Source organism: Pelecanus crispus, chromosome 18 (assembly GCF_030463565.1).
Source record: "Pelecanus crispus isolate bPelCri1 chromosome 18, bPelCri1.pri, whole genome shotgun sequence".
Taxonomy (NCBI): Eukaryota; Metazoa; Chordata; class Aves; order Pelecaniformes; family Pelecanidae; genus Pelecanus; species Pelecanus crispus.
Window position 1 is genome coordinate 7574832 of NC_134660.1, and position 69874 is coordinate 7644705.

Sequence of the window (69874 nt, forward strand, 5' to 3'; positions counted from 1 at the left end):
GCCTGACCTTGGTGCCAGGAAAGATTATGGAGAGGTTCATATTGAGCGAACTCCACAGGCAAGTACAGGTCAACCAGGGGATCAGACCCAGCCAGCATGAGTTCACGAAAGGCAGGTCCTGCTTGACCAACCTGATCTCCTTCTATGACCTGGTGACCCACCTGGTAGATGCTGGAAAGGCTGTGGATGTCATCTACCCGGACTTTAGCAAAGCTTTTGACACCGTCTCCCATAATATCCTCCTCGGGAAGCTGGCAGCCCACAGCTTGGACAAGCATACTCTTCGCTGGGTAAAGAACTGGTTGGGTGGCCAAGCCCAGAGAGTAGTGGTAAATGGTATTAAGTCCAGTGGGTGGCCGGTCACGAGCGGCGTTCCCCAGGGCTCTGTTTTGGGGCCAGCCTTGTTCAATATCTTTATCAATGATCTGGATGAGGGGATCGAGTGTGCCTTCAGTAAGTTTGCAGACGACACCAAATTGGGTGGGAGTGTCGATCTGCTGGAGGGTAGGATGGCCCTGCAGAGGGACCTGGACAGGCTGGATCGATGGGCCGTGGCCAACTGTATGAGGTTTAACAAGGCCAAGTGCCGCTTCCTGCACTTCAGTCACAACAACCCCATGCAACGCTTCAGGCTTGGGGAAGAGTGGCTGGAAAGCTGCCTGGCCGAAAAGGATCTGGGGGTGTTGATTGATAGCCGGCTGAACATGAGCTAGCAGTGTGCCCAGGTGGCCAAGAAGGCCAACAGCATCCTGGCTTGTATCAGGAATAGTGTGGCCAGCAGGAGCAGGGAGGTGATTGTCCCCCTGTACTGGGCGCTGGTGAGGCCGCACCTGGAATACGGTGTCCACTTTTGGGCCCCTCAATACAAGAAAGACATTGAGGTGCGGGAGCGTGTTCAGAGAAGGGCAACAAGGCTGGTGAAGAGTCTGGAGCACAGGCCTTCTGAGGAGCAGCTGAGGGAACTGGGGTGGTTTACCTTAGAGAAGAGGAGTCTGAGGGGAGACGTTATCGCTCTCTACAGCTCCCTGAAAGGAGGTTGTAGTGAGGTGGCTGTTGGTCTCTTCTCCCATGTAGTTAGTGATAGGACGAGAGGAAATGGGCTTAAGCTGCGCCAGGGGAGGTTTAGGTTGGAAATTAGGAAAAATTTCTTCACGCAACGGGTGGTCAAGCATTGGAACAGGCTGCCCAGAGAGGTGGTGGAGTCACCATCCCTGGAGGCGTGCAAAAAATGGAAGATGTGGCACGTTGGGACATGGTTCAGTCTAGTCTACACTTGATTGGTTTAGTGTGGATGTGGTAATGTTAGGTTACTGGTTGGACTGGATGATCTTAAAGGTCTTTTCGAACCTAAACCATTCTATGATTCTATGATTCTATGTTTCTTGCTTTGCCACTCTTGCCATTCTGCAAAGCAAATGGCCTTCTGGAGCCCACACCCACCCCCTGCTACGCCAGTGCAGCTCCAGACACAGCAAGACCAAAGCCCTTCCTCAAGAGCTGACGGGGCTGCTGATCCCTCACCGCCTCCTGCCTCTCCGGCCACTTTAGGGCAGAGACACAGCAAGGCAAGGCCTGATGGTCACTGGCAGCAGAGCAGCCACGGATGACTTCCTCAGCTCCCAGGGACGGTGCCCAAAAGAGGAGCCACCACAGCGTGTGAAACCCTCCCATTCCTCTGTGAAAGGAGAAGGGTCTCCTTGTGCCCTCACCTGCTTCCACCCCTCAGCAAGACCCTTCCCCTTTGGCACCTTGGGGAGTGTCCACAGAGGGAAGGACCACATGGAGGCCAGGCCTGAATGCAGCAGAACTTTAATGAGGCAAAAGAGGGAAATAATGTCACTCTGAGTGGAGGACAGCAGTGCAGGGAGCCTAGAGTCTGCGGTCCTTGTGCATGGAGAGTTCTTGCATGACGTCCGTCTGCCTGTGCCATACAAGGGAGAGGAGCCAGATGTTCCCCACCAGGCTGGCTTTGGTGGGACCTTGCTGCCAAGGGGATACAAAGCAAACAAAGAAAAGGGGAAACAAGGCAAAGCCATTCAGCTGTACTGAAAATATCTCCAAAATCTCAATCCCCTGCGTATTACCATGTTCTGAGTTCCTCAAGGTGTGTTCCTGGGGCATTCCCAGCAACTTTAACAGGGAAGGCACATTCTGCCACAGTAGCGGCTGGTAATGCCAGAGAGGCCAAAGCCCCCAGAGGAGATGGGCACTCCCTCAGAGCTGAGGATGCTGCCAACAGCAGCAGAGGTGGAGGAGCCCACAACAGTGTTCTGCGGGAAGGAGCTGAGGATGGGTCCGGGCAGGGTCACCACTACAGCAGGGGGTTCAATGACGACGGTGGAGTTCTGGCACTGCCTGACACAGGGCTCGTTGCAGCTGTTGGCCAGCGGGGTCGGGCCGCAGGGCCGGCAGGGCAGGCATGGATTGTAGCAGGACATGTCTCTGGGCTGGAGATGCACCTGCGGGAGAAGCAGGGGGGAAGCAGAGCACAAGGGTGGGTGATGAGCAGCCTTGGTTACACAGTGACAAAGGAGGCAAGGCCACAATTCAGTGGTGAGAGGGATGCGCTAGGCGCCACATGGTCTCCATTACCCTACAAAGAGCAGCCTGGCCCAGGGACACTCTCTCCTAATTCATGAGCCAAAAGCCCCCACAGCCACATCCCAGCCTCTCTCTAACCAGACCTTCTCCCCACTTCCCTCTCCCATGACCAGAAGATCTGAAATGCAGTGAAGAACAGAGCCAATATCAGCTGAGAGGTCCATCAGGGAGAGATCTCAGTTTGGAAGAGGAGGAGAAGGGGCTTCAGACTCACCTGGTTCCCAAGCAGAAGGAGGCAAGAGAAGTGGATGAGAGAGCAGGCACTTGCGCTGCCTTTTATACCTGCCCTTCATTGCCGCAGGACCAGAGGCACCCGCGGCAGAGGTAGCAATTCTCGGACAAGCTCATCTTGAATGCAAACCAGCGCAGCTAATGACATGGGCTGTGCTTTGGTTTCCTGCACTGATGCCTTTTCATTTCCAGATTTGTGCCATGCCCATTTCCCAATGAAGGCTTCTTCTGAGCACTCGGATGAGAGGCCCCAGCATTTGTAGGACAGGAATGCAGCAGTGCTGGCAGAAGTCTCAGCTCAAGCGCTGGATGGGTCCAGAGCAAGCAGGTGACGTCAGCCTGGGTCACTGCGGTGGGGCTGTTTGCAGTGGTGTTCTCAGGAAGAAGGTCCAGCCACCCTCAGCTGAACACCATGGGCTCCCATGCATGAGGACGTCCTATGTCCTTATCTTTCCCTCCCTCCTCACATCACCCCAATGCTCACTTGTTGTTGCCTCCCCAGGTGTGTGCATTGTGCTCCTAGGTTTTGACCTCATTCTGCCTCACACTGCCCACTCCCCAGGGGACCTTAGCAGAGTCCATGGTTTGTTGTGTTCCTATGTGTGTTCTTTACTTGTGTCTACTATCCATGTCTGTGTGTCCTTGTGTGTCCGTCATCAGGAGGGAATGTGCTGCTCATGGCAGGGACACTCTCCTCTGCCCTGTCCATGAGCACCACAGAGCAGCATGTTCCCAGGGTCAGAAGGAGCCTGAGTGCAGCTGAGTGCTGATGGCAGCAGCCTGCTGGAGATCTGTCCAGGCAAGAGGCACGGAAATGCAGCCCCTGCCTCCTGAGACCTCCTCTTCCTGACCCTCCAAAACTCACGCTCCGCTGCTGCCGATTTCAAGCCCCAACAGCAACAGGCTCCACGAGTTCTGACCATGAAGAAATGGGCTGGCTGGAACCTCATGAAGGCCAAAAAGAGCAAGGGCAAGGCTTTGCATCTGGGCTAGAAACCAGACCATGCACTCAGACACGTTGGGGACAGGCTGCCTAGGAAGCAGTTGCACAGAAAAGGATGTGTGGTTTTAGGAGACACTTAGCTGAACGTGAGACAGCAGTGTGCCCTTGCACAAAGAAGACCAAACACACCCTGAGCTGTGACAGCCAAAGTGTTGCCAGCAGGTGCAGGGAAGTGTCCCTGCCCCTCTGTCCCATTTGAGACCACCTCCCCAGTGCTGCTTCCAGACTGGGGCTCCCACATCAAGGAGGGATAGCGACACAGCCATGCAAGTCCAACAGAGGCAACCCAGGGGTTAGGGTGCTGTCAAACGTGACATGTGAGGAGAAGCTGAGAGAACCAGGCCTGCCTGTTTTGGAGAAGAGATGGCTCAGGGAAGACCTGCTTGCTTTCTACAACTACTTAATCAGAGGAGACAAAGACGGACCAACATACTGGAAGGTCTCAGTGATAGGAGTAGAGGCAGTGAAGAAGCAACTGGGACATGGGGAAAGCTGATTAAGCAATAGGCTAAAAGAAATAATGAGAAAAGGAAGGTGTTTCCCAGTGAAGCTGTGCAATGTCCATCCAGGGAGGTGTTCAAGGATGGACCGAATGAGATCTTGAGCAACTCAGTCCAATGGGATCTATTCCGAGCAGATGGTCAGCCTAGATGACCACTGGAGGTGCCTTCTCACCCACATTCTGAGATTCCCCCCTTACCCCAGCCCTCCCTGAGCCCTGCACGCCCATGGGCTCACTTGTCCTCACACCCCCTCGGCCTCAGCAGAGCTGTCAGGCCTTGTGCCGGCACTGGGGAGAGGCAGCTGAAGGGAGGCTCTGCAGCCTGCTCCTTCCTTCCCCTGGGCAGGAAATGCGTGGCTGCTCTTTGCAGCCCCTGCGGTGGCAGGCAGCTCTGGGAAGCTGGTGCATGTGGCGGGTGAGGGCCCTGCAGCTGCCGCAGGCTGGAGCGGGCACTGGGCAGGCTTGTTGTTGGTGGGAGAGGACGGGTAGAGTGGGCTTGCAGGAGACAAAGTTGTGCCCGTGCAGAGCCGCTGAGCACTGGGAGCCCGGGCGAGCCCCCGAGCGGCGCCGGGGCAGGGCTCAGCCCCGGGGCGGAGCTGGCGGCGGCGGCGAGGAGAGGAGAGGAGAGGAGAGGAGAGGAGAGGAGAGGAGAGGAGAGGAGAGGAGAGGAGAGGAGAGGAGAGGAGAGGAGAGGAGAGGAGAGAAGAGGAGAGGAGAGGAGAGGAGAGGAGAGGAGAGGAGAGGAGAGGAGAGGAGAGGAGAGGAGAGGAGAGGAGAGGAGAGGAGAGGAGAGGAGAGGAGAGGAGAGGAGAGGAGAGGAGAGGAGAGGAGAGGAGAGGAGAGGAGAGGAGAGGAGAGGAGAGGAGAGGAGAGGAGAGGAGAGGAGAGGAGAGGAGAGGAGAGGAGAGGAGAGGAGAGGAGAGGAGAGGAGAGGAGAGGAGAGGAGAGGAGAGGAGAGGAGAGGAGAGGAGAGGAGAGGAGAGGAGAGGAGAGGAGAGGAGAGGAGAGGAGAGGAGAGGAGAGGAGAGGAGAGGAGAGGAGAGGAGAGGAGAGGAGAGGAGAGGAGAGGAGAGGAGAGGAGAGGAGAGGAGAGGAGAGGAGAGGAGAGGAGAGGAGAGGAGAGGAGAGGAGAGGAGAGGAGAGGAGAGGAGAGGAGAGGAGAGGAGAGGAGGCGGCGCGGCCGGAGCAGAGAGCCGGGGCTGGCGGCGGGCAGCGAGGCGCGGGCGGCGGAGCGGCGGGATGCGGCGGTGCCGGGGCGCAGGGCTGGCGGGGCTGGCCGCGGTGCTGCTGGGTGCGCGGGGCTGGCGGCGGTGGCGGGGGGGTAGGCTCTGTGCCCGGGCTGCTCCCCAGGGAGCCCAGCGCCAGCTCGGCCCTCTCCTTCTGCACCGTCTCTTTCCCCTCCCGGCCTCTCTGCCCTCTCTGCTCCCCCTTTCCCAGAGCTCTGCAGTCCCCCCTACGTAGCCTCCTTTGTTCCCATCATCTCTACCATCACAACTTGGCTGGCACGTGCGCCCGCTTCTCCGGGCACGCACTCTTGCCTCTGGTAATTCGGCAGGTACTATTGCCCTGATTTCAGCCCTCCTTCACTGCAACACCCACTCTCACTGGCTACTCTTCCTCTCTCCATCTGTGCATCCACCCCTCTTCTGACCCATCTCTCCATGCATCTACCATCCCTAACCCTCTTCCTGCTCTGAGACCCCTCTCTCATCTCTCCCTCTGCTTCCTTCATAGCTGTGGGCACAGCTTTGCTTTCCTGCACCGCGCCATACATCCTCTCATCCCCCTGTGCATTCAGCCTGTATTTCTGTTCTGAATTCAGCCCTCCTTCCTTCACTGGAACACACCCAACTCTCCCGTCGCCTCTCCCTCTCGCCGTCCGTCCATCCATCCATGCACCTGACTTTCATCCCATCTCTGCATGCATCAGTTCCAAATTCCCTGCCAGCCTTTTCCTCTCGCTCCACACACCCACACCAGGGTCACTCTCCATCCCAGCTGAACAGCTCTCCATCCATTCCAGTCTTGCCCTCTCTCACTGCCATTCTTCACAATTTTTCTGGGAGAATGAGAGCTGGGCGATCTTTGATAACCTTTGGGCTTCCCTTCTCCTTTCTGTGCAGTGGCTGTGGGCAGAGCCCAGGTGCAGCAGGACCCCTTGGCAGAGACCACTGAGCGCACCGACATCAGCATCAACTGCTCACACCCCAACATACAGTCAAATGACTACATCTGCTGGTACCGTCAGCTCCCGGGCCAAGGCCCCACATTCATCGTGGTCACTGTTAAAGACTCCAAGTACGTGCAGGACCCTCCGGGGCAGCTGTCGGTGGCGGCAGACCGCCGGTCCAGCGCCCTGCGGCTCTCCCGGCCCCGGCGCGGGGACGCGGCGGTGTATTACTGCGGCGTGGGAGGCACGGGGAGAGGAGCCGGGGCTGCGGGCGGGCACGAACCGCGGCGGGCGGGGCCGGGCGTGTGTGTGGGGGGGGCGGGGGGACAGCCCCGGCCGGGATTGACAGGGGGCGCTGCCGCTCCGCCCGCAGGGGCCACCACCGTCACCGGTCCTGGGAACGGCTTCGGCATCGACAGCGGCACCGGCATCCCCAGGTCCTCCTTGCAGTCAGTGCCTGGGCTCATGGGGTGGGCTGACCTTGGCTGGGCACCAGGTGCCCACCCAGCCACTCCGTTCCTGCCCTCCTCGGCAGGACGCAGTGCGGCGGGGGGAACTAAGATGCTGACCGAGTTGAAAGATGTACAATGAAACACTCTTCTCTCAGCTCCTTCTCTCCTCCTCCTTTCCATAGCTTTTATTGCTGAGCAGATGCCATATGGTATGGAATATCCCTTTGATCACTTTGGGTCAGGCTGTGCCCCCTCCCCAGTTCTTGCCCGCCCCCAGCCAGACGGGGGAATATTGGAGAGACAGCCTTGATGCTGTGGAGCACTGCTCAGCAGCAGCCAAAACACCGGTGTGTTGTCAACACCTTTCTTGCTACCAGTCCAAAGCACAGCACCATGAGGGCTGCTATGGGGAAAACTCACTCCAGCTCAGCCACACCCAACAGAGCTCAGCACCTCTTCTCCGTGATGGCGGCTGCGGATCAGTGCTCCTGAAGGCAGCAAAGAGCCGCCCTCGCTCAGCGCTACCTGTGGAGACTGAGAGGCTCTGTGCAAGGCAGGGAGGGGAGTCGGGTGTTTCCCACAAGGCTCTCCTGCTTCCCAGAAAGGGCTCAGAGTGTTCTGGGTTAACGTGGCACCTTCTGGCCTGCCAGCATCGTCTCAGAAATGTGTCACAGAGGGGACACTTTCCCAGTGGTTTTTCCCTTCCCAAGGACATGCACCACCATCTCCACCCAAGGCTGTTATTACTGCTGACAGGCTCCTTGGACATTCAAAGTAAGCAACTAAGAATGGGGCAATTAAGAAACCCATGCACCCAGGCATTACCAGACATAGAATGAGTTGCAGCCGGAGTCAGCCCTTACATGGCAAAGGTCCATTGCAAGAAACCAGAAATGGCTTGGCTCTGCCAAGTTCTCTTTACTGTGGTCTACCACCTGCTCCTCAGCCCTGGCAGGTCGAGACTTTCATCTGGGGTAAAGTGGTTACCTTGCCTTGCAGCAGCGGTTGATTTTATTCTTCTGACACCGAGAGACACAAAAGATTTACCCCAGCACACCTTTGGTTCTTCCCTCTTGCCTGAGCAGCTGATTGCCTCTGGACATGAGAAAGCTGTTCCAAGCAGGGCAGTACATTGCCCCGAAGCAAACACAAAGGTAGTCAAGCACAGTGGCCTCCCCAGGTGGCACGTGGCCCTGCTTGTCTTTGCCTTCCCCATGTGTCTCTGCACCATGGTGGGAACAGCCTCACCCTTGTCACTGTGGGGAGTGAGCAGTGGGCTCCCTGACGATCCCGATGTAGGTCTTCCTTGGCAGGCTTTCCTCCTTGGAGATCTGCTGCACCACCACCATTGTCGTCAAAACACTAGAGAGTTTCCTTGCCACCAGGACTATCATTTGTGTTTCCTGCTGCCTGGCACAGTCATTTTTCCACTTCTTCCTGGGCATGACTGAGTTCCTGACCCTCTCAGCCACGTCCTTTGATCATTATGTCACCATATGCAAACTGCTCTACCAAAAACCACTGTCACGATGAAGAAAGTCTACTTCCTGCCAGCCGTGGGAGAATGGGCAGTGGGCTTTGTTGTCATCTTCTCCCAGTTGCCTCTGCTGCTGTGGCATCCTTTCTGCACCAGGAAGCTTGTTGACCTTTGATTTCTCCTGTGGTGCTGGGCCAGCATGAGCATAGTCATTGCTGGGACAAGCGTGCTGCAAGCAGAGTGATAGCTCGGCCTGGCTTGGAGGTGCTGGGTAGCTGGGTGCTGGTGGGAATGCTCCAGCATGTGCTCTGTGGTTGGGCTGATGAGTGCATGTGCCACTGCATCCCCAGGGCAGGAGTCCCCAGTCACCATCCCTGGAAGTGTTCAAAAAACAGGTAGATGTGGCACTCTGGGACGTGGTTTAGTGGGCATGGTGGTGGTGGGTTGATGACTGGACTGATGATCGTAGAGGTCCTTTCCATTCTATGATTCTGTTCTATGGTGCTTGTGCCCTAGGGCTGCCTGTGGGGCAGGGAGAGAGTGGAGAACTCTGGGGGTCCCAGGCAGGGTGAGGAGCTGGGTTGCCCAGATATTCACAATTCACCCCAGTGCCAACAGTGCGGGGCTTGTGTGGGAGGAGGTGAGCGAGCCCTTGTTCTCTGGCTATGACAAGAACGTGTCCAGCAGCCAAAGAGATGGAGGGGATCAGTGGCCCTGCCCCAAGTCTCAAGCAGGAGGAAAGTGCAGGGCACCTCACCTGGCCTGCTGGGCCCTGCGTGCCTGAGCCCCTGTTTTGAGTTCAGCAGGCTGTGGGACCCTGGAGAGCCCAACTGTCTGTAGGGACCCGCTGTGCCACGCTGCCACTTGCCCTGTTACTCAGCAGCTGTAAACTGTGGAGGGATGGCTGAAAAGTGGGCATTTCCCACCGGGATGTGCCAGGGACAGGCATTTTGTGGCACTGAGGCCTGCAGAGCTTGGCTTACAGAGTCCTCATTCACCTTGTTTGCAAGGGAGCTGGGGTCAGTGCCTTGACACCTCGGTCACCCTGCTTCAGCATTGGGCAGGCAGGCAAGAGGAGGGGATGTTGGCAAAGGACTTCACAACCTGACCCTCCAGAAGAAAAGGCTGTCTAATTCCCAGCTGCGGAAAGGGCAGTTGCCACAGGCCCATTTGTGGATGGATGCATGGATGGATGCATGCATGGATGGATGGTTGTGTTCTGTCCATCAGGCTCTTCCTGGCTGAGGCCTCTGGTGTGCTTTGGATCAAACCAGTGCCCAAGAGCATCAGTGGAAGCAAGAGGTACCCTCGTGAACACAAGTTGCCTGCCATAGACACCTCACAGGTAGCGCTGAGTGTGTCCCATTGTCACCTTCACATCTCAAGGGGCCTGGGGTGAGAAAAGCTCCAGAGCTTTTCCAGAGCAGAGCTGGTCCTGACGTAGCAGGACCTTAGAGGTGCTGGGCCTGAGGAAAGCTGCTCCATCCATGCTTGGGGTGACGAGGCACCGCAGAGCAGCGATGGGGCTGTGGGCACTGGTTACTGTCCTTGGACTGCCCTGGCCCATGGGGGTGTTGGGCTCCCAGGGACTCTAGTGTGTGACCCAGTGTGGTTAATCCCAATACTGACTTGTGAATGATGTCAGCCCTGCATGCCTGCCAAAACGTGGGCCCTGCCAAGTGCTGTAGGCGTGGTGGTAGGGCTGCTTGGGGGGCTGATCCCTGCTGCCCATGCCCATGTGTGCTGGCCACGGCTCTAGATGGGCAATGGTGGGGAGGAGAAGGTGGAGGTGAGGCCATGGGCCATCCCTGAGACTATTCCACCCATCGGCACTCCTGCTGTCCTTTGGGGACCTCTTCTGTCCTCTCCTCCTTCCCCAGCACAGCACTGACTAGAGCAAGAGGTGCCCCATTCCCTATAGAGCTTACAGGGTGGCTTGCCTCCATGGCCTCCCAGAGTCCTAGCTTCTCACTTGAGGAAAGCAGAGGTTGCGCTCCTTGTTTGCAGGCTCTGTGGGGCTAGAGCTGGGCAGAGCCACCGCAAGGCAAGGGCTGATGGCCACTTGCTCTGAGGTAGTCTGGGTGGTTTGACATACTGCCAAGGGATAGTGCTGCCACGAGGACCCTCTGCAGTGTGTCCCAACCTGCCATTCTTCTGGGATTAGTGAAGGGTCTCCTCATACCCTCATCTCATCCCCTGCCAAGAGCAAATCCATTCTCCCTGAGCAGCTTGGGAGGGCATACATGGAGGAAAGGACCACTTGGAGGCCCAGGCTGGGATGCAGAAATCTTTAATGAGTCTAAAGAGGGAATCGAGGTCACTCCAAGCAGAGCCCCTGCATGCAGGGGTCACCAGGGGCAAGTAAAAGACTGTAGTCTCACCCTTGGCCACGGTGAAGTTCATGCAGGGCATCTGTCTGCCTTTCCTGCAGAGATCCTTGCAGCCCAGGGGAGCAGAAGAAAAGAATGAAAAGAGAAAGAAAGAGGTAGGTGGAAGCATGGGTGGAGAGACACAGCCCATGTTTCCAGCTAAACGCAGGCTGGCCCCTTCCTGCCAGCATTTGCAGGAGCAGTTCAGGATGGTGAATTCCTGTGAAAGCAATGGCCTGAAGAGTCATTCTTTGTTCAGCGCTATGTCTGTAGTCCCTGGGGAGCCTTCCCAAGAGCTATGCCCATTAGCTTTCTCAGGGGAGGCACCTTCTGCCACAGTAGCGGTTGGTAATGCAGGAGAGGTCAAAGCCCCCCGAGGAGATGGGCACTCCCTCAGAGCTGAGGATGCTGCCAACAGCAGCAGAGGTGGAGGAGCCCACAACGGTGTTCTGTGGGAAGGAGCTGCGGATGGGGCCAGGCAGGGTCACCACCACAGCAGGGGGCTCAAAGATGATGGTGGAGTTCTGGCACTGCCTGACACAGGGCTCATTGCAGCTGTTGGCCAGTGGGGTCGGGCTGCAGGGCCGTCAGGGCTGGCATTGGTCGTAGCAGGACAACCCATGTCTCTGAGTTGGAGGTGAACCTGGGAGAGAAGCAGGGAGGAAGCAGAGCACAAGGTGAGTGAGAAGCTGCCTGGTTACACAGTGACAAAGGAGCCAAGACCACTACTGAGCAGGGAGCTGGACACTGTGCCAGAAGCCACACGGTCTTCACTGCCCTACAAAGAGCAGCCTGGCCCAGGGAGGCTCTCTCCTAATTTGTAAACCAAAAGCCCCCTCAGCCACATCACCACCTTAAAACACTTTTCCCACTGCATCCCATAATGAGGTCTGATCCCATTGTAGACAGAAACACCCCTGAGTTTATAAGATGGTCCTCTCTTCTGAGATCAATAAGATGATCGATACAGTTGTGAAGAGCTGTCCCTGAAGAATAGCCACGAGCACGTCAAAAGCTTCTGGGTAAGAATCAGAGACAGAGGCAACAAAGGGAACCTTGTGCTTGGTGGAAAGATGGGGACAATCTTTTTAGCAAGGCCTGTTGTGACAGCACAAGGAGGAACGGTTTTAAACTAAAGGAGGGTAGATTTAGGCTGGAATCAAATCCCACTGTCAGTGACATGACCCTGTGGAGCTGGGCATTATCTCCTCTCCCACAGCACCTTTCCAGAGCAGAGTTGCGTTGCAGCACTTGTGGGTCTGTAGAGCTGCTGGGCCTCAGGAAAGCTGTGCTTGAGGCACACAAGGCAGCACAGAGCAGCGTTGCATGTTCATGCAACAGTCACTGTCCTGGGCCTGCCTTCAGCCAAGGGGGTGTTGCGTTCCCAGGGACAGGGGAGTTTGTGAGACTGCTGACCTCCCCAGGGCCTCCCACATGCCCACAGTTCCTCTCTGGAGGACAACAGATTGCTGTTCATATGGCGTGCTCCAGGGCCAAGGGGGTAATTCTGAGCAGAGACGCAGCAAGGCAAGGACTGATGGCCATTGGCAGCGGAGTAACTAGGGCTGTCTTCCTCAGCTTCAAGAGGCAGTGCCTGGAAGGGGACTCGCTGCAGTGCGTCCCACCCTCCAACACCTCGAGCAGTGATGAAGGGTTGCCCTGTGCCCCCACCTATTTCCTTCCACAAAGCAATGGCTTTCTTTGTCAGCAGTCAGTATGCAGATGGTCAGACCCCCTAAGGGACACAGACAAGGTTGCAGCAAATTTTAATGAGTTTGGAGAGGGAAATGAGGTCCCTCCAAGTGGAGGCCCCCAGCGAGGGGAGCAGCAGGAGCAGCCAAGAAGCTGTTTCCCTTTTGCTGTGGCAGAGTTCCCACAGGGCATGAGGGGACCTGCCTGGCAAAGGGAGAGAGGCTAGCAGCTCTCTCCAGTCTGGTTTCTGGGGTCCTCACTGCAGGCTTTGAGAGGAGGACAAGACAACAAAGAAAAGAGAGAAAAAGGTGAGTGGAAGATAGGAGAGGTAGACATTGGCCATGTTTTCAGAGAGCCCAGGCTGGCCCCTTCCAGTCTGCCCTTGCAGGGCAAGTCAGACATGGTCAGCTGCTCTTAAAACAATGGCATGAAGTTCGATCCTGTGTCCAGCACCATGTTCTGAGTTCCTGGGGGTCCTTGTCAGGGTCCATTGCCAGCATCTTTAGCAGGGGGGGCACCTTCTGCCACAGTATTGGCTGGTAATGCAGGAGAGGTCACAGCACCCAGAGGAGATGGGCACTCCGTCACAGCTGAGGATGCTGCCAACAGCAGCAGAGGTGGAGGATCCCACAAGGGTGTTCTGCGGGAAGGAGCTGAGGATGGGTCCGGGCAGGGTCACCACCACAGCAGGGGGTTCAATGACAACAGTGGAGTTCTGGCACTGCCTGACACAGGGCTCATTGCAGCTGTTGGCCAGTGGGGTCGGGCCGCAGGGCTGGCAGGGCTGGCAGGGCTGGCACTGGTCGTAGCAGGACATGTCTTGGGGCCTGAGGGGCACCTGGGAGAGAGGGCAGGGAGGAAGCAAAACACAGGGATGCATGAGAAGCAGCCTGTCACCACACCATGAGGAAGCCAAAGACCATGCAGGACCGGGAGGTGGAGGCTGTGCAGAGATGTATGAGGGCTTCTTGGCCTCATCCTGACAGGGCCCAAAAAGACCCACCACCTCCTGTGCAGCTACTGCCCAGCCTCTTAGTCTAGAAGCCACCTCACTACAGTCCCAGCTTCCCTCCATGGCTAACTTTCTCACCACTTCCCTCTCCCACAACAAGCACCCACAAGATCTGGCACAGGACAAGGCTGGTGTCAGCTGAGAGGTCCATTGAGGTGAGACCTCCTTTTAGAGAAAGCAGAGAAGGAGAAGGGGCTTCAGACTCACCTGACTCCCAAGGAGAAGGAGGCAAGAGAAGTGGATGAATAGAACAAGGAGCTGGGCTGGATTTTATTATGGACCTTTCCTGCCCCAGGCTGCCAGAGGCATCCCTTGTAGAGGTGGTTATTTTCTGACAAGCTCATCTTGAATGCATGACATGCCAGCTAATGCTATGGGCTGTGTTTTGGCTTCCTCGATTGCAGTCTTTTCATTTCCTGCTTTATGCCAGGCACATTCCCCAGTGAAGGCATCTTTTGCATGACCAGATGAGAGGCCCAAGCATTTCTGGTGCAAAACACATCAGCGTGGGCAGAGGACTCATCTGAACATGCTGCAAGTGCCCAGTGAAGGACACTGAAGACAGACTGAACAGCTGGCTTAGACAACACACATACACACACATACACACACACATGCGCACATGAATCTAGACGTCCAGTCACCTAGAGCTAATTGAGAAGACTCAAGGCACCCAGACAAAGGCTGTCTACACTGTCCAGGACCACTGCACAGTGTTGGACTTGAACAGAGTCCTCTTCTACGTGTCCTTTTTGCAAGGGTTCAGCATGGCTGAGGGAAGACTGCTCGGCACTGGGTGAGAGTGGGAGATGCAGGTGATGAGAGTAACGTGCCCAGCTTGAGCCCATCTGCCCACACCAAAGCCCTTTCCCTGCTCTCTGTCTGTCCCTGAGTACCATGGACATGGATGTGGGCTTTAGCCATGGGATGGAGGTGCTTGTAGGCTCTGGTAGGACAGCCTGTGGGTTCCCTTCTGACCGCGTGATGAAGCAAGCCATGCACACGTGACCAGGTAGGCAGGCCCTGCTGTGGGATTATGCCAGCTGGGGAGTGTAGCGGCCATGATCGCTCAGTTGCAGGATCAGTGTGTCCAGAAAGATGGTTTGTCCCATTTACTGTGCACATCTGCTGTGGGATGGGATCACTCCTGTGTGTGAATTGAAGAGCAGGGCTCTGTTTTGGGGCCAGCCTTGTTTAATATCTTTATCAATGGTCTGGATGAGGGGATTGAGTGCACCCTCAGGAAGTTTGCAGACGACACCAAACTGGGTGGGAGTGTCGATCTGCTGGAGGGTAGGATGGCCCTGCAGAGGGACCTGGACACGCTGGACCCATGGGCTGAGGCCAACTGTATGAGGTTTAACAAGGCCAAGTGCCACGTCCTGCACTTCGGGCACAACAACCCCATGCAGTGCTACAGGCTTGGGGAAGAGTGGCTGGAAAACTGCCTGGCCGAAAAGGATCTGGGGGTGTTGGTAGACAGCCGGCTGGACATGAGCCAGCAGTGTGCCCAGGTGGCCAAGAAGGCCAACAGCATCCTGTCTTGTATCAGGAATAGTGTGGCCAGCAGGAGCAGGGAGGTGATTGTCCCCCTGTACTCGGCGCTGGTGATGCTGCACCGGGAATACTGTGTACACTTTTGGGCCCCTCAATACAAGAAAGACATTGAGGTGCGGGAGCGTGTTCAGTGAAGAGCAACAAGGCTGGGGAAGGGTCTGGAGCACAGGCCTTATGAGGAACGGCTGAGGGAACTGGGGTTCTTTAGCCTGGAGAAGAGGAGGCTGAGGGGAGACCTTATCGCTCTCTACAACTCCCTGAAAGGAGGTTGTAGTGAGGTGGGTGTTGGTCTCTTCTCCCATGTAGTTAGCAATAGGATGAGAGAAATGGGCTCAAGCTGCACCAGGGGAGGTTTAGGTTGGAAATTAGGAAAAATTTCTTTACGGAAAGGGTGGTGAGGCATTGGAACAGGCTGCCCAGAGAGGTGGTGGAGTCACCATCCCTGGAAGTGTTCAAAAACAACAGGTAGATGTAGCACTTCGGGACATGGTTTGTCTAGTCTAACCTTGATTAGTTTAGAGTAGACTTGGTAGTGTAGGTTACTGGTTGGACTGGATGATCTTAAAGGTCTTTTCCAACCTAAACGATTCTATGATTCTATGATGTCTCTTCACTGACTGTGGGAAGAGTCTGTAGGGTATGTTAGAGCAGGTCCAGAGGAGGGCCACGAAAACGATCAGGGGGTTGGAACACATCTTCTATGAAGAAAGTCTGAGAGATGTGGGGGGTGTTGATCCTGGAGGGGGAAGGGCTCTGGGGAAGCCTTCTTGCGGCCTTTCAATACTTAAAGGGGCCTTAAAAGAAAAAGAGAGAAAGATGTTTTGCCAGGGCCTGTAGTGACAGGACAAGGGCCAATGGCTTTAAACTGAAAGAGGGTAGGTTTAGCTTGGGTATGAAGAAGAAATATTTTCCGATGAAAGTGGTGAGACCCTGGAAGGTGTTGCCCAGAGGTGTTGTGGATGCCCCAACATTGGAAGTGTTCAAGGTCAGGTTAGATGGGGCTTTGAGCAAGCTGACCTAATGAGAGATTTCCCTGCCCACGGTGGGGGAGTTAGACTAGATGGTCTTTCAGGGTCCCTTCCAAACCAAACCATTCTATGTTTTTATGTATTCTATGTATAGATACATATTCTATACAGCTAATTCTATGAATTATGCCGGTAACAAAGATGGCTCTGAGGTTCTTCCCTGCAGGGCAGGGAGTTTGGGAGGAATAAGCTCCTACATGAAGATGTCTGGAATCTGAGCTGGTCCCACAGGGCTGGAAGGACATGTTCCCTGAAGGGATCTTGATCCATTTTATTTACTAAGAGTGAGGTGTAAAGCACAGCACAGAAGTCAGAAGAGAATCCCTCTCCCTCGAGAGCTCATGTGGGCAGCGTGCATGGCAGGAGCGGGGTGAAATGGGAAGCACAGGTTGAGGCAGCTCTGTGCCTGCCTTCTGCACAGCAGAGCCACAGGATCGCTCTTGCTCTGCGCCTGTAAGAAGTGAAGGCGGAGAGGAAGCAGCTGAGGGTCACACTGCCAACACTGAAGATAATCACAGCCTTGTTTGCAGAAGTGCCAGCACAAGCCATGGCCAGCAGGGCTGGCGGAACACTGAAGAAGTGGCAGATGTGCCTGTGGGCACAGAGAGCCAACTGGGAGGTGAGTCTTGTATGCAGAGCAGGAGGCAGGGAACCGGCCAGCCATGTCCCTGCCACCAGCCAGATGCACACAGCCTGATGCAGGGTGGCCCCATAGCACAGCGGGTTGCAGGTAGGCAAGCTGTGGCCATAGGACATGACAGTGTAGAGGGAGCAGTGCTCTCCGCCCAGCAGCTGGCAGTCCTCCAGCACCCTTGGAAGGAAGACACCGCAGAAGGGCTTTTGGTCTTCAGTCCTTCTGAAGGAGAGTGGCCTCCTTGTGACCTCACCTCCCTTCCACCCCAGAGCAACACCCTTCTCCTGTGCACCTTGGGGAGTGTCCACAGAGGGAAGGACCACATGGACGCCAGGCTTGAATGCACCAGAACTTTAATGAGACTAAAGAGGAGACAGATGATTCCTACGAGGCTTGCCTTGAGGGAACCTTGCTGCCACTGCAAACCAAAGCAAACAAAGAAAAGGGAGAGAAAGGCAAGGTCGGTCAGCTATGCTGAAAACAACATGAAAAAGATCAATCCTGTGCCCAGCACCATGTTCTGAGTTCCTCAAGGTGTCTTCCTGCTGCTTTCCCAAGCATCTTTAACAGGGGAGGCACCTTCTGCCACAGTAGCGGTTGGTAATGCAGGAGAGGTCAAAGCCCCCAGAGGAGATGGGCACTCCCTCAGAGCTGAGGATGCTGCCAACAGCAGCAGAGGTGGAGGAGCCCACAACGGTGTTCTGCGGGAAGGAGCTGAGGATGGGTCCGGGCAGGGTCACCACCACAGGAGAGGGCTCAATGACGACGGTGGAGTTCTGGCACTGCCTGACACAGGGCTCGTTGCAGCTGTTGGCCAGCGGGGTCGGGCCACAGGGCTGGCAGGGCAGGCATGGATTGTAGCAGGACATGTCTCTGGGCTGGAGATGCTCCTGGGAGAGAGGGCAGGGGGGAAGCAGAACACAAAGATGGGTGAGAAGCAGCCTGGTTACACAGTGACAAAGGAGGCAAGGTACTACTAAGAAGGGAGCTGGACACTGTGCCAGCAGCCACATGGTCTCCATTGCCCTACAAAAAGCAGCCTGGCCCAGGGACACTCTCTCCTAATTCATGAGCCAAAAGCCCCCGCAGCCACATCCCAGCCTCTCTCTAACCAGACCTTCTCCCCACTTCTGCTCCGGTGGCAAGATGCTCGAAGCCCCAGCAAAGCACAGAGCCAATATCAGCTGAGAGGTCCATCAGGGAGAGATCTCAGTTTGGAAGAGGAGGAGAAGGGGCTTCAGACTCACCTGGTTCCCAAGCAGAAGGAGGCAAGAGAAGTGGATGAGAGAGCAGGCACTTGCGCTGCCTTTTATACCTGCCCTTCATTGCCGCAGGACCAGAGGCACCCGCGGCAGAGGTAGCAATTCTCGGACAAGCTCATCTTGAATGCAAACCAGCGCAGCTAATGACAGGGGCTGTGCTTTGGTTTCCTGCACTGATGCCTTTTCATTTCCAGATTTGTGCCATGCCCATTTCCCAACGAAAGCTTCTTCTGAGCACTTGGATGAATGGCCCCAGCATTTGTAGGACAGGAATGCAGCAGTGCTGGCAGAAGTCTCAGCTCAAGTGCTGGATGGGTCCAGAGCAAGCAGGTGACGTCAGCCTGGGTCACTGCGGTGGGGCTGTTTGCAGTGGTGTTCTGAGGAAGAAGGTCCAGCTGTCCTCAGGTGAACACCGTGGGCTCCCATGCATGAGGACGTCCTATGTCCTTATCTTTCCCTCCCTCCTCACATCACCCCAATACTCACTTGTTGTTGCCTCCCCAGGTGTGTGCGTTGTGCTCCTACGTTTTGACCTCATCCTGCCTAACACTGCCCTCAGGAAAAAATTCTGACCTGTTTTGACTCATTCCCTCTCTGTGCAGTCTGTGAGCACACAGGCGATGCCATGGGCATGCCTGGGGCCTTGTCCTTGCCCACAATGCTCTAGCATTGCCACAGTTGTCCCCAGGTGTCCTCAGCAGAGTCCTGAGGGTTGGTTGTGTTCGTATGGGTGTTCCTGTTTTGTGTGCTTTCGTGTGCAGCTGTGTTTGCATGCATGGACATGGGAGCACAAATTTGTGCATGATTCCATGCAGGTGTGCGTGAGCCTGTGCGTTTGTGTGTTTACTTGCTGGAAGGAAGCTAGATTCCTAGCTGGTGGCAAACCTCATTGCTTTCTCCTGAGGTAACAGGTACTGTGGGCAAGGAAAGGGCAGCGGATGCGTGCACCTAGAGTTTAGGAAGACCTTTGACAGCCTCTCTCGTACCTCCTTTATGATCAAACTGGAGATGAATGGATTCATGAAGACGCTGATAAGGTGGTGCAACATTGGCTGGACTATCATGTTCAAAGAGTAGTGCAAAGCCCAGCTACAAGACACTTAGTAGGACCAATACTCTTGAACATTTTCATGAACACCAGGAATAATGGGAAGGATGGCACTTCCTGCAAGTTTGGGGATAACACCCAACCACAGGAAACACACGCTACACTCATCTCTGTTAGCCAACTTGTTCCCAGCAGGTCCAGGAAGTACCTGTTTGAAAGGGAAGAGAGGAGATGGAGTAGGCCCTGGAAGTGCTTTGTGGCAGGAATAGAGGCAATGAACAGCTGCTGGAACATGGGGAGTTCTGATTAAGAAACAGGCTAAACAGGCAGCTGAAGGGAGGCTCTGCAGCCTGCTCCTTACTTCCCCTGGGCAGGAAATGCGTGGCTGCTCTTTGCAGCCCCTGCGGTGGCAGGCAGCTCTGGGAAGCTGGTGCATGTGGCGGGTGAGGGCCCTGCAGCTGCCGCAGGCTGGAGCGGGCACTGGGCAGGCTTGTTGTTGGTGGGAGGGGACGGGCAGAGTGGGCTTCCAGGAGACAAAGTTGTGCCCGTGCAGAGCCGCTGAGCACTGGGAGCCCGGGCGAGCCCCCGAGCGGCGCCGGCGCAGGGCTCAGCCCCGGGGCGGAGCTGGCGGCGGCGGAGAGGAGAGGAGAGCGAATGGGAGAGGAGAGGAGGGGAGGCGAGGCGAGGCGGCGCGGCCGGAGCAGAGAGCCGGGGCTGGCGGCGGGCAGCGAGGCGCGGGCGGCGGAGCGGCGGGATGCGGCGGTGCCGGGGCGCAGGGCTGGCGGGGCTGGCCGCCGTGCTGCTGGGTGCGCGGGGCTGGCGGCGGTGGCGGGGGGGTAGGCTCTGTGCCCGGGCTGCTCCCCAGGGAGCCCAGCGCCAGCTCGGCCCTCTCCTTCTGCACCGTCTCTTTCCCCTCCCGGCCTCTCTGCCCTCTCTGCTCCCCCTTTCCCAGAGCTCTGCAGTCCCCCCTACGTAGCCTCCTTTGTTCCCATCATCTCTACCATCACAACTTGGCTGGCACGTGCGCCCGCTTCTCTGGGCACGCACTCCGGCCCCGGGTAATTCCCCACTTACTACTGCCCTGATTTCTGCCCTCCTTCACTGCAACACCCACTCTCGCTGGGTACTACTGTCTGCTACTCTACTGTCTCTTCCTCTCTTCATCTGTACATGCACCCCTCTTCTGACCCATCTCTCCATGCATCTACCATCCCTAACCCCTCTTCCTACTCTGAGACCCCCCTCTCATCTCTCCCTCTGCTTTTTACATACCTGCTGCGGGCACAGCTTTGCTTTCCTGCACCGCGCCATACATCCTCTCATCCCCACGTGCATTCAGCCTTTATTTCTGTTCTGAATTCAGCCCTCCTTCCTTCACTGGAACACACCCAACTCTCCCGTCGCCTCTCCCTCTCGCCGTCCGTCCATCCATCCATGCACCTGACTTTCATCCCATCTCTGCATGCTTCAATTCCAAATTCCCTGCCAGCCTTTGTCCCTCACTCCACACACCCACACCAGGATCACTCTCCACCCCACTTGAACAGCTCTCCATCCATTCCACTCTGGCTCTGTCTCACTGCCACTATTCCTAAAGATTTCTCGGGAAAAGGGATGTTGGAGCTGGGTGATCTTTGATGACCTTTCTTCCTCCTCTTTTCTGTGCAGTGGCTGTGGGCAGAGCCCAGGTGCAGCAGGACCCCTCGGCAGAGACCACCGAGGACACCGACATCAGCATCAACTGCTCACACCCAAACATAAACACCGGCGATACCATCCACTGGTACCGTCAGCTCCCGGGCCAAGGCCCCACATTCATCGCGCTCATTTTTAAAGACTCCAAGTACGTGCAGGACCCTCCGGGGCAGCTGTCGGTGGCGGCAGACCGCCGATCCAGCGCCCTGCGGCTCTCCCGGCCCCGGCGCGGGGACGCGGCGGTGTATTACTGCGGCGTGGGAGGCACGGGGAGAGGAGCCGGGGCTGCGGGCGGGCACGAACCGCGGCGGGCGGGGCCGGGCGTGTGTGTGGGGGGCGGGGGGACAGCCCCGGCCGGGACCGACAGGGGGCGCTGCCGCTCCGCCCCCGGCACCGCCACCGCCACCGGTACTGGGAACGGCTTCGGCATCGACACCGGCACCGGTGGAATTTACAGACCAGAAGTCTCATGTGGCTAAAGAGCAGAGAAATGCCCCTTCATCTGGCTCTCCTTAAACGTGCAAGGCATTGCACGTCATTGCTCTATGTCTTGGGCAGGCTTCACTCACCAGCTCAGCCAATGCACATGATCCAAACGACATCTCTTCATGCACCATCATCCACACAAAGCCACGGTCCCCTTGGCTGAGCGAGAACGTTGGAAAGAGGTTGATGTATTGGAGGAGCTCTGGATGCCGCGATGTCAGGAGAAGGGAGGACAAACGGATCTCACCTTGCTGACTCACTTCAAGCTGTACACAATTGCCTGACATTGCTTCCTCCCCATCCACCTAGTAGGTATTGACAGCTCGTGATCCCAATTTTCTTTCCCCGTCACAGCCAGCGCTCTACTTCCACAAAGGGGGGCTTTGTGTGCACACACACAGTGTAACATCTCTGCAGTTTAGCTCCATATAGGGAGAGCATACATCAGAGTCATCAGCATCATCAGGATAAGAACATGCCCACACCCTCCTCATTAACCCACCACCCAGGGGTTGGACTCGACAGAGCCATCTTCTCTAAGTCCTGTGTCTGAGGCTCTAATGTGGTTGAGGGGAGACCAACGTGCAGTGGGTGTGAGGGGGAGATGCAGCTGAGGAGAGTCATGTGCCCAGCTTGAGCCCATTCACCCACAGAGGAGCCCTCTCCCTGCTCTCTCTCTGCCCCTCAGTACCTTGGACATGGAAACGGGGTTTAACCCTGAGATGGAGGTGCTTGGAAGGCTAAGTAGATGTGGGCTACTTGCTCGGCGAGGAAGGGCATCTAGTCACAAGTGATAGGGAAATGTCTGAAGTACTCGCTGCCTATTCCTCCTCACATGTACTGGCACACAGATGTACACACACAAAAGCACTATGCCCATGCACCTATGCCCACACAATTACGTATATGCAGACCAGTCACACACACCTTCATGCTCCCCTGCATGAAGGCACATGCGTGTGCTAAATCACATGCACACTCTGGAGGTGCATCCCCCCTCCTCCCCCCCTTTTTTTTTTCTCTCTTCAACCGCTTTGCAACCTCAGGGATTCCTGCCAGACCGCGGCCTTGTGTAGTGAGCTGGTCGGTTAGGTGCCCTGTAATTGTACCAGAAACTGCTACATGGTCGAAGCGGAGAGTGGCCTTGTCCTTATCAGAAAGCCTTACATGGTTGAAGTGGGGAGTGAGAACAGGGGAGTGAGAACAGGGGAGTGAGAACAATCAGTTACCCCCTGACAGCTTTGAAACAGAGCAGTAATTACTGACGGAGAGCGTGGATTGGATGGAGATTCACAGTGACTAAAGCAAATCATCTCACGATTTTATAAAACAGCAGTCCTAAGTGAGGCCCTTTGAGCTCTCCTGGACTGCAGCGCGCTGCACCAGCATCTCCCCCTGAGCAGGACTCCTCTCACAGCTAGCAGACTCAGTTTGCTACAATCGGAGGTCCATTGCTGACTGACAGTGGAGCCTGGGCTGAAACCCTTCACTCCTTGAGGCTCAACCCTCGCCCGTTGAGAAACGCCAAGACATTAGACCTGAGCATTTCACTGAACTCGAGGGGCATCTTTAAACTGGTATACCAGATATTTTCATATAAGTATAAATAGAATCATAGAATTGTTTAGGTTGGAAAAGACCTTCAAGATTATCCAGTCCAACCATCAACCTACACCACCAAGTCTACTCTAAGCCAATCAAGGGTAGACTAGACTAAACCATGTCCCAAAGTGCCACATCTACCCATTTTTGTCTGTGTATATGCATGTGTGAATCAGTTTAAGTAGTCTGTAGATGTATAATTTGATTTTAAAGTGAGTCTTATACTGCTGCATTATCCTTATTCCTATAAACCATTGACCAAGTCTGAGACTAAGATTTGATGCAGCTGCACCTAGACTCCTCTCTGAGAAGGAGTTTAGAAAGCAAGGGGGTCTATCCTGAACCTCGTGACTCTGCAGGAGGGTCCTCCTTATCCCCTGCATACACAATCTCTTTGTGAATCATTCAACTCAGTGTAATTTAATTTTCCTTGATGCATTTCCATGTAATAATTGAGTGAACCTTGCCATCTTCCAATCTGTAACTAAGTCACTGTTTTGATCAATTTTGTCTAATCCCTTTATTAATCATTGATGACTGAGTGCTATTAAAATATTACAACAAAATCCTGCGATTTGTTACAAGTAAATCTAAACTGCTACTAAATGAAACTGTGTTAAGTCACTCATTCACAATAAATTCACATAATCAGCAGGAGTCACAAACCTGCATTTGTGACACACAATCGCGGACACAATTGCTCACACACAGAGAACATTTGTGCACAGCCACTGTTGCCATGAGTATTACCAGAGGCACACACATGTACGTGCGAATGCACACATGAGCACAGCCAGAAGAACATGTACATGAGCACGACCATGCACGCAAACCACTGAGAACCAGGATGCCCAACACCAGCTCTCAGCCCCTCTAGACAGCTCCAGGCAAGTCCTTCAGACCCTACAGTCAAGGCAACAAATCAGTCCCTGGCCAGACCCATCAGCTTGAGTGACCTCAAGGGTCTGACAGTGGTTCAGTCTAGTGTTTTTCTCACTGTGAGGCAGAGAGAAACCGCAGCAGAGTTGAAGCTGTCATGGCCTTTCCACACATTGAGCCTCTCCACGTCTCACGTCTGTGTGTGAACGATAATATAAAAACTAGAGAACATGCCCATCGCCACAGCCCCACAAAGAATTCCCACATTCCTAGGAGAAGAATAAAAATCCTCCAGTGTTAGAAGCTCCCACCTGACCTGTGTGATCTCCAGGGAGCAGCCCCTGCTCTTGCAAAGGGAGCCCTGCTACAGTGACACACTCAGGTGGCTGCAGAAGGCTGTGTCTGGGACAAGCCAGACTCCCCTCAGGCTACAGACGCTGAGGCTGGGACATGAGAAGTGATGTAGCAGTGAGCCTGGCTCTAGACTCACTGTAAGGCAAATACCCTCTCTTCAAAAGGCAGAGAAATGCAGAAGCAACACTAATTTACAGAGCAGCTGAAAAAGTGGTTTGGCCAGCCTGTGAAAGTTCATGCATTCTTTTTAGCTTTTCCCCAGTTCTAATTGATGTGCTGGCCTTTTTTCTTCTTGTGTTTTGCATGCAGGTGCACGTGGTGTAATTGCCTGTAGCGAGAGGGAGCTGCCTGCAGCCTCCTCTGTCACCATGAGCAGACTGAGTTTATCCTGCAGCCAAAGCTCTCACATACAAAACAGTTTCTGCACATAAATATACAAAAGTATTATTGTTATAAGGAAGGTTAAAGAAAGTATATCCCCCCCCAAATGCCGACCTGGTATCAACAGGTGAGGAGAAGGCTGACATACTCAACAATTTCTTTGCCTCAGTCTTCACTGGCAACCTCTCTCCTCACCCCTCCCGAGGTGATGGACCGCAAGATGGGGACCAGGGGGGTAAAGCCCCTCCCACTGTAAGGGAAGATCAGGTTTGAGACCTCCTGAGGAACCTGAACGTACACAAGTCTATGGGACCTCCAAGTCCTGAGGGAATTGGTTGATGTAGTTGCCAAGCCACTCTCCATGATATTTGAAAAGTCATGGCAGTCAGGTGAAGTCCCTGCTGACTGGAAGAAGGGAAACACTGTGCTCTTTTTTAACAAGGGAAGAAAGGAGGCCCCTGGGAACTACCCACCTGTCAGCCTCACCTCTGTGCCTGGGCAGATCATGGAGCAGATCCTCCTAGAAGCTATGCTAAATCACGGGGAGGACAGGGAGGTGATTCGAGACAGCCAGCATGGCTTCACCAAGGGCAAGTCCTGCCTGACTCAACCTAGTGTCTTTCTATGAAGGAGTGACAGCGTAAGTGGCCAAGGGAAAAGCAACGGATGTCATCTATGTGGACTTCTGTAAAGCCTTTGAGACAGTCCCCCACAACATCCTTCTTTCTAAATTGGGGAGACATGGATTTGATGGGTGGACTGTTTGGTGGGTAAGGAATTGGCTGGATAGTCGCATCCAGAGTGTAGTGGTCAACGGCTCAATGTCCAGACGGAGACCAGTGACAAGTGGAGTCCCTCAGGGGTCCGCGCTGGGACCAGTGCTGTTTAATATCTTCATCAATGACATAGACAGTGCGATCGAGTGCACCCTCAGCAAGTTTGCAGATGACACCAAGTTGAGTGGTGCGGTTGACACACCAGAAGGAGTAGATGTCATCCAAAGGGACCTGGACAAGCTGGAGAGGTGGGCCTCTGTGAACCTCATCAGGTTCAACAAGGCCAAGTGCAAGGCCCTGCACATGGGATGGGGCAACCCCCAATATCAATACAGGGTGGGGGATGAAGGGATTGAGAGCAGCCCTGCCGAGAAGGCCTTGGGGGTCCTGGTGGATGAAAAGCTGGACATGAGTCAACAATGTGTGCTTGCAGCCCAGAAAGCCAACCATATCCTGGGCTGCATCAAAAGCAGCATGGCCAGCAGGTCAAGGGAGGTCATTCTGGCTCTCTGCTCTGCTCTGGTGAGACCTCACCTGGAGCCCTGCGTCCAGCTCTGGAGCCCTCAGCACAAGAAGGACATGGACCTGTTGGAGCAGGTCCAGAAGAGGGACACCAAAATGATCCGAGGGCTGGAGCACCTCTCGTACGAGGCCAGGCTGAGGGAGTTGGGGTTGTTCATCCTGGAGAAGAGAAGGCTGTGAGGAGACCTTATTGCAGGCTTTCTGTACTTTAAGGGGGCCTACAGGAAAGATGGGGAGAATCTTTTTAGCAAGGCCTGTTGTGACAGGACAAGGAGTAATGGTTTAAAACTAAAGGAGGCTAGACTTTAGACTGGATATAAGGAAGAAATTTTTTACAGTGAGGATGGTGAAGCACTGGAATGGGTTGCCCAGAAAGGCAGTGGAGGCCCCATCCCTAGAAATATTCCACGTCAGGTTGGATGGGGCTCTGAGCAACCTGACCTGGTTAAAGCTGTCCCTGCTCACTGCAGGGGGGTTGGGCTAGATGACCTCTAAAGGTCCCTTCTAACCCAAAGCATTCTATGATTCTATAAGGCCCCAGCATTTGTAGGACAGGAATGCAGCAGTGCTGGCAGAAGTCTCAGCACACCTTGAGACAGATCGGTGCCTGCCTTCCACACAGTGGAGCCACAGCATGATTTAAATCACCATCAGAAAAAACAATCTCTGGCAACAGTGCCCTTAGTTGGAAGTGTCAAACCTGCATGGATCCTGTGCCCTTTTCCTACCCTTCCAAATCTCCTCGGTTGCGCAGCCGAACTACAGGTCATGGCAAGAGCCAGTAGCAGCGCTCTGGCAGTGCTTTGGCCAAAGGGCTTACTCGTCTGCCAGAAGAAATGCCATCCCTCCCTCTTCTACAAGGACAATTGCAGATGGTATCATGGCTGCGAAGGACCTGAGGTACTTCTGCTTGTTACAAGATTTAGTGCAGTAAGGTTAGAAAGTCCAACTGTGCTGCTGGAGGTGATGGTTATTAATAGTATGATGAGGGAAAAAGGATGTCAGCCATGGAAATGAAAGGCCCTTATAAAGCTTTTGGCCTTCAGTCATGCTAAGATACGCTTCATGAGCTGTAATTCCTTGTTGGTGAAGGACATCAGTGTGGGGATTTGCATTCTTCCACTTGTACACTTTTGTCAAGACATCTGGATTTTCATGCAGAAAATAGGATATGAGACTGTAGTAGCTGCCAAGACATTTCCACCCACCAGAAGGGATGAGATTTACATGGAAAAAAATCCTCTCCCCTGAGAATGGCAGCCAATTCCTGAGCACAGACTCACTGGGGGGACCAGTGAAGCTCTCAAGAGCTCTGAGCCCCCCTGCAGCTCTCTTGGGAAGTGCACCCAGTACCCTCGTGCTTGCTGATCTCACATTCTCCTGCACGCTCTGTATCAGAGCAATTTGCTCTCCCTCAGAAATACACCATTTCACTGTCCCTGTTTCTGTGCTGACTGCCCTCAGCTCCCACATGCTTAGATCCAATTTCCACCCTTGGCACACTCAGCAGCATGGGTGACTTTTCCCTGCTCCCGCTGCCCATGTGTGCTGGCCATGACCCCTAGACTGGGTGGTGGAGGGGAGAGGAAGCTGGAGTAGCAGCTATGGGCAATCCCAAAGGCTGTTGTGTTCCATATATGTTCCCATAGCATTCTCCTTGGGAAGCTGGCAGCTCATGGCTTGGATGGGCGTACTCTTCACTGGGTAAAAAAGTGGCTGGGTGGCCAAGCCCAGAGAGTAGTGGTGAATGGAGTTAAGTGCAGTTGGTGGCCGGTCACGAGTGGTGTTCCCCAGGGCTCCGTTTTGGGGCCAGCCTTGTTTAATATCTTTATCGATGATCTGGATGAGGGCATTGAGTGCACCCTCAGTAAGGTTGCAGATGACACCAAGTAGCTGGAAAGCGGCCTGGCCGAAAAGGGCCTGGGTGTGCTGGTAGACAGCCGGCTGAACATGAGCCAGCAGTCTGCCCAGGTGGCCAGGAAGGCCAAGAGCATCCTGGCTTGTATCAGGAATAGTGTGGCCAGCAGGAGCAGGGAGGTGATTGTGCCCCTGTACTCGGCGCTGGTGAGGCCACACCTGGAATCCTGTGTCCAGTTTTGGGTCCCTCAACACAAGAAAGACATTGAGGTGCTGGAGCGTGTTCAGAGAAGGGCAACGGAGCTGGGGAAGGTTCTGGAACACAGGCCTTCTGAGGAGCGGCTGAGGGAACTGGGACTGTTTAGTCTGCAGTTGAAGAGTCTGAGGGGAGACCTTATCGCTCTCTACAACTACCTGAAAGGAGGCTGTAGTGAGGTGGGTGTTGGTCTCTTCTCCCATGTAGTTAGTGATAGGATGAGAGGAAATGGGCTCAAGCTGCGCCAGGGGAGGTTTGGATTGGATATTAGGAAAAATTTCTTCACGCAAAGGGTGGTGAATCATTGGAACAGGCTGCCCAGAGAGGTGGTGGAGTCACCATCCCTGGAGACGTTCAAACAACGGGTAGATGTGGCACTTTGGGACATGGTTTAGTCTAGTCTACCCTTAATTGGTTTAGTGTGGATGTGGTAATGTTAGGTTAATGGTTGGACTGGATGATCTTAAAGGTCTTTTCCAACCTAAATGATTCTATGATTCTATGATTCTATGATTCTATGATTCTATGATTCTATGATTCTATGTTTGTTGCTTTGCCACTCTTGCCATTCTGCAAAGCAAATGGCCTTCTGGAGCCCACACCCACCCCCTACTACCCCAGTACAGCTCCAGACACAGCAAGACCAAAGCCCTTCCTCAAGAGCTGACGGGGCTGCTGATCCCTCACCGCCTCCTGCCTCTCCGGCCACTTTTGGGCAGAGACACAGCAAGGCAAGGCCTGATGGTCACTGGCAGCAGAGCAGCCACGGATGACTTCCTCAGCTCCCAGGGACGGTGCCCAAAAGAGGAGCCACCACAGCGTGTGAAACCCTCCCATTCCTCTGTGAAAGGAGAAGGGTCTCCTTGTGCCCTCACCTGCTTCCACCCCTCAGCAAGACCCTTCCCCTTTGGCACCTTGGGGAGTGTCCACAGAGGGAAGGACCACATGGAGGCCAGGCCTGAGTGCAGCAGAACTTTAATGAGGCTAAAGAGGGAAACAAAGTCACTCTGAGTGGAGGACAGCAGTGCAGGGAGCCTAGAGCCTGCAGTCCTTGTGCATGGAGAGTTCTTGCATGACGACCGTCTGCCTGTGCCATACAAGGGAGAGGAGCCAGATGTTCCCCACCAGGCTGGCTTTGGTGGGACCTGGTGCCAAGGGGATACAAAGCAAACAAAGAAAAGGGGAAACAAGGCAAAACCATTCAGCTATACTGAAAACACCTCCGAAATCTCAATCCCCTGTGTATTACCATGTTCTGAGTTCCTCAAGGTGTGTTCCTGGGGCATTCCCAGCATCTTTAACAGGGGAGGCACCTTCTGCCACAGTAGCGGCTGGTAATGCCAGAGAGGCCAAAGCCCCCAGAGGAGATGGGCACTCCCTCAGAGCTGAGGATGCTGCCAACAGCAGCAGAGGTGGAGGAGCCCACAACGGTGTTCTGCGGGAAGGAGCTGAGGATGGGTCCAGGCAGGGTCACCACCACAGGAGAGGGTTCAATGACAACGGTGGAGTTCTGGCACTGCCTGACACAGGGCTCGTTGCAGCTGTTGGCCAGCGGGGTCGGGCCGCAGGGCCGGCAGGGCAGGCACGGGCTGTAGCAGGACATGTCTCTGGGCTGGAGATGCACCTGGGAGAGAGGGCAGGGGGGAAGCAGAGCACAAGGGTGGGTGAGAAGCAGCCTGGTTACACAGTGACAAAGGAGGCAAGGCCACAATTCAGTGGTGAGAGGGATGCGCTAGGCGCCACATGGTCTCCATTACCCTACAAAGAGCAGCTTGGCCCAGGGACACTCTCTCCTAATTCATGAGCCAAAAGCCCCCGCAGCCACATCCCAGCCTCTCTCTAACCAGACCTTCTCCCCACTTCCCTCTCCCATGACCAGAAGATCTGAAATGCAGCAAAGAACAGAGCAATTTCAGCTTAGAGGTCCATCAGGGACAAATCTCAGTTTGGAAGAGGAGGAGAAGGGGCTTCAGACTCACCTGGTTCCCAAGCAGAAGGAGGCAAGAGAAGTGGATGAGAGAGCAGGCACTTGCGCTGCCTTTTATACCTGCCCTTCATTGCCGCAGGACCAGAGGCACCCGCGGCAGAGGTAGCAATTCTCGGACAAGCTCATCTTGAATGCAAACCAGCGCAGCTAATGACAGGGGCTGTGCTTTGGTTTCCTGCACTGATGCCTTTTCATTTCCAGATTTGTGCCATGCCCATTTCCCAGGAAAGAATTCTTCTGAGCCCTCGGATGAAAGGCCCCAGCATTTGTAGGACAGGAATGCAGCAGTGCTGGCAGAAGTCTCAGCTCAAGTGCTGGATGGGTCCAGGGCAGGCAAGTGATGTCAGCCTGGGTCACTGCGGTGGGGCTGTTTGCAGTGGTGTTCTGAGGAAGAAGGTCCAGCCACCCTCAGCTGGACAACGTGGGCTCCCATGCATGAGGACGTCCTATGTCCTTATCTTTCCCTCCCTCCTCACATCACCCCAATGCTCACTTGTTGTTGCCTCCCCAGGTGTGTGTGTTGTGCTCCTAGGTTTTGACCTCATCCTGCCTCACACTGCCCACTCCCCAGGGGACCTTAGCAGAGTCCATGGTTCGTTGTGTTCCTATGTGTGTTCTTTACTTGTGTCTACTGTCCATGTGTGTGTGTCCTTGTGTGTCCGTCATCAGGAGGGAATGTGCTGCTCATGGCAGGGACACTCTCCTCTGCCCTGTCCATGAGCACCACAGAGCAGCAGGTTCCCAGGGTCAGAAGGAGCCTGAGTGCAGCTGAGTGCTGATGGCAGCAGCCTGCTGGAGATCTGTCCAGGCAAGAGGCACGGAAATGCAGCCCCTGCCTCCTGAGACCTCCTCTTCCTGCCCCTCCAAAGCTCACGCTCCGCTGCTGCTGATTTCAGGACACAACAACAGGTTCACTCCAGCTTGGATCCTGACTTTAGTTCAATGGTAACAGTATTGGGAGTGTCTCATTGTAACTGGCAGTGCCCCCTACCTGCCTCTGCAAGCCAGGACACCGCTGCCTTCCACAGGGCTAGAGAGTTCAAAAGGATGGGGATTGCTTGATGGGCAGGGAGAAAGTCTGAGGAATCCTGCCCACCTCGTGCTGGCCATCCCCCAGTGGATCTGCTTCCAATGCAGCGTCAGCGGTGCCTGGTGTGGGACACAGCCCCCTCTCATGTCCATGTCAATGCCAAATGTCCTTGTGCAGCCCTTCGACGTGCTGCTGTGTGAGGCAGGGACTGAGACCTTGTCCTGAACAGGTACGGAATGAAAGGAACATGAAGCCTGATGTCGCTGTGCTGTGAGTGGAAGGACAGACCCTGTGGCTTGCGCAGGGAAAGCCAAAGACCTGAGGACTGCTTTGGGCTTCAGCCCACAAACACCTTCATGCTCTGCATTGGAATGTCAGTCTGAGTGCCCAGCAACTACCCCTGGGAGGGAAGGGAAGGGACATTGGGTTTGAGACCGCATCCCCCAAAGCCTGCTGCTCTCCCACAGCCATGTCCAGAACAGACCCTCTTTCTCACATGGGCTCTGCACACTGGGCAAATTTTCTAAGTGCATCTCCCCTCCGGAATATCTGTCAGCCTGAGCTCAGCTCCAGCTTGAAGGCACTGAGCTAAGGGCTTCCCCCGTTCCCTTGGGGACCTTAGTGAGCCAAGTGCCAGGGAGCTCTGCTGGGAGAGCTCAGCCAGGCCTGATTCCCCTCTCCATGGAGTCTCTTTTGAGCTGCAGCTCTGCTGTTGCCCAAGGCCAACCTCATTGCTCATTGTCATGATGTGAGAGGAAGTCTAGAGAAGAGGAAGGGCAGGGGACATGTGTGCACCTGGATTTTAGAAGGACCTTTGACTCCCTCTCCAGTACTTCCTGATGATGAATAGGTTCATTAAGAGGCTGATAAGGTGGGTGGAAAATGTGCTCGACTAGCAGGCTCCAAGAGTTGTGACCATGAAGAAATGGTCTGGCTGGAACCTCATGAAGGCCAAAAAGAGCAAGGGCAAGGCTTTGCATCTGGGCTAGAAACCACACCACGCACTCAGACACGTTGGGGACAGGCTGCCGAGGAAGCAGTTGCACAGAAAAGGATGTGTGGTTTTAGGAGACACTTAGCTGAACGTGAGACAGCAGCGTGCCCTTGCAGCAAAGAAGACCAAACACACCCTGAGCTGTGACAGCCAAAGTGTTGCCAGCAGGTGCAGGGAAGTGTCCCTGCCCCTCTGTCCCATTTGAGACCACCTCTGCAGTGCTGCTTCCAGACTGGGGCTCCCACATCAAGGAAGGATAGCGACACAGCCATGCAAGTCCAACAGAGGCAACCCAGGGGTTAGGGCGCTGTCAAACATGACATGCGAGGAGAAGCTGAGAGAACCAGGCCTGCCTGTTTTGGAGAAGAGATGGCTCAGGGAAGACCTGCTTGCTTTCTACAACTACTTAATCAGAGGAGACAAAGACGGACCAACATACTGGAAGGTGTCAGTGATAGGAGTAGAGGCCGTGAAGAAGCACCTGGGACATGGGGAAAGCTGATTAAGCAATAGGCTAAAAGAAATAATGAGAAAAGGAAGGTGTTTCCCAGTGAGGCAGTGCAATGTCCATCTGTCGTGGTTTAGACCCTGATGGGATGAGGGAGAGTATTGGAGGAGTAAGAGTGAGAAACACTCCTGGGTTGAGATAAGAACAGTTTAATAATCGAAATAAAATAAAATAGTAATGATAATAATAACAATATAATAATGATAATAATAATAATATTATACAAAGGAAGTGATGCACAATGCAATTGCTCACCACCCACCGACTGATACCCAGACAGTTCCCGAGCAGCGATCGCTGCTCCCCAGCCAGTCCCCCCCCTCTTTCTATACTGAGCGTGACACCATATGGTATGGAATAGCCCTTTGGTCAGTTGGGATCAACTATTCTGGCTCTGCCCCCTCCCAGTTTCTTGTGCGCCTGGCAGAGCATAGGACGCTGAAATGTCCTTGACTGGCATAAGCAGTACTGAGCAACAACTAAAAATATCAGTGTGTTATCAACATTTTTCTCCTACTAAATCCAACACATGGCACTATGCCTGCTACTAGGAAGAAAATTAACTCTATCCCAGCCGCAACCAGGACACCATCCCAGGAGGTGTTCAAGGATGGACCGAATGTGAGTTTTGCCAAGCCAATCTGATGGGATCTATTTGAGCAGAGGGTTGCATCTAGATGACCTCTGGAGGTGCCTTCTCACCTGCATTCTGAGATTCCCACCCTTTCCCAGCCCTCCTTGAGCCCTGCACACCCATGGGCTCACTTGTCCTCAAACCCCCTCAGCCTCAGCAGAGCTGTCAGGCCTTGTGCCGGCACTGGGGAGAGGCAGCTGAAGGGAGACTCTGCAGCCTGCTCCTTCCCCTGGGCAGGGAATGCGTGGCTGCTCTTTGCAGCCCCTGCGGTGGCAGGCAGCTCTGGGAAGCTGGTGCATGTGGCGGGTGAGGGCCCTGCAGCTGCCGCAGGCTGGAGCGGGCACTGGGCAGGCTTGTTGTTGGTGGGAGAGGACGGGCAGAGTGGGCTTGCAGGAGACAAAGTTGTGCCCGTGCAGAGCCGCTGAGCACTGGGAGCCCGGGCGAGCCCCCGAGCGGCGCCGGCGCAGGGCTCAGCCCCGGGGCGGAGCTGGCGGCGGCGAGGAGAGGAGAGGAGAGGAGAGGAGAGGAGAGGAGAGGAGAGGAGAGGAGAGGAGAGGAGAGGAGAGGAGAGGAGAGGAGAGGAGAGGAGAGGAGAGGAGAGGAGAGGAGAGGAGAGGAGAGGAGAGGAGAGGAGGCGGCGCGGCCGGAGCAGAGAGCCGGGGCTGGCGGCGGGCAGCGAGGCGCGGGCGGCGGAGCGGCGGGATGCGGCGGTGCCGGGGCGCAGGGCTGGCGGGGCTGGCCGCGGTGCTGCTGGGTGCGCGGGGCTGGCGGCGGTGGCAGGGGGGTAGGCTCTGTGCCCGGGCTGCTCCCCAGGGAGCCCAGCGCCAGCTCGGCCCTCTCCTTCTGCACCGTCTCTTTCCCCTCCCGGCCTCTCTGCCCTCTCTGCTCCCCCTTTCCCAGAGCTCTGCAGTCCCCCCTACGTAGCCTCCTTTGTTCCCATCATCTCTACCATCACAACTTGGCTGGCACGTGCGCCTGCTGCTCCGGGCACGCACTCTTGCCTCTGGTATTCGGCTGGTACTATTGCCCTGATTTCAGCCCTCCTTCACTGCAACACCCACTCTTGCTGGCTACTCTTCCTCTGTCCATCCGTGCATGGACCCCTCTTCTGAGCCATCTCTCCATGCATCTACCATCCCTAACCCTCTTCCTGCTCTGAGACCCCTCTCTCATCTCTCCCTCTGCTTCCTTCATAGCTGTGCGCACAGTTTTGCTTTCCTGCACTGTGCCAAACATCCTCTCATCCCCCCGTGCATTCAGCCTTTATTTCTGTTCTGAATTCAGCCCTCCTTCCTTCACTGGTACACACCCAACTCTTCCGTTGCCTCTCCCTCTCGCTGTCCGTCCATCCATCCATGCACCTGACTTTCATCCCATCTCTGCACGCATCAGTTCCAAATTCCCTGCCAGCCTTTGTCCCTCACTCCACACACCCACACCAGGATCACTCTCCATCCCAGCTGAACAGCTCTCCATCCGTTCCAGTCTGGCTCTGTCTCTCTGCCACTCTTCACAACAGTTTCTCTGGGAAAAATCAGAGGTGGGCGCTCTTTGATGACCTTTGGGCTTCCCTTCTCCTTTCTGTGCAGTGGCTGTGGGCAGAGCCCAGGTGCAGCAGGACCCCTCGGCAGAGACCACTGAGGACACCGACATCAGCATCAACTGCTCACACCCCAACATACAGAGTTATGAGTACATCAGCTGGTACCGTCAGCTCCCGGGCCAAGGCCCCACATTCATCGCGCTCACTCTTAAAGACTCCAAGTACGTGCAGGACCCTCCGGGGCAGCTGTCGGTGGCGGCAGACCGCCGGTCCAGCGCCCTGCGGCTCTCCCGGCCCCGGCGCGGGGACGCGGCGGTGTATTACTGCGGCGTGGGAGGCACGGGGAGAGGAGCCGGGGCTGCGGGCGGGCACGAACCGCGGCGGGCGGGGCCGGGCGTGTGTGTGTGGGGGGCGGGGGGACAGCCCCGGCCGGGACCGACAGGGGGCGCTGCCGCTCCGCCCCCGGCACCGCCACCGCCACCGGTCCTGGGAACGGCTTCGGCATCGACAGCGGCACCGGCATCCCCAGGTCCTCCTTGCAGTCAGTGCCTGGGCTCATGGGGTGGGCTGACCTTGGCTGGGCACCAGGTGCCCACCCAGCCACTCCGTTCCTGCCCTCCTCGGCAGGACGCAGTGCGGGTATGGAGAGGAATAAGATAGCAGAAACTCATGGGTCAAGATAAAGGCAGTTTTATAAAGCAAAGCAACGGTCGCGCACAGAAGCAAAGGAAAACAAAAGATATATCCTTTACTTCCGATTAGCAGGCAATGTCCAGCCACTGCCTGGTTAGTAGGGCTTCAGTACACATAACAGTCGTTCCAGAAGACAAACATCATAAGAACAGATCTCCCCCCTCCTCCTCCTTTGTCATAGCTTTTATTGCTGAGCAGACATCATATGGTATGGAATATCCCTTTGATCACTTTGGGTCAGGCTGTGCCCCCTCCCCAGTTCTTGCCCGCCCCCAGCCAGATGGGGGAATATTGGAGAGACAGCCTTGATGCTGTGGAGCACTGCTCAGCAGCAGCCAAAACACCGGTGTGTTGTCAACACCTTTCTTGCTACCAGTCCAAAGCACAGCACCATGAGGGCTGCTATGGGGAAAACTCACTCCATCTCAGCCAGACCCAACAGAGCTCAGCACCTCTTCTCCGTGATGGTGGCTGCGGATCAGTGCTCCTGAAGGCAGCAAAGAGCCGCCCTCGCTCAGCGCTACCTGTGGAGAATGAGAGGCTCTGTGCAAGGCAGGGAGGGGAGTCGGGTGTTTCCCACAAGGCTCTCCTGCTTCCCAGAAAGGGCTCAGAGTGTTCTGGGTTAACGTGGCACCTTCTGGCCTGCCAGCATCACCTCAGAAAAGTGTCACAGAGGGGACACTTTCCCAGTGGTTTTTCCCTTCCCAAGGACAGGCACCACCATCTCCACCCAAGGCTGTTATTACTGCTGACAGGCTCCTTGGACATTCAAAGTAAGCATTAAGAATGGGGCAATTATGAAACCCATGCACCCAGGCATTACCAGACATAGAATGAGTTGCAGCCGGAGTCAGCCCTTACATGGCAAAGGTCCATTGCAAGAAACCAGAAATGGCTTGGCTCTGCCAAGTTCTCTTTACTGTGGTCTACCACCTGCTCCTCAGCCCTGGCAGGTCGAGACTTTCATCTGGGGTAAAGTGGTTACCTTGCCTTGCAGCAGCGGTTGATTTTATTCTTCTGACACCGAGAGACACAAAAGATTTACCCCAGCACACCTTTGGTTCTTCCCTCTTGCCTGAGCAGCTGATTGCCTCTGGACATGAGAAAGCTGTTCCAAGCAGGGCAGTACATTGCCCCGAAGCAAACACAAAGGTAGTCAAGCACAGTGGCCTCCCCAGGTGGCACGTGGCCCTGCTTGTCTTTGCCTTCCCCATGTGTCTCTGCACCATGGTGGGAACAGCCTCACCCTTGTCACTGTGGGGAGTGAGCAGTGGGCTCCCTGACGATCCCGATGTAGGTCTTCCTTGGCAGGCTTTCCTCCTTGGAGATCTGCTGCACCACCACCATTGTCGTCAAAACACTAGAGAGTTTCCTTGCCACCAGGACTATCATTTGTGTTTCCTGCTGCCTGGCACAGTCATTTTTCCACTTCTTCCTGGGCATGACTGAGTTCCTGACCCTCTCAGCCACGTCCTTTGATCATTATGTCACCATATGCAAACTGCTCTACCGAAAACCACTGTCACGATGAAGAAAGTCTACTTCCTGCCAGCCGTGGGAGAATGGGCAGTGGGCTTTGTTGTCATCTTCTCCCAGTTGCCTCTGCTGCTGTGGCATCCTTTCTGCACCAGGAAGCTTGTTGACCTTTGATTTCTCCTGTGGTGCTGGGCCAGCATGAGCATAGTCATTGCTGGGACAAGCGTGCTGCAAGCAGAGTGATAGCTCGGCCTGGCTTGGAGGTGCTGGGTAGCTGGGTGCTGGTGGGAATGCTCCAGCATGTGCTCTGTGGTTGGGCTGATGAGTGCATGTGCCACTGCATCCCCAGGGCAGGAGTCCCCAGTCACCATCCCTGGAAGTGTTCAAAAAACAGGTAGACGTGGCACTCTGGGACGTGGTTTAGTGGGCATGGTGGTGTTGGGTTGATGACTGGACTGATGATCGTAGAGGTCCTTTCCATTCTATGATTCTGTTCTATGGTGCTTGTGCCCTAGGGCTGCCTGTGGGGCAGGGAGAGAGTGGAGAACTCTGGGGGTCCCAGGCAGGGTGAGGAGCTGGGTTGCCCAGATATTCACAATTCACCCCAGTGCCAACAGTGCGGGGCTTGTGTGGGAGGAGGTGAGCGAGCCCTTGTTCTCTGGCTATGACAAGAACGTGTCCAGCAGCCACAGAGATGGAAGGGATCAGTGGCCCTGCCCCAAGTCTCAAGCAGGAGGAAAGTGCAGGGCACCTCACCTGGCCTGCTGGGCCCTGCGTGCCTGAGCCCCTGTTTTGAGTTCAGCGGGCTGTGGGACCCTGGAGAGCCCAACTGTCTGTAGGGACCCGCTGTGCCACGCTGCCACTTGCCCTGTTACTCAGCAGCTGTAAACTGTGGAGGGATGGCTGAAAAGTGGGCATTTCCCACCGGGATGTGCCAGGGACAGACATTTTGTGGCACTGAGGCCTGCAGAGCTTGGCTTACAGAGTCCTCATTCACCTTGTTTGCAAGGGAGCTGGGGTCAGTGACTTGACACCTCGGTCACCCTGCTTCAGCATTGGGCAGGCAGGCAAGAGGAGGGGATGTTGGCAAAGGACTTCACAACCTGACTCTCCAGAAGAAAAGGCTGTCTAATTCCCAGCTGCGGAAAGGGCAGTTGCCACAGGCCCCTTTGTGGATGGATGCATGCATGGATGCATGCATGGATGGATGGATGGTTGTGTTCTGTCCATCAGGCTCTTCCTGGCTGAGGCCTCTGGTGTGCTTTGGATCAAACCAGTGCCCAAGAGCATCAGTGGACGGATGCATGGATGGATGCATGCATGGATGGATGGTTGTGTTCTGTCCATCAGGCTCTTCCTGGCTGAGGCCTCTGGTGTGCTTTGGATCAAACCAGTGCCCAAGAGCATCGGTGGAAGCAAGAGGTACCCTCGTGAACACAAGTTGCCTGCCATAGACACCTCACAGGTAGCGCTGAGCGTGTCCCATTGTCACCTTCACATCTCAAGGGGCCTGGGGTGAGAAAAGCTCCAGAGCTTTTCCGGTGCAGAGCTGGTCCTGACATAGCAGGACCTTAGAGGTGCTGGGCCTGAGGAAAGCTGCTCCGTCCATGCTTGGGTTGACGAGGCACCGCAGAGCAGCGATGGGGCTGTGGGCACTGGTTACTGTCCTTGGACTGCCCTGGCCCATGGGGCTGTTGGGCTCCCAGGGACTCTAGTGTGTGACCCAGTGTGGTTAATCCCAATACTGACTTGTGAATGATGTCAGCCCTGCATGCCTGCCAAAACGTGGGCCCTGCCAAGTGCTGTAGGCGTGGCGGTAGGGCTGCTTGGGGGGCTGATCCCTGCTGCCCATGCCCATGTGTGCTGGCCACGGCTCTAGATGGGCAATGGTGGGGAGGAGAAGGTGGAGGTGAGGCCATGGGCCATCCCTGAGACTATTCCACCCATCAGCACTCCTGCTGTCCTTTGGGGACCTCTTCTGTCCTCTCCTCCTTCCCCAGCACAGCACTGACTAGAGCAAGAGGTGCCCCATTCCCTATAGAGCTTACAGGGTGGCTTGCCTCCATGGCCTCCCAGAGTCCTAGCTTCTCACTTGAGAAAAGCAGAGGTTGTGCTCCTTGTTTGCAGGCTCTGTGGGGCTAGAGCTGGGCAGAGCCACCGCAAGGCAAGGGCTGATGGCCACTTGCTCTGAGGTAGTCTGGGTGGTTTGGCATACTGCCAAGGGATAGTGCTGCCACGAGGACCCTCTGCAGTGTGTCCCAACCTGCCATTCTTCTGGGATTAGTGAAGGGTCTCCTCATACCCTCATCTCATCCCCTGCCAAGAGCAAAGCCATTCTCCCTGAGCAGCTTGGGAGGGCATACATGGAGGAAAGGACCACTTGGAGGCCCAGGCTGGGATGCAGAAATCTTTAATGAGTCTAAAGAGGGAATCGAGGTCACTCCAAGCAGAGCCCCTGCATGCAGGGGTCACCCGGGGCAAGTAAAAGACTGTAGTCTCACCCTTGGCCACGGTGAAGTTCATGCAGGGCATCTGTCTGCCTTTCCTGCAGAGATCCTTGCAGCCCAGGGGAGCAGAAGAAAAGAATGAAAAGAGAAAGAAAGAGGTAGGTGGAAGCATGGGTGGAGAGACACAGCCCATGTTTCCAGCTAAACGCAGGCTGGCCCCTTCCTGCCAGCATTTGCAGGAGCAGTTCAGGATGGTGAATTCCTGTGAAAGCAATGGCCTGAAGAGTCATTCTTTGTTCAGCGCTATGTCTGTAGTCCCTGGGGAGCCTTCCCAAGAGCTATGCCCATTAGCTTTCTCAGGTGATGTCAAGACTGGAGGCGGCCTGGCTGCAGTGATCACGCATTGGCAGAGTTCACACTCCTGAGGCATATGGGAAAAGCGAGGAGTGTAGTCAGGAGCCTAAATTTTAGAACAGCAAACTTGCAGCTCTTCAAGGAGTTAGTCAGAAAGAACCCTTGGGAAACGCTCCTCAGGGACATGGGAACGGAACAGAGCTGGCAGATCTTTAAGGACACCTTCCATAGAGCGCAAGAGCTCTCAGTCCCCAAGTGTAAGAAATCAGGCAAGGAAGGGAAGAGAGCAGCATGGCTGAGTCGAGACCTGCTGGTCAAACTCAAGAGTAAGAGGGAACTGCACAGGCAGTGGAAGCAGGGACAGGTATCCTAGGAAGAGTACAGGGAAGTTGCCTGGTTGTGTAGGGAGGGGGTCAGGAAGGCCAAGGTGCAGCTGGAGCTGAATTTGGCAAGGCATGTAAAGAATAACAAGAAGGGCTTCTAGAGGTGAGTCAACCAGAAAAGGAAGGTTAAAGGAAGGGTACCCCTGTGATGAACAAGAATGGCGACCTAGTATCAGGAGATGAGGAGAAGGCTGACATACTCAACAATTTCTTTGCCTCAGTCTTCACTGACAACTGCTGTCCTCACCCCTCCCAAGCCGATGGACTGCAAGATGGGGACCAGGGGCTAAAGTCCCTCCCACTGTAAGGGAAGATCAGGTTCGAGACCTCCTGAGGAACCTGAACGTACACAGGTATATGAGTTCTGATGAGATGCATCCCAGAGTCCTGAGGGAACTGGCTGATGTAGTTGCCAAGCCACTCTCCATGATATTTGAAAAGTCATGGCAGTCAGGTGAAGTCCCTGCTGACTGGAAGAAGGGAAACACTGTGCCCAATTTTAACAAGGGAAGAAAGGAGGCCCCTGGGAACTACCCACCTGTCAGCCTCACCTCTGTGCCTGGGCAGATCATGGAGCAGATCCTCCTAGAAGCTATGCTAAATCACGGGGAGGACAGGGAGGTGATTCGAGACAGCCAGCATGGCTTCACCAAGGGCAAGTCCTGCCTGACTCAACCTAGTGGCTTTCTATGAAGGAATGACTGCATCAGTGGCCAAGGGAAAAGCAATGCATGTCATCTATCTGCACTTCTGTAAAGCCTTTGAGACAGTCCCCCACAACATCCTTCTCTCTAAATTGGGGAGTCATGGATTTGATGGGTGGACTGTTTGGTGGGTAAGGAATCGGCTGGATAGTCGCATCCAGAGGGTAGTGGTCAACGGCTCAATGTCCACACAGAGACCAGTGACAAGTGGAATCCCTCAGGGATCTGTGCTGGGACCAGTGCTGTTTAATATCTTCATCAATGACATAGACAGTGGGATTGACTGCACCCTCAGCAAGTTTGCAGATGACACCAAGCTGAGTGGTGCGGTTGACACGCCAGAAGGACGAGATGTCATCCAAAGGGACCTGGACAAGCTGGAGAGGTGGGCCTGTGTGAACCTCATGAGGTTCAAGAAGGCCAAGTGCAAGGCCCTGCACCTGGGACAGGACAACCCCCAATATCAATACAGGGTGGGGGATGAAGGGGTTGAGAGCAGCCCTGTGGAGAAGACCTTGGGGGTCCTGGTGGATGAAAAGCTGGACATGAGTCAACAATGTGTGCTTGCAGCCCAGAAAGCCAACGATATGCTGGGCCGCATCAAAAGCAGTGTGGCCAGCAGATCAAGGGAGGTCATTCTGGCTCTCTGCTCTGCTCTGGAGAGACCTCACCTGGAGCCCTGCGTCCAGCTCTGGAGCCCTCAGCACAAGAAGGACGTGGACCTGTTGGAGCAGGTCCAGAAGAGGGACACCAAAATGATCCGAGGGCTGGAGCCCCTCTCCTACAAGGCCAGGCTGAGGGAGTTGGGGTTGTTCATCCTGGAGAAGAGAAGGCTGTGAGGAGACCTTATTGCAGGCTTTCCGTACTTAAAGGGGGCCTACAGGAAAGATGGGGAGAATCTTTTTAGCAAGGCCTCTTGTGACAGCACAAGGAGTAATGGTTTTAAGCTAAAGGAGGGTAGATTTAGGCTGGAATCAAATCCCACTGTCAGTGACATGACCCTGTGGAGCTGGGCGTTATCTCCTCTCCCACAGCACCTTTCCAGAGCAGAGTTGCATTGCAGCACTTGTGGGTCTGTAGAGCTGCTGGGCCTCAGGAAAGCTGTGCTTGAGGCAGACAAGGCAGCACAGAGCAGCGTTGCATGTTCATGCAACAGTCACTGTCCTGGGCCTGCCTTCAGCCAAGGGGGTGTTGCGTTCCCAGGGACAGGGGAGTTTGTGAGACTGCTGACCTCCCCAGGGCCTCCCACATGCCCACAGTGCCTCTCTGGAGGACAACAGATTGCTGTTCATATGGCGTGCTCCAGGGCCAAGGGGGTAATTCTGAGCAGAGACGCAGCAAGGCAAGGACTGACGGCCATTGGCAGCGGAGTAACTAGGGCTGTCTTCCTCAGCTTCAAGAGGCAGTGCCTGGAAGGGGACTCGCTGCAGCGCGTCCCACCCTCCAACGCCTCGAGCAGTGATGAAGGGTTGCCCTGTGCCCCCACCTATTTCCTTCCACAAAGCAATGGCTTTCTTCATCAGCAGTCAGTATGCAGATGGTCAGACCCCCTAAGGGACACAGGCAAGGTTGCAGCAAATTTTAATGATTTTGGAGAGGGAAATGAGGTCCCTCCAAGTGGAGGCCCCCAGCGAGGGGAGCAGCAGGAGCAGCCAAGAAGCTGTTTCCCTTTTGCTGTGGCAGAGTTCCCACAGGGCATGAGGGGACCTGCCTGGCAAAGGGAGAGAGGCTAGCAGCTCTCTCCAGTCTGGTTTCTGGGGTCCTCACTGCAGGCTTTGAGAGGAGGACAAGACAACAAAGAAAAGAGAGAAAAAGGTGAGTGGAAGATAGGAGAGGTAGACATTGGCCATGTTTTCAGAGAGCCCAGGCTGGCCCCTTCCAGTCTGCCCTTGCAGGGCAAGTCAGACATGGTCAGCTGCTCTTAAAACAATGGCATGAAGTTCGATCCTGTGTCCAGCACCACGTTCTGAGTTCCTGGGGGTCCTTGTCAGGGTCCATTGCCAGCATCTTTAGCAGGGGGGGCACCTTCTGCCACAGTAGCGGCTGGTAATGCAGGAGAGGTCACAGCACCCAGAGGAGATGGGCACTCCATCACAGCTGAGGATGCTGCCAACAGCAGCGGAGGTGGAGGATCCCACAAGGGTGTTCTGCGGGAAGGAGCTGAGGATTGGTCCGGGCAGGGTCACCACCACAGCAGGGGGTTCAATGACAACAGTGGAGTTCTGGCACTGCCTGACACAGGGCTCGTTGCAGCTGTTGGCCAGTGGGGTCGGGCCGCAGGGCTGGCAGGGCTGGCAGGGCTGGCAGGGCTGGCACTGGTCGTAGCAGGACATGTCTTGGGGCCTGAGGGGCACCTGGGAGAGAGGGCAGGGAGGAAGCAAAACACAGGGATGCATGAGGAGCAGCCTGTCACCACACCATGAGGGAGCCAAAGACCATGCAGGACCGGGAGGTGGAGGCTGTGCAGAGATGTATGAGGGCTTCTTGGCCTCATCCTGACAGGGCCCAAAAAGACCCACCACCTCCTGTGCAGCTACTGTCCAGCCTCTTAGTCTAGAAGCTACCTCACTACAGTCCCAGCTTCCCTCCATGGCTAACTTTCTCACCACTTCCCTCTCCCACAACAAGCACCCACAAGATCTGGCACAGGACAAGGCTAGTGTCAGCTGAGAGGTCCATTGAGGTGAGACCTCCTTTTAGAGAAAACAGAGAAGGAGAAGGGGCTCAGACTCACCTGACGCTCAAGGAGAAGAAAGCAAGAGAAGTGGATGAGAGAGCGAGGAGCTGGGCTGGCTTTTATCATGGACCTTTCCTGCCCCAGGCTGCCAGAGGCATCCCTTGTAGAGGTGGTTATTTTCTGACAAGCTCATCTTGAATGCAAGACATGCCAGCTAATGCTATGGGCTGTGTTTTGGCTTCCTCGATTGCAGCTTTTCATTTCCTGCTTTATGCCAGGCACATTCCCCAGTGAAGGCGTATTTTGCATGACAGGATGAGAGGCCCAAGCATTTCCCGTGCAAAACACATCAGTGTGGGCAGAGGACTCATCTCAACATGCCGGAAGAGTCCGGTGAAGGACACTGAAGACAGACTGAAAAACTGTCTTACACAACACACATACACACACACAGATCTGGATGTCCAGTCACCTGAGTTAATGGAGAAGACTCAAGGCACCCAAACAAAGGCTGTCTACACTGTCCAGGACCACTGCACAGTGTTGGACTTGAACAGAATCCTCTTCTGCGTGTCCTTTTTGCAAGGGTTCAGCGTGGCTGAGGGAAGACTGCTCTGCACTGGGTGAGAGTGGGAGATGCAGGTGATGAGAGTAACGTGCCCAGCTTGAGCCCATCTGCCCACACCAAAGCCCTTTCCCTGCTCTCTGTCTGTCCCTGAGTACCATGGACATGGATGTGGTCTTTAGCCATGGGATGGAGGTGCTTGTAGGCTCTGGTAGGACAGCCTGTGGGTTCCCTTCTGATCGCGTGATGAAGCAAGCCATGCACACGTGACCAGGTAGGCAGGCCCTGCTGTGGGATTATGCCAGCTGGGGAGTGTAGAGGCCATGATCGCTCAGTTGCAGGATCAGTGTGTCCAGAAAGATGATTTGTCCCATTTACTGTGCACATCTGCTGTGGGATGGGATAAGTCCTGTGTGTGAGCTGAGGTCTCTTCACTGACTGTGGGAAGAGTCTGTAGAGCCTGTTAGAGCAGGTCCAGAGGAGGGCCACGAAAACGATCAGAGGGTTGGAACACATCTTCTATGAAGAAAGAGTGAGAGAGGTGGGGGTTGTTGAGTGTGGAGAGGGGAAAGTGTCTGGGGAGGCCTTCTTGTGGCCTTTCAACACTTAATGGGGCCTTATAAGAAAGAGAGAGAAAGACATTTTGCCAGGCTCTGTAGTGACAGGACAAGGGGCAGTGGCTTTAAACTGAAAGAGGGTAGATTTAGCTTGGGCATGAAGAAGAAATATTTTCCGATGAAAGTGGTGAGACCCTGGAAGGTGTTGCCCAGAGGTGTTGTGGATGCCCCAACATTGGAAGTGTTCAAGGTCAGGTTAGATGGGGCTTTGAGCAAGCTGACCTAATGAGAGATTTCCCTGCCCATGGTGGGCGAGTTAGACTAGATGTTCTTTCAGGGTCCCTTCCAACCCAAACCATTCTATGATTTGATGAATTCTATGTATAGATACATATTCTATACAGCTAATTCTATGAATTATGCCAGTAACAAAGATGGCTCTAAGGTTCACCCCTGCAGGGCAGGGAGTTTGGGTGGAATAAGCTCCTACATGAGGATGTCTGGAATCTGAGCTGGTCCAACAGGGCTGGAAGGACATGTTCCCTGAAGGGAACTTCATCCATTTTATTTACTAAGAGTGAGGTGTAAAGCACAGCACAGAAGTCAGAAGAGAATCCCTCTCCCTCGAGAGCTCATGTGGGCAGCGTGCATGGCAGGAGCGGGGTGTGGCAGCACTCAGCAGCTTTGGCTTCTGTCCCCAGGGGACCCCCTTGGAAGAGTGAGGACTGCTGGACAGGAGTGGAAAGGGTTTGGCAAGGTGAGGGCAAGAGTGTCTTTGCAAACAGCTGCTACCCTTGGAAGGAGGAGTTCAAAGTAGGTATGGAGGGGAGGTGTGCCATAGACTGAAGAACAGGGAGACCACAAGGGCTAGAAGAGGTGTGCATGGGGGACAGCATGCCAGGGGAGGCTTTCACACTACCGCTGTGACACAGGTGGTGGTGTAGTTACATGTCTGCTACACACCTCCTGCTCAAGAAGAGGAGGCAGATGATGCCTCCTGATGTCAGGCACTTGGGGAAAGCCTCACAGTCACAGGCCCTGCTACTCATGGCTGGCTTCTCCCACCTCAGTATCTGCTGCAGGAGCAAAGTGGCTGGGCACAAGCAAAGCAGGACATGTCTAGGGCATCTGGAAGACAAATTTTTGATGCAGGCAATCCATGAAGGGACTAGAAGACAGACTCCGTTAGACCTGCTACTCACCAATGAGGAGAACTGTTGGATGATGTGAAGTTCCAGGGCAGCTTTCCCTGCAGTGACCATGAGGCTGTGCCTCTGAAGATCCTCAGAGACTGACCAAGACAAACAGGATGACTTCTGCCCCCAACTTCAGAAGGGCACATCTTAGTCTCAGCAGGGACCTACCTGCTTGGCAGGATGCCATGGGAAACTGCCCTGGAGCACAGAGGGTCCCAGGAGAGCTGGCTAACCTCCAAGGACAGCGTCCTCAGAGCACAAGGATGGTCCTCTGCAATGTGCACAAAGGTGAGTCAGGAAAAGCCAAAGCTTTTCATGCAGTGGAAACGTGCAAGGCAGGTGAAGGGAATGTAGACAGGTACCTCTGAGCCTCTTGGCAGCAAAAGGAAGGCTGAGTAGATGAGGGCTCATTGCTGGCTGAGGAAGGGGATCTGGTGACAAATGATGGGGAAAAGGCTGATGTACTCGATGCCTATTTCTCCTCAGTTTTTCCTGGTATGGCTTCTCCACAGGTCTACCACAACCCTGATCCTCCTGCAGACTCTCTGGGAACGAAGCAGCACCCACAGTAGAAGAAGAAATCACATCTCACCAACCTCCTTGCTTTCTCTGAGGAGGTGCCTGGCACTGTGGGGAAGGGGAGGAGCACTGGCTCTGGGGTACCTTGACTTTAGCAAGAACTTTGACATACCCTCATGGGTGCACACCTATACACACACACAGAGGTATGCACACTCACAGGCACGCACACACACAGACGTGTGTGCACACAGTCTCACACACATGGGCACAACCACACACGTGAGCTTGCACGCACCCAAACAGTAACTCGTGTGTGTGCACTTATGAAGAGGTGTGTGCACACAGGTTCCCAAAGGAGCCCATGTGCAGACACAGGCACAGCCACCCCCCATGCCAACATGTATGCACAGATATTCAAACACACATGCTTACACATATGCATGCTCTTGCACACGTGTATTTGCGTACAGTTATGAGTGCACGCTCAGGTACAGAGATGGACACACATAAAAGCACATATCCACCACATATGGCCACACACTTTCATATACACAGACCAATGTCACACCCGTCCACGCTAAGCTGCATGAAGGCACGTGCATGTGATAAAAGACATACACACTTATCAACAGACGTGCCCAAACACACTGGCGCGCAACATTTGTGCACACTCACGCTTGCATGTGCATTACCACAAGCACTCACAGACACACGTATGTGCAAAAGCGCACATGAGCACAGCCAGGGGAACATGTACGTGAGCATGAACATGCACACACACCGCTGAGAACCAGGGCACTCAGGGCCAGCTCTCAGCCTCTCGGCATGACTCTAGGCAGGTCCTTCAGGCCCTACAGTTAAGGCAATGAATCCAACACCATCAGCTTTAGCGAGCTCAAGAGTTTGACTGAGGCTGTCAGCTCTTTTCTCAGTAGAAAAGAGAGAGGAACCACAGCAGAGTGGAAGCTGTTGTGGCCTTTCTAGACATGGAGCCTCTCCCTGTCCCAAGTCTGTGGGTCAGGGGTAATGTACAAAGTAGAGAACATGCAAACTGCTGCAGCCACAAAGAATCCCCACATTACAATTGCAGAAACTCCTCCAGCCTTAGATGGTCCCAGCTGTCCCTAGTCTTCTCCTTGGGGGAGGTGTGCAGGTGTAGGACCAGCCCCTGCTCTGTAAAGGGACTGCTGCCTCAGGGATGTATTCACACAGCAGCAGGGAGTGGAATGCCCGAGACAAGCCAGGCTCCCCACAGGCTGCAAACACTGAGGCCGGGGCACCAGAAATGACACTGATAACATGCCAGTAAGAGAGGCACTCAGCCTCTACAAAGCAGTCCTGAAAATGCCATTTCTTAGCACTAAGACGAGAAAGAGAGAGAGGACAATATAGATAACCTTGCATCCCTTCAGATGCTGAGGACCTTGAGCTGCTCAACATCAGCTGCTCTCACAGAATGAGAGAATCACAGAAGAGCTGAGGTTGGAAGGGACCCCTGGAAGTCATGGGGTCCACCCCCCCTGCTCAAGCAGGACCAGCTAGAGCCAGTTGCCCAGGCCTGTGTCTAGGTGGGGTTTTAATCTCTCTGAGGGGGGAGGCTCAGCAAACTCCCTGGCATACCTATGCCAGTGCTCAGTCACTCCCACAGCACAAGGAAAAAGTGTTGCCCACTTTCCAGGGCACAGGACCCTGTGCAGATCTGATCCACAGAATGGTTACCCCCTTTTGGTAAGTTGAGCTTTAGAGCATTTTCCTCACATGGCAACATACTGAGCCATCATTTCAGCTGTCAAACACTACAACCCTGCCAGTTGTGTATTGCAGGTGAGCAAATACCAGCAGCTTTCCCATCCTTGTTTCTTAGGGTGTGCGAAATGTGTTCGGCAGGGGAGTAAGAGCCGTGTAAAGAACAAGCAGTGCCCTGTCTAGTGACCCGTTTGAGGTCACTTCCCATGAAGACCCATGGGCCATAGGAACAGGCCACAGCAGTGAAATGGGAAGCACAGGTTGAGGCAGCTCTGTGCCTGCCTTCTGCACAGCAGAGCCACAGGATCGCTCTTGCTCTGCGCCTGTAAGAAGTGAAGGCGGAGAGGAAGCAGCTGAGGGCCACACTGCCAACACTGAAGATAATCACAGCCTTGTTTGCAGAAGTGCCAGCACAAGCCATGGCCAGCACGGCTGGCGGAACACTGAAGAAGTGGCAGATGTGCCTGTGGGCACAGAGAGCCAACTGGGAGGTGAGTCTTGTATGCAGAGCAGGAGGCAGGGAACCGGCCAGCCATGTCCCTGCCACCAGCCAGATGCACACAGCCTGATGCAGGATGGCCCCATAGCACAGCGGGTTGCAGGTAGGCAAGCTGTGGCCATAGGACATGACAGTGTAGAGGGAGCAGTGCTCTCCGCCCAGCAGCTGGCAGTCCTCCAGCACCCTTGGAAGGAAGAGACCGGAGAAGAGTGACTGAAGCTTTTGGTCTTCAGTTGTTCCAAGATATGCTTATTTAGTTTCTATTAGCTTCATAATTCCCTCTGGGTGGAGGACATAGGTGTGGGGATTTCTGTTCTTCCACTTCTATACTTTTGTCAAGACATCTGGATTTTCATGCAGAAAATAGAATATGAGGCTATAGTGGCTGCCAAGAGGCATTTCCACTGATGAGAAAGGAGGAGATTTACATGGAAAACCAAATCCCTCCCCCCGAGAGTGGCAGCCAGTTCTGAGCACAGACTCTCTGGGGGGAGCAAGCAGTCAAGAGCTCTGAGCCCCCCTGCAGCTCTCTTGGGAAGTGCACCCAGTACCCTCGTCCTTGCTGATCTTCACATTCTCCTGCACGCTCTGTATCAGAGCAATTTGCTCTCCCTCAGAAATACACCATTTCACTGTCCCCATGTCTGTGCTGACTGCCCTCAGCTCCCAAATGTTTTACTCCAATTTCCAGCTTCGATGCGGTCCATGGCATGGGTGACTATTCCCTGCCAACGCCTGCTGGCTCGATTGGGTGGTGGAGGGGAGAGGAAGGTGGAACAGTAGCTGTGGTCCATCCCAAAGGCTGTTCCCTGCTTTACCATTTTTGACATTCTGCAAAGCAAATCGCCTGCTGGTGCTGCAAACCCAGCCCCTGCCACCGCAGTGCAGCTCAAACCTTAGCAAGAGGACATTCCTTCCTCAAGAGCTGACGGGGCTGCTGATCCCTCACCACCTCCTGCCTCTCTGGCCATTTGTGGGCAGAGGCACAGCAAGGCAAGGCCTGATGGCCACGAGCAGCCAGGGATGACTCCTTCAGCTCCCAGGGATGGTGCCCAAAAGAGGAGGCACTGCAGGGTGTCCCAACCTCCCAATCCTCTGTGAATGGAGAAGGGTCTCCTTGTGCCCTCACCTCCCTTCCACCCCTGAGCAACACCTTTTTCTTTTGGCACCTTGGGGAGTGTCGACAGACAGAAAGACCACATGGAGGCCAGGCCTGAATGCAGCAGAACTTTAATGAGTTAAAAGAGGGGCACAAAGTCACTCTGAGTGGAGGACAGCAGCGCAGGGAGCCCCGGAGGCAGCCTAGAGTCTGCGGTCCTTGTCCATGGAGAGTTCTTGCATGACAGATGGTCCCCACCAGGCTGGCCTTGGTGGGACCTTGCTGCCAAGGGGATACAAAGCAAACAAAGAAGAGGGGAAACAAGGCAAAGCCATTCAGCTGTACTGAAAACACCTCCGAAATCTCGATCCCGTGCCCAGCACCATGTTCTGAGTTCCTCAAGGTGTGTTCCTACGGGTTTCCCAGCATCTTTAGCAGGGAAGGCACCTTCTGCCACAGTAGCGGTTGGTAATGCAGGAGAGGTCAAAGTCCCCAGAGGAGATGGGCACTCCCTCAGAGCTGAGGATGCTGCCAACAGCAGCAGAGGTGGAGGAGCCCACAACGGTGTTCTGTGGGAAGGAGCTGAGGATGGGTCCAGGCAGGGTCACCACCACGGGGGAGGGCTGGATGATGACGGTGGAGTTCTGGCACTGCCTGACACAGGGCTCGTTGCAGCTGTTGGCCAGTGGGGTCGGGCCGCAGGGCTGGCAGGGCAGGCACGGGCTGTAGCAGGACATGTCTCTGGGCTGGAGATGCACCTGAGAGAAGCAGGGAGGAAGCAGAGCACAAGGGTGGGTGATGAGCAGCCTTGGTTACACAGTGGCAATGGAGGCAAGGCCACAATTCAGTGGCGAGAGGGATGCGCTAGGAGGAACACAGTCTTCATAGTCCTACAAAGAGCAGCCTGGCCCAGGGACACTCACTCCTAATTCATGAGCCAAAAGCCCCCGCAGCCACATCCCAGCCTCTCTCTAACCAGACCTTCTCCCCACTTCCCTCTCCCATGACCAGAAGATCTGAAATGCAGCAAAGAACAGAGCAATTTCAGCTGAGAGGTCCATCAGGGAGAGATCTCAGTTTGGAAGAGGAGGAGAAGGGGCTTCAGACTCACCTGGTTCCCAAGCAGAAGGAGGCAAGAGAAGTGGATGAGAGAGCAGGCACTTGCGCTGCCTTTTATACCTGCCCTTCATTGCCACAGGACCAGAGGCACCCGCGGCAGAGGTAGCAATTCTCGGACAAGCTCATCTTGAATGCAAACCAGCGCAGCTAATGACATGGGCTGTGCTTTGGTTTCCTGCACTGATGCCTTTTCATTTCCAGATTTGTGCCATGCCCATTTCCCAGTGAAGGCTTCTTCTGAGCACTCGGATGAAAGGCTCTAGGATTTCTAGGGCAAGAATGCAGCAGTGCTGGCAGAAGTCTCAGCTCAAGTGCTGGATGGGTCCAGAGCAAGCAGGTGACATCAGCCTGGGTCACTGCGGTGGGGCTGTTTGCAGTGGTGTTCTGAGGAAGAAGGTCCAGCCACCCTCAGCTGAACACCATGGGCTCCCATGCATGAGGACGTCCTATGTCCTTATCTTTCCCTCCCTCCTCACATCACCCCAATGCTCACTTGTTGTTGCCTCCCCAGGTGTGTGCATTGTGCTCCTAGGTTTTGACCCCATCCTGCCTCACACTGCCCACTCCCCAGGGGACCTTAGCAGAGTCCATGGTTCGTTGTGTTCCTATGTGTGTTCTTTACTTTTGTCTGCTATCCATGTCCGTGTGTCCTTGTGTGCCCCTCATCAGGAGGGAATGTGCTGCTCATGGCAGGGACACTCTCCTCTGCCCTGTCCATGAGCACCACAGAGCAGCATGTTCCCAGGGTCAGAAGGAGCCTGAGTGCAGCTGAGTGCTGATGGCAGCAGCCTGCTGGAGATCTGTCCAGGCAAGAGGCACGGAAATGCAGCCCCTGCCTCCTGACACCACCTATTCCTGCCCCTCCAAATCTCACGCCCTGCTGCTGCCGATTTCGGGACACAACAACAACAGGTTCACTCCAGCTTGGATCCTGACTTTAGTTCAATGGTAACAGTATTGGGAGTGTCTCAGCGGAACTGGCAGTGCCCCCTCCCTGCCTCTCCAAGCCAGGACACCGCTGCCTTCCACAGGGCTAGAGAGTTCAAAAGGATGGGCATGGAGAAAGGCTGAGGAATCCTGCCCACCTCGTGCTGGCCATCCCTCAGTGGATCTGCTTCCAATGCAGCGTCAGCGGTGCCTGGTGTGGGACACAGTCCCCTCTCATGTCCATGTCAATGCCAAATGTCCTTGTGCAGCCCTTCGACGTGCTGCTGTGTGAGGCAGGGGCTGAGACCTTGTCCTGAACAGGTACGGAATGAAAGGAACATGAAGCCTGATGTCGCTGTGCTGTGAGTGGAAGGACAGACCCTGTGGCTTGCACAGGGAAAGCCAAAGACCTGAGGACTGCTTTGGGCTTCAGCCCACAAACACCTTCATGCTCTGCATTGGAATGTCAGTCTGAGTGCCCAGCAACTGCCCCTGGGAGGGAAGGGAAGGGACATTGGGTTTGAGACCGCATCCCCCAAAGCCTGCTGCTCTCCCACAGCCATGTCCAGAACAGACCCTCTTTCTCACATGGGCTCTGCACACTGGGCAAATTTTCTAAGTGCATCTCCCCTCCGGAATATCTGTCAGCCTGAGCTCAGCTCCAGCTTGGGGGCACTGAGCTAAGGGCTTCCCCCATTCCCTCGGGGACCTTAGTGAGCCAACTGCCAGGGAGCTCTGCTGGGAGAGCTCAGCCAGGCCTGATTCCCCTCTCCATGGAGTCTCTTTTGAGCTGCAGCTCTACTGTTGCCCAAGGCCAACCTCATTGCTCATTGTCATGATGTGAGAGGAAGTCTAGAGAAGAGGAAGGGCAGGGGACATGTGTGCACCTGGATTTTAGAAGGACCTTTGACTCCCTCTCCAGTACTTCCTGATGATGAATGGGTTCATTAAGAGGCTGATAAGGTGGGTGGAAAATGTGCTCGACTAGCAGGCTCCAAGAGTTGTGACCATGAAGAAATGGTCTGGCTGGAACCTCATGAAGGCCAAAAAGAGCAAGGGCAAGGCTTTGCATCTGGGCTAGAAACCAGACCATGCACTCAGACATGTTGGGCAGTCGCTGTCTACGAAGGAGTTGCACAGAAAAGGATGTGTGGTTTTAGGAGACACTTAGCTGAACGTGAGACAGCAGCGTGCCCTTGCAGCAAAGAAGACGAACCGCACCCTGAGCTGTGACAGCCAAAGTGTTGCCAGCAGGTGCAGGGAAGTGTCCCTGCCCCTCTGTCCCATTTGAGACCACCTCCCCAGTGCTGCTTCCAGACTGGGGCTCCCACATCAAGGAAGGATAGCGACACAGCCATGCAAGTCCAACAGAGGCAACCCAGGGGTTAGGGCGCTGTCAAACATGACATGCGAGGAGAAGCTGAGAGAACCAGGCCTGCCTGTTTTGGAGAAGAGATGGCTCAGGGAAGACCTGCTTGCTTTCTACAACTACTTAATCAGAGGAGACAAAGACGGACCAACATACTGGAAGTGCTCAGTGATAGGAGTAGAGGCAGTGAAGAAGCACCTGGGACATGGAGAAAGCTGATTAAGCAATAGGCTAAAAGAAATAATGAGAAAAGGAAGGTGTTTCCCAATGAGGCTGTGCAATGTCCATCTGTCGTGGCTTAGATCCTGATGGGATGAGGGAGAGAATTGGAGGAGTAAGAGTGAGAAAAACTCCTGGGTTGAGATAAGAACAGTTTAATAATTGAAATAAAGTAAAATATTAATGATAATAATAACAATACAATAATGATAATAATAATAATAATATACAAATCAAGTGATGCACAATGAAATTACTCACCACCCGATGACCGATACCCAGACATTTCCCGAGCAGCGATTGCTGCTCCCCGGCCAAACCCCCCCACTTTCTATACTGAGCGTGACACCATATGGTATGGAATAGCCCTTTGGTCAGTTGGGATCAACTATTCTGGCTGTGCCCCCTCCCAGTTTCTTGTGCGCCTGGCAGAGAATGGGAAGCTGAAAAGTCCTTGACTAGCGTAAGCAGTACTGAGCAACAACTAAAAACATCAGCGTGTTATCAACATTCTTCTCCTACTAAATCCAAAACACAGCACTATGCCTGCTACTAGGAAGAAAATTAACTCTATCCCAGCCGCAACCAGGACACCATCCCAGGAGGTGTTCAAGGATGGACCGAATGTGAGTTTTGCCAAGCCAATCTGATGGGATCTATTTGAGCAGGGGGGTGATCTAGATGACCTCTGGAGGTCCCTTCTCACCCACATTCTGAGATTCCCACACTTTCCCAGCCTTCCCTGAGCCCAGCATGCTTATGGGCTCACTTGTCCTCACACCCCCTCGGCCTCAGCAGAGCTGTCAGGCCTTGTGCCGGCACTGGGGAGAGGCAGCTGAAGGGAGGCTCTGCAGCCTGCTCCTTCCTTCCCCTGGGCAGGAAATGCGTGGCTGCTCTTTGCAGCCCCTGCGGTGGCAGGCAGCTCTGGGAAGCTGGTGCATGTGGCGGGTGAGGGCCCTGCAGCTGCCGCAGGCTGGAGCGGGCACTGGGCAGGCTTGTTGTTGGTGGGAGGGGACGGGCAGAGTGGGCTTCCAGGAGACAAAGTTGTGCCCGTGCAGAGCCGCTGAGCACTGGGAGCCCGGGCGAGCCCCCGAGCGGCGCCGGCGCAGGGCTCAGCCCCGGGGCGGAGCTGGCGGCGGCGGAGAGGAGAGGAGAGGAGAGGAGAGGAGAGGAGAGGAGAGGAGAGGAGAGGAGAGGAGAGGAGAGGAGAGGAGAGGAGAGAGAGGAGAGGAGAGGAGAGGAGAGGAGAGGAGAGGAGAGGAGAGGAGAGGAGAGGAGAGGAGAGGAGAGGAGAGGAGAGGAGAGGAGAGGAGAGGAGAGGAGAGGAGAGGAGAGGAGAGGAGAGGAGAGGAGAGGAGAGGAGAGGAGAGGAGAGGAGAGGAGAGGAGAGGAGAGGAGAGGAGAGGAGAGGAGAGGAGAGGAGAGGAGAGGAGAGGAGAGGAGAGGAGAGGAGAGGAGAGGAGAGGAGAGGAGAGGAGAGGAGAGGAGAGGAGAGGAGAGGAGAGGAGAGGAGAGGAGAGGAGAGGAGAGGAGAGGAGAGGAGAGGAGAGGAGAGGAGAGGAGAGGAGAGGAGAGGAGAGGAGAGGAGAGGAGAGGAGAGGAGAGGAGAGGAGAGGAGAGGAGAGGAGAGGAGAGGAGAGGAGAGGAGAGGAGAGGAGAGGAGAGGAGAGGAGAGGAGAGGAGAGGAGAGGAGAGGAGAGGAGAGGAGAGGAGAGGAGAGGAGAGGAGAGGAGAGGAGAGGAGAGGAGGCGGCGCGGCCGGAGCAGAGAGCCGGGGCTGGCAGCGGGCAGCGAGGCGCGGGCGGCGGAGCGGCGGGATGCGGCGGTGCCGGGGCGCAGGGCTGGCGGGGCTGGCCGCCGTGCTGCTGGGTGCGCGGGGCTGGCGGCGGTGGCGGGGGGGTAGGCTCTGTGCCCGGGCTGCTCCCCAGGGAGCCCAGCGCCAGCTCGGCCCTCTCCTTCTGCACCGTCTCTTTCCCCTCCCGGCCTCTCTGCCCTCTCTGCTCCCCCTTTCCCAGAGCTCTGCAGTCCCCCCTACGTAGCCTCCTTTGTTCCCATCATCTCTACCATCACAACTTGGCTGGCACGTGCGCCTGCTGCTCCGGGCACGCACTCTTGCCTCTGGTAATTCCCCACTTACTATTGCCCTGATTTCAGCCCTCCTTCACTGCAACACCCACTCTCCCTGGGTACTACTGTCTACTACTCTACTGTCTCTTCCTCTCTCCATCCGTGCATCCACCGCTCTTCTGACACATCTCTCCATGCATCTACCATCCCTAACCCCTCTTCCTACTCTGAGATGCTATAAATCCTCTCATCCCCCTGTGCATTCAGCCTTTTTTTTCTGTTCTGAATTCAGCCCTCCTTCCTTCACTGGAACACACCCAACTCTTCCATCGCCTCTCCCTCTCACTGTCCATCCATCCATGCACCTGCCTTTCTTCCCATCTCTGCATGCATCAGTTCCAAATTCCCTGCCAGCCTTTGTCCCTCACTCCACACACCCACACCAGGATCACTCTCCATCCCAGCTGAACAGCTCTCCATCCGTTCCACTCTGGCTCTGTCTCACTGCCACTCTTCACAACAGTTTCTGTGGGAAAATCAGAGCTCGGCGATCTTTGATGACCTTTGGGCTTCCCTTCTTCTTCCTCTGCAGTGGCTGTGGGCAGAGCCCAGGTGCAGCAGGACCCCTCGGCAGAGACCACCGAGGACACCGACATCAGCATCAACTGCTCACACCCCAACATAAACACCAACGACTTTATCCACTGGTACCGTCAGCTCCCGGGCCGAGGCCCCGCATTCATCGTGGTCACTCTTAAAGACTCCAAGGTTGTGCAGGACCCTCCGGGGCAGCTGTCGGTGGCGGCAGACCGCCGGTCCAGCGCCCTGCGGCTCTCCCGGCCCCGGCGCGGGGACGCGGCGGTGTATTACTGCGGCGTGGGAGGCACGGGGAGAGGAGCCGGGGCTGCGGGCGGGCACGAACCGCGGCGGGCGGGGCCGGGCGTGTGTGTGGGGGGCGGGGGGACAGCCCCGGCCGGGACCGACAGGGGGCGCTGCCGCTCCGCCCCCCTGGCACCGCCACCGCCACCGGTCCTGGGAACGGCTTCGGCATCGACACCGGCACCGGTAGTGGCAAAAGCTTCAGCAGCATCACCAGCACCAGCACTGGTACTGGCAACGCCTTCAGCATCAGCACTGGTACTGGCACCCGTCCTGGCAATGGCTTCAGCATCAACACTGGCACTGCCACAGGTACTGGCATCACTACCGGCAGCATCCTCAGGCCTGAAGAGGCCCCGCGGCCCTGGGAGGTCACCCAACGCAGCTCCGGAGCTGCCCACCAGGCAGAAACCTTCTCCCGCCCCTCAGCACCCCATCACCCCCACACTCCCACCTCTACGCACAGAGAAATCCCCTGCGACAGTGCCGGTGGCACGGGAGGAATCGCAGCCGCAGCGGCGGTGGTGTCCCGCAGTGCCCGGGAAGGAGCGATTACAGCTGGCGGTGCCGCTGGCTCCCGGTGAAGAGCAGCGCCTTTCTGCTCTGTGCAGGGAGGTGGGCAGCAGAGATCCTCCTGCCCACGGGCAGCCGGCAGTCCTCGGGCCCACCGCACGCACCGGCCACTGCTGACATGCAACACGCAGGGCCTCTTCTCGGGCTTCTGACTTTCCCCACTAGGACAGCCAAGGGAGCCCTGAGCAGGTGCTCTGCTCTGCGCTGCAAACACAGGGACTCCACTCGCCAGTTGCTAAGGCAGAACTTTCCTCGTGAAAGAGGAAGAAAGGGTTTCACATTTTGTTACTGTGTAAGAGCTCAGAAATACAATTAAACCCTTCACGCTGCAGGCTTTCAGAACATTCCTGCTAGTGCTACAAAGTCACCCCATGGAGTCAGGAGTTCAAGCTCCACACCGACCGGAGAAGGGGATGTTGAGGTGAGGGGCACGTTCAAGCGCTCCCCACAGTGGCTCAGTGTTGAGACTATGAGCTTGTTTGACAGGATTCAGAACCTTTGGAGCTGAGGCCCAGGAGACAGGCCAAACGCTTGCACTGGCCACACGGACCCCAGCCTCAAGGGATGCCAGGTTCCTACTCGATGAGTGAGTCAGAAACAGATTTGCTGAGTTGCCCTAAGGGGCTGGAGGTGTGAGGTGAGTGAGAGCCGGAAGGAGGCCTCTGGGAAGAGACTGTGGCTCCAGCCAGTCCCCGGGGAACTCTGTGTGGCTCCAGTAGCTGCCACAGCTGTTCAAAGCCCATGGCCAGAGGCTTCAGAGGCACAGAGGGAAGGATCAGCCCTGCTCCCTGTCACAGCTGGACTTCATAGCTCTGTTTCCAGGGAACTCCTGGCAGCTGGACAAACATGGCAGAGCAACAGGCATGGCCAGGAGATCACATGGAGCAGCCACATGTTCACACGGCATCATCGCCTTTCGTCCCTGTCTCCACCTGTCTCCACCTGTCTTCCTATGCTACTCCAGGCCAAAGCACCTTGATCTTTCCCTTTCCCTGCCTCTGCTGCTTCTCCTGGAGCTGAGAGGCAGCGCTTCTACAGCAGAGGGGTGCGTTTGAGAGGATGCTCGAGCACCTTCTCACTTGGAAGAAGCTATCAGCTCTTCAGCTGTGGCCTGTCTGCCCAAAGACAAGCCTCCCAGTGCTGACCAACCTCCTCTTGGTCCTTGCAAAGCTGCAACACGGTAAGGGTTGCGGTTTGGTGTCTTTCCTTGGGCTAAGTATTTTAATACCTCCCATTTGTTTCCCTACAGAGCCTCCTCGTGGCAGAGGTGTGGAGTCCCAAGCACACCTGACTCAGAAGACCCCCTTCTTCATGCCCTCCCATCAGCTGTTTACACACGTTGCCAAGATCCCCCAGGAGCCTTCTCTTCCTCAGGCTGAACACTGCCAGCCTTCTCAGCTGGTCCTCACAGGAAAGATGCTCCAGTCCCTGCACCATTTTGCTGGCCTTGCTTTGTCTGTATCTTTCCTGGGCTTTACCTTTCTTGTACTGGTGCACCCAGAACTGGACCCAGCACTCCAGAGGTGGCCTCACCAGCACTGAGTAGAGAGGAAGGAGCAGGTCCCTTGTCCTGCTGGCAACGCTCTTCCTTCTGCAGCCCAGGATGCTGTTGGCCTTCCTTGCCACGAGGGTGCATTGCCAGAGCAGACTCAGGAAAGCACCTGAGCCACTGAAACTGAGTGGGACACAGCCGTGAGTATTCAGGAGAAGTAGCCCAGCTGCTTGTCCAGCTCTTACTCTTTCCTCAGCGTCCATCAATGACCACTGTTGGAGAAGGGGGCTCTTGGCAGCAGACATGACTGCTCCTGTGGCTTTACCTCCTACTTAAAGAAGCCCAAGGAGGGAAAATGTCCTCCTAACCCTGCACCTGGGGATCAGCAAAAGCCTCAACATGTGACCAAGACCCATCAGACAGACACTGGACAAGATTCTCTGTTCAACCCCTTGAGCTGTCCCCCTGCTTTTCATGCCTCTCCTCCAGCTCTGGGGACTCACCAGTGCTTGGCTGGGAGGAGTCGCTGTGTCCCTGAGGCCCTGTGGATTCCCTGCCCAGCACAAAACTGCTGGTGGCTGCATTCCTGGGATGTGCGTTTCTGGGATCTAGTTTGTCCCTCTGGGCAATCACCTCTTGTTATGCTACGTCTGTTTTGGAAAGCAAAGAGGTGGCCCTGGAGAGGGGAAGCTCTGGGGAAAGCTGAGAAAAGCAGCCATGGTGGCAGGCCAACATGCTCTAATTCCTGGAGTGACGTCACCTCAGTAGGCCATGCCAGCAGGTGTTTGCAGTGAGGACTTCACAAAGGAAGTTCAGGCTTTGTGAAAGAGAGGGAGTGGGGAATACATCCAAGGGAGACAAGGGCAGAGGGAAAGGGAAGGAGGCACAGAGAGTGAGACAGCTGGAGAAAAGTGTCTCTGTGAGGTACCGGGAGGTGGATGAGAAGCCCCATTCCCACCTTGATGGGTAAGGAAACGATGGTCTGGAATTCAGGTCTGTCCTTGTGCTGTGCTTTACACAAAGACCTGTGAGAGAGGTTCCAGGGTCTTGCAGGAAACACAGGACAGCTGGGAGGGTAAACAAGAAATAGTTTGGAATATGGGGGTGCAAACTGTCTCATTCCAGACATTGTAAGTGACCTGGGTGCTTTTTTACACCCACCCACGTTACATCTGCAACTGATTGCTCATTTGGCCAATCTTTCCCTTTTTCTTCATGTTTGTAACTTCTCAGATGTCCTGAAAAGTGACTGCCATGCTTTAGTGTTGCTGCAGGTGTTGCAGGGAGGCGCTTGAAAGAGTGAGCTCAGCATGGGCTTTCCCCCCAGAGCATTTGTTACCTGTCATTTAGAATAACTCCCAAAACACACAAAGTATATTTAGAGAGGAGACGTTGTTTTACTCTGCGCAGGGTGCATGGTGGAATATTTCCACAAATCAAGCACACCTGCTGAAGTTCATTTGACATTTATATGTGACCGTTAACACACCACTCCTTTCTAATACGGAATCATTGCACTGACTGAGCATCCTCTTCTTCCATGGGTCTGTACCTTTTCTGCTTAATTGTAAAGCTACAGTATGATTTTACTTCACTGCGCATGCTCAAAAGGAGTGGGGGGTTTAGTCTTTTCGTCCCTCAATTGAGTCAGTGGTGGCAATGTCCCCCAGCTGGAATTACCTTTCCCCCAGTTACCATGCTTCAGCAATTGCCCAATTTCTCAGCATCTTCTGGGGCAAGATGCTCCTTTTATCAATGCTGACCCCACATTTGTGGCCTTCCCTTTACAACCTTCTTCGTAGGAGGATAGTTCCGCTGTCAGTCCTTGAAGTTCTACAGGTTTGTATTCTTCTGAGAAGGTACTCGTTAGTGAGGCATGCATTGCTGATACCCTCTTATCTGGCCTAAGCATTATTTACTACCTTGAATATTCTAAAATTCTTGTGTGTTAGTTTCCACTCTTAACTGTGATCCTTTCTTAACTAGTACTAACTCCTGCACCATTTCATTTCATCCAAGAGAAATATATACGTTTGAGGTAACACCTTGACTGAAGAGACACAATTTTCTCTGTGGACAGGAACCTTCCAGTGTCCTGAGGAACTCGCACGCCTGAGCAAGTTCAGCAGTGGTCACTGCAAAGGCTTGTGCAGGAAGGTGAGAGCTGATGGTTCACTAAGGCTGTCAGGTCAAGTCCCTTTTCCTTTCAAAGGGGGGACAAGTAAAAGGGAGAGTGACAAACAAAGCACACCATGACACCAATCTCTGAGTAAGTGATAAGGGAGGCAAGGAGGGAGACCAGAGCTCTGCAGCCTCTCACCCATGGGCCACTAGGAGACTGGGTGTGGCTCTGAAGTGGGTGAGGCTCAGCTTTGCAAGTGACAAGAAGTGACAAGAGGAACATGAGGACTATGGGTGTTTGAGGGTGGTCCTGCGGGACTAGGCAACACCTCTTCAGGCACCCTTAGGGGAAGGGTCAAAGGTGGGGGCAAAGAGGGCAGTGGGGAGGAGCAAGGGGAGGCAATAGAGAGGAGGAAGCTTAAAAGGAGGCACCTGCACCTAAGCAGGGGCTGGTCAGTGCACTTGTTGGGATGAGCCCTGTGCCTGACCACCACAGCTGCCGCCTTAAACCCTTTCCTAACCATCCTTCTGTGTCTCTTCACTCCCTTTCCCATGTGTGAGTGCTGCAAGGTCGGAGTGCCAACAGCTGGAGAGACTGGTGTGAGAGAGAGGTCTGGGTGCCAGTAAGTGGGCAAACAACCAAAGGCCATAGGCATTGTAGGCCTGGGTGCCAGCAACTGGATGGACCGGGGTGTGTGCGGCAAGGTCTAAGTGCCAGCAAGTGGAGCAGGGGTCACTGGTCACAGGACCTGTCAGTCTCTGTGCCAGCAGCTGGAGCGACTCGGGTGTAAGCAAGGTCTGGGTGCCAGCAGCTGGAGAAGGATGATTGTGTCACGGGATCATACGTCTCCCTGTCAGCAACTGGAGGGACCGCATTGCACATGTATGTGTGAAGTGTGAAAGCACCAGGGACTGCAGGGACCTCAGTGTGTTTTTTCCTTAGTGAATTCAACCCAATGTGCATGGGTGTGTATGTGGAATTTGGTAGCATATTTGTAGCTGGCCTAGGCACTGAGTGGGAGGAAAAGCTGTATCTGAAGTCTGAGCCAGAGGTGGGTAAGGGAGCCCAAGGCCAGCACATGGCTATTAGACAGGCTGATTTTACTAAGCTGTAGTAATCATAGAATCGTAGAATCATAGAATCATTTAGGTTGGAAAAGACCTTTAAGATCATCCAGTCCAACCATTAACCTAACATTACCAAGTCCACGCTAAACCAGTTAAGGGTAGACTAGACTAAGCCATGTCCCAAAGTGCTACGTCTACCGTTTTTTGAACACTTCCAGGGATGGTGACTCCACCACCTCTCTAGGCAGCCTGTTCCAATGCTTGACCACCCTTTCCGTGAAGAAATTCCTCCTAATTTCCAACCTAAACCTCCCCTGGCACAGCTTGAGCCCAATGTTTGAGGGTCTGCAATTGTGAGGGTGATTGTGAGAGGAGTGGGCGGTTGCATGCATCTGTTTGGTAGTGGACATCAGGCTGGCCTAGCCAGAGAGAAGGAGGAGACCCAGGGGCTGGGGAAGAAGGCCCAGGCTCCAGGCAGGGCTATTAGATGGGCTGAAGGCTTGCGCAGACATTTGGTGGTGCACGAATGTGGGTGTGCTTGTGAGTGCCGAGGGTGGAGGTGTGTGTGCTTTTCACTAGGGAACTGTATGTCACCGGCATACTGGAGACAGTCAGGCAAAGGGCTACTTAGATGATGAAGAGACTGGAGCATCTGACATGGTGATAGGCTGAGAGAGCTGGGACTGTTCAGCACAGGGCAGAGAAGTCTCATGGGAGATCTCATCAACATGTACAAATACCTGAGAGAGGGTGTGAAGAAGGCGCAGCCAGGCTCTTCTCTGTGGTGCCCAGTGACTGGACAAGAGGCATTTGGCACAAAGTGAAACAACGGAGGCTCTGCCTGAACATCAGGAAAGACTTTTTCATGGTGAGGGAGAGAGAGCGCTGGCACAGGATGCCCAGAGACGTTGTGGAGTCTTCATCCTTGGAGGTACTCAAAATCCATCTGGACATGGTCCTTTGCAACAAGCTCTACGTCACTCTTCCTGAGGCGGGGTTTGGACCCACCCGCCTCCAGAGGTCCCTTCCAAACTTACCAATTCTGTGTTTCTATAACATGAGACATGAAGAGAGGCTGGTCGAACTGGCCTTCTTCAGCCTTCAAAGGAGAAGCTTGAGAGAGCTTTTTGATTCTTCTAACACTTGACTGGAAGATGAAGGGCCAGATGGAGCCAAACTCTTCTTGAGCACAGTGATAGAGCAAAAGGCAATGGACACGGTCTAGAATGGGGGAAATTCCTACTAGAAATTTGGAATTGTGTGGGTTTTTAATGATGACGGTGGAGCATGGCTGTAGATAAATCCCAGTAAGAATGGAACTCTGGCTCCACAAGGTGGTGATTAAGGTACCATTAATTGGAGATAACACAAGAACATAAAAGGGGATAGCACAGGTGATGTTATGCCCCTTCAGATGCTGGGGACCCCGAGTTATGGAGCACGAGTTGGAGCTTGAGTTGGGGTTTAGCACATAATGCAAATCCCTCCCGTGCTGAGCATCACTGGCGCCGTCTTTGGAGTTTTCATGGGATTTCTTGGAAACAAACCACTCCTAATTTGTACTGTTGAGCACAAGGACATTGATATGAACATACGGTGCTTCACCCTCGATTAAGACAAGGTCATGTTTGTGGCAACGTTGCCAAGTATGCCAAGTGATGTATGCAGCTCAGCACAGCACAGGTCTGTGCCTGCTCAGGTCAGGTTAACAATGAGAATGAACAGTTTGTTATCTCCGCCATGACTGGTGCATGGGCTCACTCTGGAGTTAATGGGGAAAGGGCGTTGGACTAGGGCACCCATCTGCAGTACCCCCACCCTTTCACATGCCCTTTCAACTCTGGGGTGCAGGGGACCCTACCCCTGCCCCTCGCAGTGCAGTGCTCCAATGGGTGCTCCGTGTGCTCCCTGGGAGTGGGGGTGACCCACTGACCCCTCATCCTGTTCCCTGCTGATCCCTCATGCTTTCACCTAGAGGAGGAGTAGGTTGTCCTTGTCATCTCTGGGTTTGTGGCAGCTGACAGTAGTGCTGGAGCCAGGTTCCTCTCTTGCACTGTGGGTTATTCCAGCATAACAAGCCACAGCCAGAACCCCTGGGCTGCTGCACAGCAGGGTTCATCTCCTATTTGGGGGATTTGGGGGAGGGAAGTTGTTCCCAGGCAGCTGAGGAAAGAAAGGGGACAAGTGAGAGAAACAGAAGAGACTTGTGCTCCCAGAAGACATAGCAGTGTCCCCAGAGAGCTGAGGCCCCCAGGGGAAGATGTGAAACCTCAGTGGGGAAGAAACCCCTCACCTCCCAACTGGCCCAGCAGTGGGTGTGCAGGGGAGCAGGCAATTCGAGCTGCGGAGGTGAGGGCTCCACTGTGAGCTGACCAGGAACAGCCTCTTCCCATGACTGGGGCCCCCAGGGCCCCTCCCTGTGGAAATGTTGAGAATGCCATTGGCTGAGGGGGCCACAGGTGTTGCTGCTGGAGGAGGGAGAAACCCAGGAGGAGCATTTCAGGCACAGGAAGAAGAGATCATTTCCCTGCCCTGCTTCTTCCTTTGCTCCCCCGACAGAGTTGTTTCCAGCCGCTCTGTTACCTCGAGCCTGGGAGGTGGGTTTCTGACTCTCACTCAACACAGGCAGTTTGCTCTTGACATGCACCTGAGATATCTCATCCTCACTGCCTTCCTGGGGCAACTGCTGGGTAAGTCCTGGCTTTCTATAAACGCACACTTCTTCTTCTCCCAAGGAAACCCTTGCCAGCCTTATCCGGATCAGGCAGAGAACTACTCTTAAATTACAGGAAAACGCTGGAAAATGTCGGCTCATATTTGTGGGTTTGCAACAGTTCTCTCAAGATGCTCTTCCTTTTGGAAATGAAGAGAGGAGATACCTCAGACACATTCTCCTGCTTTGCTCTTGCCTTCAATCCATCTCTCTCTGCCTCTTTCTTCTCATCCACCTGCTGTCACCATAGGAGATCTCAGCTGTCTCTGCACTGCTACGTTTCTCCCTTTCCAATGCAAATTAGCAGGTCTTGTCAAAGCCGCCGCAGGGACCTCAAAGCTCTCATCCCACTGACATTAATAGATTGGGTGTCCCATTCTGCACCCTGGCCAGCACATACCTGCCATGGCTTCCAGTTTTCTCCTGGTTGGTGACACAGCCAAGGCTCCCTTTTTCTACCATTCAGCTCAGCATTGTACTCAGGGCACCAGAGACCCTCGCAGGTGACAGGGACCATGAAGCAGGATGAATTTTTTTGCCATAGCTCCATGAATGCCTCAACATGCTGGAGGGCAGCTGGTCCCAGCACACAAAGGTTAGGCCTGACAGGCTGTTCCCTGGTTCTCTGGGCTGTAAGGAGAAGGAGCAGGGAGGAGGAGCAGGGACACAGCACAGCTCTCCTCAGGGTCCATGATGGGCTGAGAGCTCTGAGCTCCTGCCCAAAACTACTCTCCACCTGGCTGTCCCCAGGCCTCAGGATTTGCCTGCCGGGCAAGGGACAGGGAACCTTCTCTGCCTGGATTTTGCATGCGCTCCTGGTTTAGTTCCTGGAGCCTTTCCCTGCAGAGCTGCTGACCTTTACTTTCTTCCAAGCACCATGGGGCAGACCACCATCACCCAGCAAGAAGGACAAGTCACAGTGAAGCAGAGACACCTTCCAGACCACCTGTGCCTACGAGGTCTCTAACTTCAATGGCTTGTTCTGGCACCAGCAGAGGAAAGGCCAAGCTCCCCAGCTGGTCTCGTATCACATGGCAGCTGGCTCCAAGCAGAGTGGCTGTCTCACCATGTTGCTGAACACCACGGGGAACACCAGCCTTCTGCAGCTGGAGAAAGTGGAGGTCTCTGACAGTGCCTTGTACCTCTGTGCTGTGCAAGACACCCACGTGCAGGGAGCTTCCTTGGCTGTGCAACAAGCCGGGGCAGGGAGGGGATCTGCCTGTGCAAGGTACTGAGCATGGGGGAAGGGGCCCTCAGCTCTGCCCTGGCAGTGCTGCTTCCCCTGTGCACCTGGAGATCTGCAGGGCAAGATCCTCTTTCTGAAAGGGGCCAGTGTCAGTGGCTCTGGAGATGGCCAAATGTGACTGTAGGGCAGAGCCTGCTGGCAATCAGTATGGCAGCAGCTTGTTCTCAGCCCCTCACACTCAGTGTTAGTAAATTCCTGGAAGACCATGGCTAATTAGGTACATCAAAGGTCGACCAGCTCCACCCACAAGGCCCCTCGAGGGCATTTTGACAGAGAGCAGTGAGCTTGTTTGCTCTCTTCAATAAGTAAAGAATTCAACTGGATTTGAGTCGAGCCATCAGGTTATCTCCAGGTGTTCAGCCAGTCCAAGTGCAAAGTCTGTGCCTGAGGGGCAGAGCGAGCCACACAGAACAGCCCCAACTGCCAAAGGCCCAAGAGCTCCCCATGTTGGTAACCAATAAGCAAAGAGGCCAACAGACAAATGAAGCCTAACAACCCCTGGGCTCCTTGCAGTCTCCTCGGGGGAGTTAGAGGCATCTCTGGCCATCCGCAGCTCCTACACAGGGAGCGGTGTCATAGTGATGAGCTCCCATGGCAGCAAGGGACTGTGTGTCTGAGATAAGCCAGCCTTGCAGTAGGATGCTGTAGGGGAATTTTTATGTCACCCCTTGAGGTGAATTCATCACATGTTTGTGTGTAAAGAATTAGAAAACAAAAAAACCTAATGAACAAAGCATTGGACGGAGTCCTACCACCATAAGCAGTTCTACAAGGAGTCTGCAAAGATGCATAGGGAGCCGATTCCTTATGTACACTGGCACCAGCACCAGTCCTGTGGGAAGCTGCATGGGGCACCTCAGCCTGGCATTGGGCCTGTCCCCCAGCACCAGCCCTGCTGCCCAAAGGTGGCCACTGAGCATTCACATTCCAGGGTGGCTCCAAGACAATGCTGGGGCTGTTTCTTATCTCATCACCAAGGGAAAGTGCCCTCCCTTACAGGGGGTCCTTCTCTCTCTGGCATCCCTGCCTCCAGCCGCTTTAACCCCTTCTGTATTTGGGCCTTCCTGGCCTCCATGCCAGATCATCCCTTGGTCACAAATCACCACTGCTGAGCAGTTACAATTTGAATTTCCTCTTCAGTGCAAATGCTGAGGCTTGGCATGAGAAATGAGGCTGTGCTCATCAATCTTCCTCCTTCTCTCACACTGGATTCTGTGTGGTGTTTTGATATCCTCAGGCTTGAGGAAAGTGTGCTATCTTTGATGTAATGTTTCCTGTCCATTCCAGACATCCATTTATGCAAGCAGGGTCTTAAATGCTCCATGCTTTCAGGCTGATCCCTGCCAGCCTTAGTTTGCAAGGAGAGCCAGAGAGGCTCAATCTCTCTGAAAGAGAATGGCCAGGAGCTCCATCCTCCCTTCACTCAGCACACACAAAACCACCTGTGCATGCACTGCCAGTTACACAGGAAACCCTGTGGGTGCACACACATTCACCCCCCAGACTTCCTATCACATAAGTGTTCACATGTGCTTACATGCACTTGCACACCCACACCCGAGCTATATATAGATATGTATGCATGCTCCTGTACACACGCAGATATCTATGCACACACATATGCCCACATGCGTGCACAGACATGCACACTGACACCACACACACTTACTCACCTGCAAAAATGTGCAGGTGCACAAACACCCGCACATACACATACAGAAATGCACTTGTTCACACACACACTGGCAGACAAGTGAAGACAGAAATGCAAACACACAGGCACAAATAAGCCCTCAGGCACAGACAGATGCTCGTGCACATGAGGAAGCACAGCCTCTCCCCACTCTGAGAACCAGGACTCCACCAGCCAGCTCTCTGCCTCCGTGCCCCTGACAACTTCACGCAAGTCCTTGAAAGCCCAGTGCTCAGAAGGTAAATCAGGCACCAGCCACCCCTGGTGGGTTTAGTGACAGCAGAGGGCTTTGGGGCTTTTGTGGGTTGGACAGAAGTAATTCAGTTGACTGAGTTGTCATTACAGGAAAGAGAGAGGGTGTATTTGGGTCCAGGCTGCAGGGTCTTTTTTGGACATTCAGCCTGTTCACATGCAAAGTCTGTGCATGAGAGATAAAGTCAAAGCTAGAGACCATCCCTATTGCTGCAGCTCCAGGGGTTCTCCACCTGGCAAGTCAAAGTCATGCCAAACTCTTACAAGATCCAGCCCATCCCTGGTGATCGCCGTAGGGCACTTGCGGAGGCCTGGGACCAGTTCCAGCTTCAGCGCAGGGAGAGGTGCTGCCCTGACAGGCTCACATGTCAGCGAAGGGTTGTGTGTCTGGGGTGAGCCAGCTGGCCTGCAGCTGCAAATGCTGAGGCTGGGACACCAGAAAGGAAGCTGGCCTGATGAAGTTGCCTCAAGATAAATACCCTCGCTTGAAAAGACAAAGAAATATTACTTAAAGGGGTCTTAAAAGAGAGATAGAGAGGGACATTTTACCAGGGCCTGTAGTGACAGGACCAGGGGTAATGGTTTTAAACTGAAAGAGGGTAGATTTAGATTGGACATAAGGAAGGATTTTTTTTACATTTAGGTTGGCAAGACACTGGAACAGGTTGCCCAGAGAAGGTGTGGATGTCTCATCATTGGAAGTGTTCAAGGTCAGATTGCTTGGGGCTTTGAGCAAGCTATTCTAGGGAGAGATGTCCCTGCCCATGGCAGCGGGGGATGGACTAGATGATCTTTCAAGGTCCTTTCCAAACAAAACCATTTTTTGATTCTACAGTCCTGTGATTCCATGGTTCTATGACAGCCCTGGCCAGGGCCACCCACCTATGGGCCCTTGGGCAATTCCCCCACCATGCAGCACTACCACCAGCATCAGCATTGGCAACGGCTAGGCACCAGCATCCTCACTGGAATCAGCAATGGGCTGTGCACAACCTCCTCCACCATTTCCCCCACAGAAGGTCTCTTCCAGTGCTCAGAAGCCATCCTGCAGCATCAGGAGTTTGAGCTCAACACAGACATGAGAAAATGATGTCGAATCCTGTAGGCTGGGAACGACTGTTAAGCTCATCGCATCCAACTGTAAACCTAACACTGCCAAGTCCACCACTAAAGCTTGTCCCTAAGTGCCACACCTACACATCTTTTAAATACCTCCAGGGATGGTGACTCAACGGCTTGCCTGGGCAGCCTCTGCCAATGCTTGACAATCCTTTTGGTGAAAAAATTTGTGCTAATATCCAGTCTAAACTTCCCTTGACGTAACTTGAGGCCGTTTCCTCTTGTTCTATTGCTTGTTACTTGGGAAGAGACCAACACCACCTCACTACAACCTCCTTTCAGGTAGCTGTAGAGAGCGATAAGGTCTCCCGTCAGCCTCCTTTTCTCCACACTGAACAACTCCAGTTCCTTCAGCTGCTCCTCATGAGACTTGTGCTCCAGACCCTTCAACAGCTTCTTTGTCCTTCTCTGGATATGCTCCAGCACCTCACTTCCTTTCCTGTAGTGAGGGGCCCAAAACTGAACGCAGTGTTTGAGGTGTGGCCTCACCAGTGCCGAGTACAGGAGCATGATCACTTCCCTAGTCCTGCTGGCCATGCTGATTCTAATACAAGTCAGGATGCTGTTGGCCTTCTTGGCCACCTGGGCACACTGCCGCCTCCTAATCAGCCAGCTGTCAACCACCAGCCCCAGTCCTTTTTTGTGAGGGAAATCTGGTTTCTACAATGGCAGAGGCCCCTGACTTGAACAGGCAAATATCCCTTCTCCGCGCATTCCTTGGATGGGCTTCAAAATGTCTAGACAGCATGCTTGCCTGGGTGGTGGTGTCCTGGAGCCTAGGGCAGCACAAGCAGCCAGGGGTTGTCCACGTGGATACGTGAAGGGATGGATGGAGCCTGTCTGTAAAGCAGAGGGCAACATCATCTGTGCCACCCATCTGTGGCTCCCCAGCCTGTGCACCAGTGAAAAAAGTTGTTGGGACATGTATGGGTGTGAATTTTTCAGCCAAGTCCAAGCCCAGGGACTTGGGAAACAGGAGTGGATACTCAGCAGAAGTATCCTACCTGCTTGTCTTGCTCTTGTGCTTCCCTTGGTATCCACCAATGGTTGCTGTTGGAGAGAATGGCTCTTAGCAGGAGACATGATTGCTCCTGTGATTTATTCCCTGGCCAAATGAGCACAAGGAAGGAAAATCGTTTTCTTGCCTTGCATCTAGGGATTGGCTGAACCTTGAGCCTGCAATATCAGACCGATCAGATACGTGGATCAGCTTTTGGTAGCTTACAGAAAGTGAGATGGAGAATGAGCCCAGTGAGAAAGCTGATGAAGTGACAGGTGGAGGGATATGGAGTCAGGCAAAGCTGAAGGACCTTTATGGCTTTGCAGATCATGCGCAGAAGGAATTTGTGCTGCAGTTCCCTCCAGAAGTGACCATCCAGGTAGGACAAAACAAAACAAAAGAGGACTTTTCTCCAAAGGCCTGAGTGAAGAGCAACCAGTTCTTCTGGGGACAGGCACTTTTCATCTTCTTGATGGAGCTTGGAGCATGTTGGAGGCAGAGGTTATAGGTCAGACACCTGGGAAGGCAGGGGATGCCTGGTGTCCAGCGGCTGAAGGT

At 54.6% G+C, this 69874-nt stretch overlaps 2 protein-coding genes and 1 gene segment (V, D, J or C); 1 reads left to right on the top strand and 2 right to left on the bottom strand.

The window, feature by feature from the left end:
* Window positions 1-2132: 2132 nt before the first annotated feature.
* On the bottom strand, window positions 2133-2894 carry LOC142595170 (feather keratin Cos1-1/Cos1-3/Cos2-1-like). The gene is made up of 2 exons (XM_075722739.1): window positions 2816-2894; window positions 2133-2440 (listed from the first exon to the last, which is right to left on the bottom strand). Exons 1-2 carry the CDS (start codon window positions 2892-2894, stop codon window positions 2133-2135), a joined length of 387 nt encoding a protein of 128 aa, XP_075578854.1.
* Window positions 2895-14406: 11512 nt separating this feature from the next.
* On the top strand, window positions 14407-24378 carry LOC142595298 (T cell receptor alpha variable 26-2-like). The segment is given in 3 exon segments: window positions 14407-14458; window positions 20707-20990; window positions 24364-24378. Coding segments are annotated over 3 exon segments (351 nt in total).
* A 4765-nt stretch (window positions 24379-29143) lies between these two features.
* Window positions 29144-29449, bottom strand: LOC142595251 (feather keratin Cos1-1/Cos1-3/Cos2-1-like). Its single transcript, XM_075722986.1, has one exon. It carries the CDS (start codon window positions 29447-29449, stop codon window positions 29144-29146), a length of 306 nt encoding a protein of 101 aa, XP_075579101.1.
* Between the last annotated feature and the right edge of the window lie 40425 nt (window positions 29450-69874).

Excerpts from the sequence above, each read along its gene's own strand:
- LOC142595170 (XM_075722739.1), bottom strand. The coding sequence starts at position 2,894 with ATGAAGGGCAGGTATAAAAGGCAGCGCAAGTGCCTGCTCTCTCATCCA. Across the intron at positions 2,441-2,815 it reads TCCTTCTGCTTGGGAACCAG|ACATGTCCTGCTACAATCCA; the intron begins GTGAGTCTGAAG and ends TCCAGCCCAGAG.
- LOC142595251 (XM_075722986.1), bottom strand. The coding sequence starts at position 29,449 with ATGTCCTGCTACAGCCCGTGCCTGCCCTGCCGGCCCTGCGGCCCGACC.